This window comes from Anolis sagrei, chromosome 8, assembly GCF_037176765.1.
Source record: "Anolis sagrei isolate rAnoSag1 chromosome 8, rAnoSag1.mat, whole genome shotgun sequence".
NCBI lineage: Eukaryota > Metazoa > Chordata > Lepidosauria > Squamata > Dactyloidae > Anolis > Anolis sagrei.
Genome location: NC_090028.1, coordinates 20,797,222 through 20,868,990, shown reverse-complemented (window position 1 = coordinate 20,868,990; position 71,769 = coordinate 20,797,222). Strand labels below are relative to the sequence as shown.

Below are 71,769 nucleotides of genomic sequence, written 5' to 3'. Positions count from 1 at the left end.
AGGCGAGAGAGAGAGAGATACCTTTCTTTTTCTCCCTTGGAAGGGGCGGAGCCTAAACAAATGAACTGGAAAAACAAGCCAATTGGTGCACAACAACAATAAATTGACAGCTATGATAACCAATGAAATTTAACTATACATATACAAGGTTGACAGGCATGATATGACAGTTTAAATCTTGCAACTAACAGTTCTACATATAGGTAGCGCCACACACGCCGTCACAGTGCTCATCTCCATTTCTAGGCCAAAGAGCTAGCTTTGTCTGTAGACACCTCCAAGGTCATGTGGCTGGCATGACTCCATGGAGTGCCATTACCTTCCCACAGAAGCGGTACCTATTGATCTACTCACAATTGCATGTGTTCAAACTGCTAGGTTGGCAGAAGCTGGGCCTAACAGCAGGAGCTCACTCATAGAATCATAGAATCAAAGAGTTGGAAGAGACCTCATGGGCCATCCAGTCCAACCCCCTGCCAAGAAGCAGGAATTTTGCATTCAAATCACCCCTGACAGATGGCCATCCAGCCTCTGTTTAAAAGCTTCCAAAGAAGGAGCCTCCACCACACTCCGGGGCAGAGAGTTCCACTGCTGAACGGCTCTCACAGTCAGGAAGTTCTTCCTTGTGTTCAGATGGAATCTCCTCTCTTGTAGTTTGAAGCCATTGTTCCACGTCCTAGTCTCCAAGGAAGCAGAAAACAAGCTTGCTCCCTCCTCCCTGTGGCTTCCTCTTACATATTTATACATGGCTATCATATCTCCTCTCAGCCTTCTCTTCTTCAGGCTAAACATGCCCAGCTCCTTAAGCCGCTCCTCATAGGGCTTGTTCTCCAGACCCTTGATCATTTTAGTTGCCCTCCTCTGGACACATTCCAGCTTGTCATCCTCCTCTGGACACACTCCACCTCCTGGATTTGAACTGCTGAGCTTTTGGTCACCAAGTTCAGCAGCTCAGTGGTTTAACCCACTGTGCCACCCCTGGAAGATGAAAAAAGGATGATTTGATGGATGGAGACCTCCAGAGTATTTAATAGGAGCTGCCAATGAACATGCTAAGAGATTGCATGTGAAAACTGGAGTGCAGGGACCACTTTATCATGTAACTCCATTCTAAAAAAGATCTGAAAATAACCTCAGATGTTCTTGGTGAGTGAGGTTGTCAGGCAGGACTTCAGAGCAAAAGTCCAGGCTTCCCATTCAGCAGCATGAGCAGTGGAGCCCAATTGCAGCTGGGCAGCTTTGCAAACACTGCATACCATACTGTTTTCAAAACAGGCACCACTTTGCATGCAGCAGCTGCTGTTCAGGAATAGCTGGAAAGAGATGCAATCTAGTGTGGGTTTTTTTTTTTAAAAAAACAACACATACAGACACAACAATGTGAAACAAAATCTGCACAATATCTGTGCACCAAAATAAAACAAAATATTTTTAAACCTACTGTGTGGGAAACATTTCATTTTGGATGCTTGTCTTATGTTGTATCCTCCTGTTGCAGAATATGGGCAGTCCCCAAGTTATATATAGTTCAAAATCCAATTCCGACAGGGACAGAAAGTGAGGGGAATTCTTCCGAACAGGGGCACAGACAAAAAAACAAACACCACAGGGGTGTTAACCCTTCCCTATACTAACCAACCTTTTTAACTTGTATGCAGAACACATCATGCGATGTGCGGGGCTTGATGAATGCAAAGCTGGGGTGAAAATTGCTGGAAGAAACATTAACAACCTCAGATATGCAGATGACACCACTCTGATGGCCAAAAGCGAGGAGGAGCTGAGGAGCCTTCTAATCAAGGTGAAAGAAGAAAGCGAAAAAGCTGGGTTGCAGCTAAACATAAAAAAAAACCAAGATCATGGCAACGAGAATGATTGACAACTGGGAAATAGAGGGAGAAAATGTGGAGGCTGTGACTGACTTTGTATTTCTAGGTGCAAAGATTACTGCAGATGCAGACTGTGGCCAGGAAATCAGAAGATGCTTACCTCTTGGGAGGAGACCAATGTCCAATCTCGATAAAATAGTAAAGAGTAGAGACATCACACTGGCAACAAAGATCCGCCTAGTCAAAGCCATGGTATTCCCTGTAGTCACCTACGGATGTCAGAGCTGGACCTTAGGGAAGGCTGAGCGAAGGAAGATAGATGCTTTTGAGCTGTGGTGTTGGAGGAAAGTGCTGAGAGTGCCTTGGACTGTGAGAAGATCCAACCAGTCCATCCTCCAGGAAATAAAGCCCGACTGCTCATTGGAGGGAAGGATACTAGAGACAAAGTTGAGGTACTTTGGCCACATCAATGGGAGACAGGAAAGCCTAGAGAAGACAATTATGATGGGGAAAGTGGAAGGTGGCATCCTTGTGGGTGGATGGCATCCTTGAAGTGACTGGACTGACCTTGAAGGAACTGGGGGTGGTGACGGCTGGCAGGGAGCTCTGGCGTGGGCTGGTCCATGAGGTCACGAAGAGTCGGAGATGACTGAACGAATGAACAACAACAACATGCTAACCAAGGAAGGAAGGCTGAACGAAGGAAGATAGGTGCTTTTGAACTGTGGTGCTGGAGAAAAATTCTGAGAGTGCCTTGGACCACAAGATCAAACCAGTCCATATTCCAGGAAATAAAGCCTCACTGGATGGAAGGAGGCGAAGATGAAGTACTTTGGCCACATAATGAGAAGACAGGAAAGCTTGGAGCAGTGTTTCTCAACCTTCCTAATGGCGTGACCCCTTAATACAGTTCCTCATGTTGTGGTGACCCCCAACCATAAAATTATTTTTGTTACTACCTCATAACTGTAATTTTGCTACTGTTATGAATCGTAATGTAAATATCTGATATGCAGCTTGTGTGTGTGTGTCTTTCCCTGGAAGAGATTTGAACTGAAAGCAGGATGTATCTTCATTCACTTGAACAAATTTGACACAAATACCTGCTACGCTCAAATTTGAATACTGGTTGGCAAAGGGGGTGTCATTTGGGAGTTGCAGTTGCTGGGATTTGTAGTTAACCTACAATCAAAGGGCTTTCTGAACTTCAACAACAATGGAATTGAACCAAGTGAAATGTGACATAGTGATACAGTAAACCTTGCTGGTTCATGATCCTAAACTGGTGGGATTCCTTTTCATGTCAGGTTTAATAGTGACATCCTGTGGCTGGTGTCTGCAATTGCCTCCCCAAGGTTGAACATTGTTTCTGTCCTGGCTGCAGCCTGCAAAATCATAGAATCATATAATCATAGAATCAAAGAGTTGGAAGAGACCTCATGGGCCATCCAGTCCAACCCCCTTCCAAGAAGCAGGAATATTGCATTCAAATCACCCCTGACAGATGGCCATTCAGCCTCTGTTTAAAAGCTTCCAAAGAAGGAGCCTCCACCACACTCCGGGGTAGAGAGTTCCACTGCTGAACGGCTCTCACAGTCAGGAAGTTCTTCCTCGTGTTCAGATGGAATCTCTTCTCTTGTAGTTTGAAGCCATTGTTTCACGTCTTAGTCTCCAGGGAAGCAGAAAACAAGCTTGCTCCCTCCTCCCTGTGGCTTCCTCTCACATATTTATACATGGCTATCATATCTCCTCTCAGCCTTCTCTTCTTCAGGCTAAACATGCCCAGTTCCCTAAGCCGCTCCTCATAGGGCTTGTTCTCCGAGGAGCGGCTTAGGGAACTGGGCATGTTTAGCCTGAAGAAGAGAAGGCTGTTGCTTGCTGTGTCTTCTTGTTTGACTTGGAAGCACTGCATTTGATTCGGTTCTTTTATCTGGATAATCTGGATTATATTCCGGTTTACTTTTTGAACCAGGTCTGGTTAACTTTTGAGTCTTGTCCAGAGGCACTGCGTTTAAGTGTCTCTGTGTTGCTTTTCTTTGCTGCAATAAACTTTGTTTGGAAACTAACTTTGAGTCTGGCCCTTTAAGGCGTCTGTGATTCCGACATGTGCACTTTAGAAAACAACAGAGATGTAAGAATTTCACTTTTATTCAAGAAATCGAAATGAAACTCCATTGAAATATGTGTTCCACAAATCAGGAGTCAAACAACATAATATTCTCAAATGGCAATATTTAAGGAATAATCCTCAACAAGATTGACTCATAATAAACAATGAATACTATCTGCAAGGCCTTTCCCCCATTTACCCAGAAACAAAATTTCAACCATCCATGTCAAAATAGATAAATAATATATCATTTGTACTTTCCTGGGGAAATTGAAAGCATACTTGTATGTTCCCAGCAAGACCAGAATACATAGTTGGGAATATTTTCCCCCAAAGCACAAACTGTACCGCTACGGAGCCACAAGTGCACACATGCTAAAAATGTGGATTAATATTTTCTTTAAAGTAGAAATATTTTGCCCACTGTATTTTAAGAATGTGAGACAGCTAAGAAAAGTTGTTATGGGTTGCTGTGAGTTGTCTGAACTGTATGGCCATGTTCCAGAAGCATTCTCTCCTGACCTTTCACCCACATCTATGGCAGGCATCCTCAGAGGTTGAGGGGTCTATTGGAAACTAATTAAGTGAGGTTTATATATCTGTCTAGGGTGGGAGAAAGAACTCTTGTCTGCTTGAGGTACGTGTGAATATTGCAATTTGACACCTTGATTAGCATTTAAAGTCTTGCAGTTTCAAGGCCTGGCTGGTCACTGCCTGGGGAATCCTTTGTTGGAAAGTGTTACCTGCGCCTGGACAGGGCTTAAGAAACATCCCTGCCCTTGTGGAAGTGCATTTGGAGAAAACATGATGTGTATTTTCCTGGGGAAATTGAAAGCATACTTGTATGTTTCCAGCAAGACCAAAATACATAGTTGGGAATATTTCCCCCCAAAGCACAAACGTTACAAATACGGAACCGCATGTGTACACATGCTAAAAATGTATTAGGATTAATGTTTTCTGTGAAGTAGGAATATTCTGCCCACTGTATCCTAAGAGTGTGACACAGCTAGGAAAAATTATTATAGATTGCTGTGAGTTTTCCGGCCCCTGGTTCCTGATTGTCTGCAATTCCCCTGCTTTTTGAGTCTTGCTTTTTATTTACTTATTATTTATGTATTTATTTAGGGCCAGCTAACACCTCCCAACATAGGATTCAGAGGACAGGAGCAGGATTCAAAACGATCTTGACAGATTAGAGAGATGGGCCAAAACTAACAAAATGAAGTTCAACATTGACAAATGCAAGATACTCCACTTAGGCAGGAAAAATGAAATGCAAAGATACAGAATGGGGGACAATGCCTGGCTCGAGAGCAGTACGCGTGAAAAGGATCTTGGAGTCCTCATGGACAACAAGTTAAATATGAGCCAACAATATCATGTGGCGGCAAAAAAAGCCAATGGGATTTTGGCCTGCATCAATAGGAGCATAGTGTCTAGATCCAGGGAAGTCATGCTACCCATGCTCTATTCCGCTTTGGTTAGACCACACCTGGAATATTGTGTCCAATTCTGGGCACCACAATTCAAGAGAGATATTGACAAGCTGGAATGTGTCCAGAGGAGGGCGACTAAAATGATCAAGGGTCTGGAGAACAAGCCCTATGAGGAGCGGCTTAAGGAGCTGGGCATGTTTAGCTTGAAGAAGAGAAGGCTGAGAGGAGATATGATAGCCATGTATAAATATTTGAGAGGAAGCCACAGGGAGGAGGGAGCAAGCTTGTTTTCTGCTTCCTTGGAGACTAGGACGCGGAACAATAGCTTCAAACTACAAGAGAGGAGATTCCATCTGAACATGAGGAAGAACTTCCTGACTGTGAGAGCCATTCAGCAGTGGAACTCTCTGCCCCGGAGTGTGGTGGAGGCTCCTTCTTTGGAGGCTTTTAAACAGAGGCTGGATGGCCATCTGTCAGGGGTGATTTGAATGCAATATTCCTGCTTCTTGGCAGGGGGTTGGACTGGATGGCCCATGGGGTCTCTTCCAACTCTTTGATTCTATGATTCTATGATTCCCCCAGGCAGCAACCATTAAATGGGAATCAAGGTGGCAAATTGCAACATTCACACATGCCTCAAGCAGGTAAGAGTTATTTCCCCCACCCTGGACATCTCACACATATATAAATCTCACTTACTTAGTTTCCAACAGACACCTCAACTTCTGAGGATGCTTGCCATAGATGTGGGCAAAACGTCAGGAGAGAATGCTTCTGGAGCATGGCCATACAGGTCTGGAAAACTCACAGCAACCCATTGATTCCAGCCATGAAAGCCTTCGACAACAAATAGTTGTTATTTCTGAAAGGCACCAGTTTGCTAAGCTTTAGAAGTTCTAAGGCGTGGAATACAATTATTAGCACAACCGCAGAGGCAAGAGACCTTGTTCCCTATTTATGATTGTGTTCAAGCAGCAATTAGTCCAAGTGCATAAACAGCAATTAGTCCAAGTGCCAAAATAAGAAGTTAATTCTGAGGTTGTAAACAGGGCAAAGTAGAGGAAGGGAGCCAAAGTTACATGAAATTAAACAATTGCCCTGTGGCAAGAAGTAATAATCCCTTCCTGTAAGTTTTCACTGAAATTTGGTACTTCGAGTCTCTTTCAAGTAGCCTCAAATTATTTCATCATGAGTTGTGCCTGGACAACAGCGCTCCATGCAGTCATGCCGGCCACATGACCTTGGAGGTGTCTACGGACAACGCTGGCTCTTCGGCTTAGAAATGGAGATGAGCACCACACCCCAGAGTCAGACATGACTGGACTTAATGTCAGGGGACTACCTTTTACCTGTGCCTGGACAGGGATTAAGAAACGTCCGTGCCCTTGAAATATTTGTTGTGGAAGTGCATTCGGAGAAAGCATGACATAGTTTTTTGCCGCCATCACTATTTTGGAACTTAGTTCGCCAAATAAAAAGTGCTCGTCAAACTGCAATTAGTTCTAACAATTTTGTTCTGTGTAATTTTGTTCTGTGTTCTTTGTAGGTCAAAGTGCTGGTTTTGACCTACAAAACCCTATACGGTTCCGGCCCAGCGTATCTGTCCGAACGTATCTCCTTCTACGTCCCGCCTCAGAGTTGACGATCTTCTGGGGAGGCCCTGCTCTCGGCCCCACCTCTATCACAAGTGAGGTTGGTGGGGACAAGGAGCAGGGCCTTCTCGGTGGTGGCCCCTCACCTGTGGAATTCACTCCCCGGGGAAATTAGGTCATCAACATCCCTCCTCTCTTTTAGAAGGAAATTAAAGACATGGATTTGGGACCAGGCCTTTGGGCAATCTGCCAGACAGACAAAGGACAAGCGACGACCAGAACTGATGTGTGGAATTGAATTCACTGACTCTGACCTGGCAAATGTTGAGCATTAGATTGGTTTTATGGATTTTGATGTATGATGTATAATGGATTGTTTTAATTGTCTTAATTACTGTTTATATATGTTTTATTTTTACCTTATTGTTGTGCTGGCATCGAATTGTGCCTTTTGTAAGCTGCCCTGAGTCCCCCCTCGGGGGTTGAGAAGGGTGGGGTAGAAGTGCGAGAAATAAATAATAAATAATAAGCCATATCAATTCACATAAACACGTTTGCCACTCACTGACACAGCAATAGGCCCATCCAGAATAGGTCTCTATGATCACTAATGGACCCAACAGCATGATCACTCTTGGCTGCGAGTGATCACCTATGACAGTTTACCAGCTGTTAGGATTTCTGGGAGCTGAAGGCCAAAACACTGGAGGACCCACAGGTTGAGAACCACTATAATGATGACATAGCAATAAGGTATCACGCTTGTGTTTAGCCGTTTAAATAATTAGGAACATTTCTTCTTAAACCAGTGTTTCTCAATTTATCGCACTTTATCTCACCCTCTAGTGCAATTAAACTCCATTGTTTCATCCCACCTGAACCTCTTTCTAGATACAATACATTATTTATCTCACCTAGAGTTTTTCAACATTTTAATTTTTGCAACCGGCCCTCGTGATTGATTATTGTGGTTTTATATCGTACTAGATGTCCCCTGCCACGCGTTGCTGTGGCCCAGTCTGTTGATCTGGGAAATAAAGTAATGAGAAAGTGTTGGTTTCGAATATATGTAATGTCTTGATGATTGTGGGTAAACAGTATTTCTTGCTGTTTCTTTGTCAGTGTTGATGTGGAGAGTGTCTGGTTTGCCAACCCTGGAACATGCAACATACCATTGTCATTCTTTAAGGGTCCCTTTCAAAGCTATGATATTATATTATATCTCTCTGTGTGTGAATCTTATCTATCTATCTATCTATCTATCTATCTATCTATCTATCTATCTATCTATCTATATCTCTGGCTGGATGGCTCTTTGTCAGGAGGACTGTGATTACGTTTTCTTGCCCTGATGAAGGGAGTTGGACTGGATGGCCTTCAGTATTTTCTGTTGGTATGGGGGTTCTGTGTAGGAAGTTTGCCCCAATTCTGTTGTTCGTGGGTTCAGAATGCTCTTTGATTGTAGGTGAACTGTGAATCCCAGTGACTACAACTCCCAAATGTCAAGGTCTATTTTCCCCAGACTCTACCAGTGTTCACATTTGGGCATACTGAGTATTCGTGCCAAGTTTGATCCAGCTCCATCATTGCATGAATCCACAGCACTCCTCTGGAAATAGGTGAACTACAACTCCCAAACTCAATGTCAATGCCCACCAAACCCTTCCAGTCTTTTCTGTTGGTCATGGGAGTCCTGTGTGCCAAGTTTGGTAGAATTCCATTGTTGATGGAGTTCAGAATGCTCTTTGATTGTAGGTGAACTATAAATCCCAACAACTACAACTCCCAAATGACAAAATCATATTTTTTGAGTGATGGTCACTCCTTGTGTTGTGAGACGTTTTGTTGCCAAATTTGGTGTGATTTCGTTCATTGGTTCTTTTGTTTTTAAGGTACTCATTATGCACAGAGCATTTATATATATATATAGATAGATTGTGTGCCTATTTTTGTTCTTTTTTATTATTTTCATTATTTTTTTCTTGATGTATTCTTTTATGTTGTATATTTGCTTTGTTGTGATTGTTGGGCTTGGCCTCATGTAACCCACCCCGAGCCCCCTTGGGGAGATGGTGGCGGGGTATAAATAATAGTAATAATAATAATAATCATCATCATCATCATCAACCTGGGCGTCGGGACCAGTGGGGGGTCACAAAAGGGTGTCAGAGGGGTCACCAAAGACCATCAGAAAACACAGTATTTTCTGTTGGTCATGGGGGTTCTGTGTGGGAAGTTTGGCCCAATTCTATCATTGGTGGGGTTCAGAATGCTCTCTGGATATAGGTGAACTACAATTCCAAAATTCAAGGTCAGTGCCCATCAAATCCTTCCAGTATTTTCTATTGGTCACAGGAGTTTTGTGTGCCAACCTTTGTTGGATACTTTGAGGTGATTAGCTGGCTCTGATTAGTTCAACAGAATTTCAAAAAAGAAAATAAGATACAATGAAGTCTGGCTACCAGTATTACAAAACTCTAAAATCGAAACAGTAAATAAAGAACAATACTCAAAAACAGAGGAAATCCAGACAAAAAACAATCAGGGCCAGCTAATCACCTCCCAACAAAAGATTCCCCCAGGTAGTAAGAAGCCAAACCTTGAAACTACTGGGCCATTAAATGATAATCAAGGTGGCCAAGTGAAACATTCACACCTACATCAAATAGATAAAGAGTTCTTTCTCCCACCCTGGATATTCCACAGATATATAAAGCTCATTTTCCTAGTTTCCAACAAACCTCACAACCTTTGAGGATGCCTGCCATAGATGCAGGCAAAACATCAAGAGAGAATGCTTCTGGAACATGACCATACAAACCCACAACAACTCTAGTGATTCCAGCCATGAAAACCTTCGACAATACATCATTGTTGTTGTTGCTACCTTAATCATTCTCTCTGTAGAAAGCATCAATTACATCAGACTTAAAATATACCACAGTGACTGTGATGTCATCCCTGTACATGCGCGCCAGGTCATCTGGAAGACTCAACATTGCCATGAGCCTTTCCGGATCAATCTCCCCATACTCATTATTGCCAATTGCGTGGCAGATGAGATGGGTGGCCACGTTCTGGTCAGGGGAGTGGACATGCCGGGCTTTCCTCTGAAGGAGCAGGTTTTGCATGTAACCCAGATTGGCTGGTTTTTTGAAAGCCGCCTGTCTTTTCTGGACATCCCCATGAACTAGATGGTCTCCAACCAGCTTGACCACTTCTTCATTACTCAACATGTCCCACAGGCCATCTGATGCAATGACTAAAAATTTATCCTGCCTTCTGAGTTTGTGGTAAGTGATTTCTGGCTCTGCAGTTAAATAGGGAGGTGTGTGACAATTGGGAAGCACATAGTCATAAATGTTCAGAGCCTCCATGTCGCAACCGTTTCCTAACACACTCTGATGCAGATCTTGGCTCCACTTGAACTGGACATCTCCAAACGCCCTTGAAGGCAAGAGGACTCCCAGTAACCTGTTGTTCACGATCACTGTGCCATCTTCAGATGGCGGGTGCTCCCTTTTCAACCTTAACATTTCCAGTTTGTTGAAGCAGTTGTGATCTCGCGTCAGAGGAAGAGCAGACCACGTCCCATCTTTGTTTTGAACTCCTAGGACCGCTCTGCTGTCACCAGTATTGGCAATGTGCAAATGAACACTATCCATGTGAGCCAAACAGGCTGTTGCACCTGAAAAAGCCACCTGGAGAGCAATGTTTTTGATCAATTCGTTTTCTGAGGGAGCCTGAGCCTCCAAGGAAATATCTGAATCCAGCCTTTTAAAGGCGTGGATCAAGGCTTCTTCTATTGTAAGGCCTGGCTCCAGGTCCATGTTGAGTAAGGTTTGCCAATATATTCTGAGTCGTTCTAAGTACAGTGAGGCGACCTCTTGAAAGAAGCTGTCGTTTGGATGTTTGTGCCACTGCAGAATAGGCAGGATGGGTTTCATAGACTCCATGGCCAACTCCATTTCCTCTAGCTTCTTTTGAGACAGAAGGGAAACAGCAATATAGGAAAACAGTCGTTCGCTAACTGCCTGAGCACAGGCATAACCTGCATGGCCATCGAAAACCCCAAACATCATTCCTCTGGTCTGTAAGCAGGTAGCTGCACTTCGGCGGTCTTCTGGTGGGCTGTTGGCAGCCAAGTGGTTGCTCTCAAATTGCAGGACCGAGCTTGGATTCTTCCCATCAAATTCAGGGACGGCATGGGACAGCTCGTTTGCCCTTAAAATGTCATTGATCTGGGACGGCGTCAGGTGGAAAGAGAAGTCTTCTTCTTCCGTCGAGGTGTGTCGGAAAGCTTTTCTCACAGTGACAACCTTGTTCTTGCTGCGTTTGCCACTTGCCAGGAAAGAAGAAAAGGGAGGGTTGGTAAACAAACTCCTCCGCGGTCCTGTACACTGACCTGAAATGCACCTGGAGTACAAAAGTCCTTTTCCATGCAAAGTGGAGAGCGTGCTTCTGGTCGAGGTGATAATCCAGGAGGAAACAATACTTGACATTGTCAGAAGAACTGTGCTTTGAAGGAGGTCAGTTCTGAAAGCCAAAAAAAAAAAGTGTTTGTTAAATTGCTAAATGAGAAAACGTGTAAAAATCCTACAGGCATTTATAGAATCATAGAATCAAAGAGTTAGAAGAGACCTCATGGGCCATCCAGTCCAACCCCCTGCCAAGAAGCAGGAATATTGCATTCAAATCACCCCTGACAAATGGCCATCCAGCCTCTGCTTAAAAGCTTCCAAAGAAGGAGCCTCCACCACACTCCGGGGCAGAGAGTTCCACTGCTGAACGGCTCTCACAGTCAGGAAGTTCTTCCTAATGTTCAGATGGAATCTCCTCTCTTGTAGTTTGAAGCCATTGTTCCGCGTCCTAGTCTCCAAGGAAGCAGAAAACAACATTCCTCACAGAACACCACTGATGTAAAACATCGATCTGTATCAAAATGCTACTGGGAAGGAAAAAGAAAGTCTTGTTTGATTTAATTATATTTAGAATATACAGGAGCCAGCAATTCTACCGATAGTTCTAGTTAGAGGAGACCCACAGAATTAATGGGACTTACAGGCTGATTCACCAATGGAGCCACTCTGATGGAATTTCTATTAGGATCCAACCCATAGTCCTGATCATTCATTCTCAAATAATTATAATAAAGTCTGTGAGCTAGTAACAAGTAAATGGCAGCACTTGGATACCCTGATGACAGAATCCAGTTCTGTCAATCGCAGTGGCACAATGGGTTAAACCCTTGTGCTGCTGAACTGCCGACCTGAAGGTTGGCAGTTCGAATCCGCAAGATGGTGTGAGCTCCCATCTGTTAGCTCCAGTTCCTGCCAACCAAGCAGTTCAATGCAGATGTGAATAGATAAATGGGTACTGCCAAGCCAGGCTGTTCTAATCTTAAGAGCACGAATGTTTCAGATGCACACCTCATGCTGTATATAATCAATATCTTGAGATATGCCAACACACCGCTTTCTTGAAAGTTGTGTAACGCACGGTGCTGGTGCCTTTGATGTAATATCAGGAAGTGGCCAGTCTGCAGGGGATTAAATTGTCCAACATGTTATAACCCAGGTATGGGCAAATTTGGCTCTCCAGGTGTTTTGGACTTCAACTCCCACCATTCCTAACAGCCTCAGCCCCTTTCCTTTTCCACCACTGCCGCTTAAGCCTAAGTTTGTCCATCCCCATTCTGCCATGCAGGAAAAGCAAAAAAAAACAACCCTTCCGACAGATGGCCATTTAGCCTCTGCTTAAAAGCGGCAAAAAAAGTCAATGGGATTTTGGCCTGCATCAACAGGAGCATAGTGTCTAGATCTAGGGAAGTAATGCTACCCCTCTATTCCGCTTTGGTTAGACCACGCCTGGAATATTGTGTCCAGTTCCTGGCACCACAATTGAAGAGAGATATTGACAAGTTGGAATGTGTCCAGAGGAGGGCGACTAAAATGATCAAGGGTCTGGAGAACAAGCCCTATGAGGAGCGACTTAAGGAGCTGGGCATGTTTAGCCTGAAGAAGAGAAGGCTGAGAGGAGATATGATAGCCATGTATAAATACGTGAGAGGAAGCCACAGGGAGGAGGGAGCAAGCTTGTTTTCTGCTTCCTTGGAGACTAGGACACGAAACAATGGCTTCAAACTACAAGAAAGGAGATTCCATCTGAACATGAGGAAGAACTTCCTGACTGTGAGAGCCGTTCAGCAGTGGAACTTTCTGCCCCAGAGTGTGGTGGAGGCCCCTTCTTTGGAAGCTTTTAAACAGAGGCTGGATGGCCATCTGTCAGGGGTGATTTGAATGCAATATTTGAATGCTTCTTGGCAGGGGGTTGGACTGGATGGCCCATGAGGTCTCTTCTAACTCTTTGATTCTATGATTCTATGAATGTATGTAAATGCTGTAATCTGCTCGGAGTCCCCTAGGGGAGAAGGGCAGAATATAAATAAAGTGTATTATTATTACTACTACTACTACTATAACTATTATTATTATTATTATTATTATTATTTAAAAACAAGTCACATGTTTTCAGAGGCACTATAATCAAATGCCAGCACAGTCAAGGTTGTTGTGGTTGTTGTTTGCTATCAAACAACTCCAACCTATAGTGGCTTGAGGAGCTCCAGTTATCAACACTCTGCTCACATCTTGCAAACTTAATTTAGTTTGAGTGTCTTTGTTTGGGCTCACTGTCGGACCTATGGATCATCTTTTTTCTACCCTTTTCAAACGAAATCCCACTCTTCTGTCTTGAGTCTACCCCTAATGGCAATAAAGAACTGATGTTAAGTTTAAGCAGCATAGTTCAATAGACACAATCACGATAGATTCCTCTCACTTCCTCTAGTCTCACCCCCATTCTTAACTATGAGTCATATGTTTGTAAATCGGGGACTGCCTGTACTTATCATGTTGGAAATTATCATGTTGCTTAGGTTTTTTTGTCAGCAGTGAGCAACTACTGCCAAGCCAGGCTGTTCTACTCTTAAGAGCATGAATGTACCAGATGCACACCTCGTGCTATATATAATCAATATCTTGAGATATGCCAACACGCCGCTTTCTTGAAAATTGTGTAACACACGGTGCTGGTGCCTTTGATGTAATATCAGGAAGTGGCCAGTCTGCAGGGGATTAAATTGTCCAATCCAGATATGGGCAAATTTGGCTCTCCAAGTGTTTTGGACTTCAACTCCCACCATTCCTAACAGCCTCAGACCTTTTCCTTTTCCGCCTCTGCCGCTTAAGCCTAAGTTTGTCAATCCCCATTCTGCCATGCAGGAAAAGGAAAAAAACAACCCTTCCGACAGATGGCCATTTAGCCTCTGCTTAAAAGCGGCAAAAAAGCCAATGGGATTTTGGCCTGCATCAATAGGAGCATAGTGTCTAGATCAGGCATCCTCAAACTGCGGCCCTCCAGCTGTTTTGGCCTCCAACTCCCAGAAGCCCTTGCCAGTTTGTTCATTGGCCCGGAATTCTGGGAGTTGGAGGCCCAAACAGCTGGAGGGCCGCAGTTTGAGGATGCCTGGTCTAGATCTAGGGAAGTCATGCTACCCATGCTCTATTCCGCTTTGGTTAGACCACACCTGGAATATTGTGTCCAATTCTGGGCACCACAATTGAAGAAAGATATTGACAAGCTGGAATGTGTCCAGAGGAGGGCAACTAAAATGATCAAGGGTCTGGAGAACAAACCCTATGAGGAGCGGCTTAAGGAGCTGGGCATGTTTAGCCTGAAGAAGAGAAGGCTGAGAGGAGATAGGATAGCCATGTATAAATATGTGAGAGGAAGCCACAGGGAGGAGGGAGCAAGCTTGTTTTCTGCTTCCTTGGAGACTAGGACGCGGAACAATGGCTTCAAACTACAAGAGAGGAGATTCCATCTGAACACGAGGAAGAACTTCCTGACTATGAGAGCCGTTCAGCAGTGGAACTCTCTGCCCCGGAGTGTGGTGGAGGCTCCTTCTTTGGAAGCTTTTAAACAGAGGCTGGATGGCCATCTGTTAGGGGTGATTTGAATGCAATATCCCTGCTTCTTGGCAGGGGGTTGGACTGGATGGCCCATGAGGTCTCTTCCAACTCTTTGATTCTATGATTCTATAAGCCTCCTCTTCCTTAGCCACTCAAAGGCAGGGAGTTCCACTGCTGAACAGCTCTCTTCTTCCCAATGTTCAATGGAATCTCCTTCATTGACACTTGAACCCATAGCTCCTTTGAGTCCCAGTCTCCAGGGCAGAAGTGAACAAAACCGTCCTGCTCCCTCTTCCTTGTGCCATCCTTTCCAACCTTTATACATGGCTACCATTTCTTTAACCCCCTTCTAACACAACAGAAGAGCAGGGTATGGACCTACCTGTTCCAAAAGTCCAAAGGATGGAGTCTCAATGGGGCTACAAAGCCCCTAAGATGCCTTGGAGCCTTTCCCCAGCCTTGGCTGTCAGGATCCGGCCTGGAAGTGACAGAAGGACTCACTCCACAACACACTGGAATCAGGAAACAGGAATCACTCCACAACACACTGGGCAAATGGGAGGAGCCTTCAGGACCAGCAGTCCAGCTCCGCCCCTAGAACGCGCAGCGATTGGCTGGCGTGAGGGGCGTGAGTGCGCTGCTGCGAGCTCATTGGTGGCCGTGGGTGGAGTCACACCAGAGGCTCCGCCCACACACGGCCAGGGGTAAAGAGGGTGCGCTTGGCGCCACAGAAAGCAGCACTGCCCTAACTTCGGGTTCTCCATCATCTATATAAATAAAAATGTAATATTCGTTTGTGGGATTCACAGAACTCAAAAACCAATGGGGGAATTGACACCAAATTTGGACACAAGACACCTAACAACCCAATGTATGTCCTTCACTCAAAAAAATAATAATTGGGAATTGTAGTTGCTGGGATTTATAGTTCACCTACAAAGTGCATTCTGAACCCTACCAATGATGGAACTGAACCAAACTTGGCACACAGTTCTCCCATGACCAACAAAAATACTGGAAGGGTTTGGTGGGCAGTGTCCTTTGGTTTTGGAGTTGTAGTTCATCTACATCCAGAGATCACTGTGGACACAAACAACGATGGATCTGGATCAAACTCTACACAAATACTCAATATGCCCAAATCTGAACACTGGCGGAGTTTGGAGGAAATAGAATCTTGACTTTTGGGAGCTGTAGTTGCAGGGATTTATAGTTCACCTACAATCACAGAGCATTCTGAACCCCACCAACGATAGAACTGGGCCAAACCTCCCACACAGAACCCCCATGTTGGCCACAGCAACGTGTGGCAGGGGACGGCTAGTACAATCATAGAATCATGGAGTTGGAAGAGACCTCATGGGCCATCTAGTCCAACTCCCTGCCAAGAAGCAGGAATATTGCATTCAAAGCACCCCTGACAGATGGCCATCCAGCCTCTGTTGAAAAGCTTCCAAAGAAGGAGCCTCCACCACACAGAGAGTTGCACTGCTGAACGGCTCTCACAGACAGGAAGTTCTTCCTCATGTTCAGATGGAATCTCCTCTCTTGTAGTTTGAAGCCATTGTTCCGCGCCCTAGTCTCCAGGGCAGCAGAAAACAAGCTTGCTCCCTCCTCCCTGTAGCTTCCTCTCACATATTTATACATGGCCCTCATGTCTCCTCTCAGCCTTCTCTTCTTCAGGCTAAACATGCCCAGCTTTTTAAGCCGCTCCTCATAGGGCTTGTTCTCCAGACCCTTTGATCATTTTAGTCGCCCTCCTCTGGACACATTCCAGTTTGTCACTATCTCTCTTCAATTGTGGTGCCCAGTATTGGACACAGTATTTCAGGTGTGGTCTAACCAAGGCGGAATAGAGGGGTAGCATGTTTCCCTGGTTCTAGACACTATGCTCCTATTGATGCAGGCCAAAATCCCTTTGGCTTTTTTGCCGCCACATCACATCGTTGACTCATGTTTAACTTGTTGTCCACAAGGACTCCAAGATCTTTTCACATGTACTGCTCTCAAGACATGCGTTCCCCATTCTGTCTCTTTGCATTTCATTTTTTCTCCCAAAGTGGAGTATCTTGCATTTGTCCCAGCTGAACTTCATTTTGTTCGTTTTGGCCCATCTCTCTAATCATTCCCAATCCAGTCCTCTGCCGACTTCGGAAGGAGCCAGTGAAGAAGGGTCCACACTGTCAAATTAATGCAGTTTGGCACTACTTGATCTGCCTTGGCTTCATGCTGTGGCATGGTTGGAGTGGTAATCTGCACTCTTTGGCAGAGAAGGCTAAAGACCATCTAAAACTATACCTCCCTTGATTCCATTGCGATTTCAGTGGTGTCAAACTGCATTACGTAATTTTACAGTGTAGATCAGGACTTTCCCAACTTTGTGTTGCCTGCCCGCTGTAGTGTGTAGGTGTGTGACTCAAACATCATGTGAAATGAGAAACACTTTGACAGTGTATGTCATTATCTTACAAATCATATATATTTTAATATGTGTGTGTGTATCATTTGTAAGATAAGGCAAATATCAACTGTCACAATATGGGTCACAGTGCATTCAGACGCTGTCACAATATGACATTCAGACACAGCATTACAACTGTATGATCCTCACCTGAAAAGCCCAGGTATATATGGCTACAAACTCTTCTTAGAGAGAATTCGAGGACAAGAATAAGAGTGGGATCCATTCGATATGAATCTCAGAAATGTATCGCCTTAAACAGATAGCAAAATGTTAAAGGAAGAAAGGCAGGATGGAAAAATACCCAGCCTGTAATTTGTTACAAAGGACACTTGCAAGCTCTTACAGATTTCACAATGGGAATTTCCGTCTTCCATTTCTTCCTTCCTTGTTTTGCCTTTGCTCCCTTCAACTGCTAGTCTTATGAAACAGTAGATCCAAAGGTCAGCCATTACTTTGTTATATTTATATAGGCCTTAATAAAGTGCTACTGTAATAATAATAATAATAATAATAATAATAATAATAATAACAAGGTTCTTGTGGGTTTTTTCGGGCTATAGGGCCATGTTCTAGAGGCATTTCTCCTGACGTTTCGCCTGCATCTATGCCAAGCATCCTCAGAGGTAGTGAGGTCCGTGGAATTAGGACAATGGGTTTATATATCTGTGGAATGGCTGGGGTGGGGCAAGGAGCTCTTCCCTGTTGGAGCTAGGTGTGAATGTTTCAACTGATCACCTTCATTAGCATTTGAAGGCCTGCCTGAGCCTGGGAAAATCCCCTGTTGAGAGGTGCTAAGATGTGCCTGGTTGTTTCCTCTCTGCTGTTTTGCTGTTGTAATTTTAAAGTTTTTTAATACTGGTACTTTTAAAGTTTTTTAATATTTTCCCAGGCTCAGGCAGGCCTTCAAATGCTAATGAAGGTGGTCAGCTGAAACATTCACACCTAGCTCCAGCAGGGAAGAGCTCCTTGCCCCACCCCAACCATTCCACAGATATATAATAATAATAATAATAATAATAATAATAATAATAATAATAACAAGGTTCTTGTGGTTTTTTTCGGGTTATAGGGCCATGTTCTAGAGGCATTTCTCCTGACGTTTTGCCTGCATCTATGGCAAGCATCCTCAGAGGTAGTGAGGTCTGTTGGAATTAGGACAATGGGTTTGTATATCTGTGGAATGGCTGGGGTGAGGCAAGGAGCTCTTCCCTGCTGGAGCTAGGTGTGAATGTTTCAACTGACCACCTTCATTAGCATTTGAAGGCCTGGCTGAGCCTGGGAAAATCCCCTGTTGAGAGGTGTTAAGATGTGCCTGGTTGTTTCCTCTCTGCTGTTTTGCTGTTGTAATTTTAGAGTTTTTAAATAATGGTAGCCAGATTTTGGACCACACCAACAACCACCATGTCAGACTACACAGAGAAGCCATTGAAATCCACAAGCATGTGGACAATTTCAACAGAAAGGAAGAGACCATGAAAATGAACAAAATCTGGCTACCAGTATTAAAAAGCTCTAAAATTACAACAGCAAAACAGCAGAGAGGAAACAACCAGGCACATCTTAACACCTCTCAACAAAAGATTTTCCCAGGCTCAGGCAGGCCTTCAAATGCTAATGAAGGTGGTCAGTTGAAACATTCACACCTAGCTCCAACAGGGAAGAGCTCTTTGCCCCACCCCAGCCATTCCACAGATATACAAACCCATTGTCCTAATTCCAACAGACCTCACTACCTATGAGGATGCTTGCCATAGATGCAGGCGAAACGTCAGGAGAAATGCCTCTAGAACATGGCCTGCCTGAGCCTGGGAAAATCCCCTGTTGAGAGGTGTTAAGATGTGCCTGGTTGTTTCCTCTCTGCTGTTTTGCTGTTGTAATTTTAAAGTTTTTTTAATACTGGTACTTTTAAAGTTTTTTAATACTTTCCCAGGCTCAGCCAGGCCTTCAAATGCTAATGAAGGTGGTCAGCTGAAACATTCACACCTAGCTCCAGCAGAGAAAAGCTCCTTGCCCCACCCCAGCCATTCCACAGATATATAAACCCATTGTCCTAATTCCAACAGACCTCACTACCTATGAGGATGCTTGCCATAGATGCAGGCGAAACGTCAGGAGAAATGCCTCTAGAACATGGTCCTATAGCCCGAAAACACCCACAAGAACCTAGTGATTCCAGCCATGAAAGCCTTCGACAATACATAATAATAACACTTTATTTGTACCCCTCTACCATCTCCCGAAGGGACTCGGTGCGGCTTACATGAGGCCGAGCCCGAACACAACAATACAAGCAATAATCACAACAATACAAGTAATTAAAATAAAAAACATAAACAGTAAACATATAACATTATCAATAAGACAACATGCAATTAAAAACTGTGGGAAGGCCAAATGTAAAAATTAAAATTGGAAATAGTGCTGAACATGGACGACAAGGTGATAGTAGCGTTTGTGGAAAGACATACGAGCAGACCTAAAAAATGGAAAGTGCTTAGAGGGAGAAAGTGCTATGGGATCGTTAATCCGAGAAGGCAAACTGTATTATTGCTTCTGAATTTATTTCCAGATGGGTCCAAATGGGCCATGGATCTTCACCCATTGGGCCTGTATTGTGATGCTTTGGTCCTTCAAGATCTTTGGTCCTTCAGGACTAGCATGGCTAATTGTGCTGTCGCTCGCTGAGCCTGTAATGATGTCTGTATACAGCAGTGGTTCTCAACCTTGCTAATGCCGTGACCCCTTAATGTCGTTCCATATGTTGTGGTGACCCCCAACCATAATACTGTTTTCGTTGCTACTTGATACTTGTCATTTTAGTACTGTTATAAATCGTAATGTAAATATTCGATATGCAGGATATATTTTCATTCACTGGACTACATTGAGCACCAATACCCAATATGCCCAAATGTGAATGCTAGTGTGGTTGGCGGGGGGGATTGATTTTGTCATTTGGGAGTTGTAGTCGCTGGGATTTATAGTTCACCTATAATCAAAAAGCATTCTGAACTCCACCAGCGATGGATTTAAACCGAATTTGGCACAAAGAACTCCCATGACCAACAGAAAACACTGGAAGGGTTTTGTGGGCATTGACTTTGAGTTTGGGAGTTGTAGTTCACCTATATCCAGAGGAGTGCTGTGGATTCATGCAATGATGGATCTGGATCAAACTTGACACGAATACTCAGTATGCCCAAATGTGAACACTGGTAGAGTCTGGGGAAAATAGACCTTGACATTTGGGAGTTGTAGTTGTTGGGATTTATAGTTCACCTACAATCAAAGAGCATTCTGAACTCGACCAACAATAGAATTGGGTCATAAAATCATAGAATCATAGAATCAAAGAGTTGGAAGAGGCCTCATGGGCCATCCAGTCCAACCCCCTGCCAAGAAGCAGGAATATTGCATTCAAATCACCCCTGACAGATGGCCATCCAGCCTCTGCTTAAAAGCTTCCAAAGAAGGAGCCTCCACCACACTCCGGGGCAGAGAGTTCCACTGCTGAACGGCTCTCACAGTCAGGAAGTTCTTCCTAATGTTCAGATGGAATCTCCTCTCTTGTAGTTTGAAGCCATTGTTCCGCGTCCTAGTCTCCAAGGAAGCAGAAAACAAGCTTGCTCCCTCCTCCCTGTGGCTTCCTCTCACATATTTATACATGGCTAAACTTCCCACACAGAATCCCAATGACCACCAGAAAATACTATGTTTTCTGATGGTCTTTGGCGACCCCTTTGACACCCCCTCACGACCCCCTCAGAGGTCCTGACCCCCAGGTTGAGAAACACTGGTATACAGGATGCGTCTTCTGTATGCCCAACGGGACGCCGGGGTGCCTCAGCTGAAGGGTCCCTCAGGTTTCCCAACACAAAGTTTGAATAAGGCTCAAAATGAGTTCAACAAAGTTCTTTATTAGGGTTTTTAAATCTTCAAACAAATGAATTAAATGCTTTATAACCTTGAAAAACCGATAGCCTTTTCAATCTGCCAACAAGGGCAGGCAACTGGATAGTAAACTGTTTCTTCCTTCCTTAGGGAAATCTTCTGACCCCTCCATGGGCAATTTTTCTTTACCTTGCTAGCGTGAGGCCCCTACTCCCGGCTCCAAGCTAGTTTATGAATGACCCGAGTGGTCCCTTACCAGACAAGGTTTCTGTAAATCTGCCAAACTGCAAGGTGTCCTTTAGATTTGCTCCACGAAGACCATAGGAACTGTCCTGTCGTCTCGGCAAAGGCCATGGAACTATCCCTTTACTCCCCCAGAGGAGCTGTGAGTAGTGATGCCTTTTTGCAGATGGGATAGAGAAACCCACACGTCCTGCTGTTAGGCTCCAAAAAAAAAAAAGTGAAACTAACCAAACGTCTTCCCTTGACTCCGAAACCCTGGGAAAAAGGGCGGGTCTAAGGACTCCAACTCTGATTGCCAGGTTGCCGGCCCTATCCTTTCTCAAACAACCCAGGCATACAGAACCGCCATTACCCACTTTTTCTAATAACCCAGGCAGCGCCGGGTCCCCAAGCTAGTATATATAATATAGAACACATTGGGGTCAAATACACAATGATAGAGCATGGAGCAATGTCTGTCCAAGCGCTATGCTCCATCAAAAACAACAAAATCAAGCAGGTGATATTGTTGTGTGGAACGCTTTGTCCTTAGGGTAGAATCATAGAATCATAGAATCAAAGAGTTGGAAGAGACCTCATGGGCCATCCAGTCCAACCCCCTGCCAAGAAGCAGGAATATTGCATTCAAAGCACCCCTGACAGATGGCCATCCAGCCTCTGTTTAAAAGCTTCCAAAGAAGGAGCCTCCACCACATTCCGGGGCAAAGAGTTCCACTGCTGAACAGCTCTCACAGTCAGGAAGTTCTTCCTCGTGTTCAGATGGAATCTCCTCTCTTGTAGTTTGAAGCCATTGTTCCGCGTCCTAGTCTCCAGGGAAGCAGAAAACAAGCTTGCTCCCTCCTCCCTGTGGCTTCCTCTCACATATTTACACATGGCTATCATATCCCCTCTCAGCCTTCTCTTCTTCAGGCTAAACATGCCCAGCTCCTTAAGCCGCTCCTCATAGGGCTTGTTCTCCAGACCTTTTATCATTTTAGTCGCTCTCCTCTGGACACATTCCAGCTTGTCAATATCTCTCTTGAATTGTGGTGCCCAGAATTGGACAGAATATTCCAGGTGTGGTCTAACCAAAACAGAATAGAGGGGTAGCATGACTTCCCTAGATCTAGACACTATGCTCCTATTGATGCAGGCCAAAATCCCATTGGCTTTTTTTGCCGCCACATCACATTGTTGGCTCATGTTTAACTTGTTGTCCACAAGGACTCCAAGATCTTTTGATGATGGTAGATTGGAAGTTGTTGCTTTCCACATGGCCAAATTCCAAAGATGTAATCATGAAACCATAGGTAAAGGAGAGGTGTTTGGATGCACGTGCTAAGGAAGCATTGTTCCAGGTCAACCATCAAGATGTTTGCACACTGTGTTTCCATGTGGGTGCCCAAGACAATTCCACTGAATTAGAGGTACATATTATTCCCAAAAGCAAGTAATTATAAGTACATGGAGTTTGGGTTTGGTGGCTGGGTCAGCTGCGGCCTTGTTTACAATGGTGTAGTTGATGGCTTGTTATCCATTCTAATATGAGATGTTGGTATATAGGGAAACCATATCCACAATGGCTTGGATGGTGTTCTCTGGGGGGCTGTGGATACTCTGCTCTTCATGCCCATCGCTCTGCCTTACATTTTGAATGACGCACGGACAACTCGTCCCTTAAGAGGCTGAGGTGGACGGTAATTATTCACCATCTGGATTCTTTCATCTTCCTCAGTGGTAAACAGAAGAGTTCGAAATTTTTCCATCTGTGAAACAGTATTATTCAAATTAAATTCAAATTAAATAGCATTATTGCCTAGAATATAAATCAGCGGTGGGGGGTGGATTTGAACCATGGATGATCCTGAGTGGTTATGATCTCTCAGCCTCTTTATTTCACAGGATTGTTTTATGTGAGACATTTAAACTAATGAGACATCCATTTCATACTAATGGGAACACCGCAGTTACTATGGAATGATGTATAGTCTTATTGTAATATTATTTGCAGGAGGTAAGAATTGCCCCAACTTTCTAACAAATGCTTAATACGCAAAATATTAAATTCAATTGTTAGTCCTAAACGACTCCGGCCCAATTTACCTGTCCGAACGTATCCTCCCCTATGAGCCATCAAGATTACTAAGATCATCTGGAGGGGCCCTGCTCTCGATCCCACCGGCCTCACAGGCGCGGCTGGTGGGGACGAGAGACAGGGCCTTCTTGGTGGTGGCCCCTCGACTCTGGAACTCCCTTCCACTGGAGATCAGAACTGCCCCTTTGATCTTAACGTTCAGGAAACAGGTGAAAACCTGGCTTTGGGGATTGGCATTCAACGAATGAGCCATGATCCTGTGATATGGATGGATGACGACGAATAATGACTTTGATGACGACTGACCACTGTAATCATATGATTGTATTTTTGCTATTTTAATTGTTTCAATGTTTTAATGTTTTAGTGTGATTTAGAAATATGATGTTTTAATGACGGTCTGTAATATTGATGTTGGAAACCGGCCCGAGTCCCTCGAATGGAGGTGAGAAGACTGGTATACAAAACTACCAAATAAATAAATAAATAAATAAATAGTCACAACTCCATTAGACCAAACTGAATCAATTGCTGATCAAGTTGATTCATTGGGCCCATTCTAGTTGGAGTAATAATTTCCGATAAGCCTTTGACCATGTTTAGACTCCCTAATAATATATATTAGGACCTTTAGATTCTTTATTAGCACTTTATACTTCTGAGATCGAATACTGTTGTTTTATCTACCGCAATTGTTGTATTTTATTGTTTTACCGGGGGGTACTGTGAATTTATGATGTTGTGTTGATTGCTTATTGTTTACTCATATGAGAGATGGTGGCGGGATATTAATATTAATAATAATAATAATAATAATAATCTTTATTTGCACCCCGCTACCATCTCCCCAAGGGACTCGGTGCGGCTTACATGAGGCCAAGCCCAAAGTACATCAAACAAAACATCAATAAACACAACATCAATAAACAATCAATAAAATACAAATCATATAAATCACATAAACAAAAAACAATCGATAGTGACATAAACTATTTTAAAAATGGCCGGGCCAAATGTAATAGATTAAAATTGAAAATATGCTGACGTGAACAAGGTAAAATGTAGGATAGGATTTTTCGGAGAGAAATGAGGGAGCACAGTCCATCCTAAGTCAGTATTAAAGTGCATTGTGAGGACATATTGCTGAGAGTTCTCCTTATTCTGGGAAGGCACACTGGAACAACCATGTTTTCAGGCTCCTCCTAAAAACTGCCAATGTTGAGGCATGTCTAAGTGTGTAAGTGGGAAGTGAGTTCCAGAGTTGGGGGGCCATCGCCGAGAAGGCCCTCTCCCTCATCCCCACCAATTGCGCCCGCGAAGGAGGCAGGAGCTAGAGCAGGGCCCCACCAGATGATCGAAGAGATCGTGTGGATTCGTACACAAAAATGCTGTCATGTAGATAGACGGGTCCCAAACCGTTCAGGGCTTTGTAGGTAAGAACCTGCACCTTGAATTGGGACCGGAAGATGAACAGCAGCCAATGTAGCTCCTTAAACAGGGGGGTTGACAGTTCCCTGTAAGTCACACTAGTTAGTAACCTAGTGCAAGTTGAAATTTTCAGGCCGTTTTCAAGGGCAGACCCACGTTGAGTGCATTACAGTAATCCAATCTGGAGGTGACTAAGGCATGGACACCCTGGCCAGATCCGACTTCACGGTCGCAGCTGGCGCACGAGTCTTAATTCTGCGAAGGCCCTCCCAGCCACTGCCGATGCCTGAGCTTCAAGCGTAAGTGATGAGTCCAGGAGGACACCCAGGCTGCGGACCTGTGACTACAAGTGATTGGCACTTCCCATCCACTACCCAAAACTTAGGAGGTAAGGATACATTGAAGCATTGAATTGGAGGTCCTTAATTGTATTTTTTGTACAAATAATAATGGAAAAATCCTCTTGGAACTGGAGGAATGCTTTCTCCCTCCACCCCCCTTCCTTAACATTTACCTGTTTGTCGGAAATTTGGACAACCTCTTTCAGTATAATCCATGTCACACTTTCATTAAGGGGAGGTGTTGTCAATGATCCTGGATAAGTCCAGTAATCTAGACAATGTGGCAGGAGGCAACTTGGGTTGAAGCACTTGAACTGGGCCGTGGTCCCCTAAGAAAAGGAAAAGCACAAATTGGAGTTAAGCATATAAATGAAATTGCTTTATACAGAACATTTTGGGAGCTACAAAATAATAATAATAATAATAATAATAATAATAATAATAATAATAATAAACTTTATTTGTACCCCGTTACCATCTCCCCAAGGGACTTGGTGCGGCTTGCATGAGGCCAAGCCCAGAATACATCAATACACAAAACATCAATAACAAAACATCAATAAAACAATCAATACAATACAAATCATATATATAACATGAACAAAAATAGGCAATAAACAATCAACAGTGACATATAAACATTTAAAACCAATGGCCGGGCCAAATGTAATAAATTAAAAATTAAAAATAATGCTGACGTGAACGAGGTAGTGTTGTGACTCAGCGTCTGTCTCATGTACCTACTACTAGTAGTAGAAGGAAACGAGGTTTGGAAGAGGAAGACGCTCAGCAACAGCTGAAGCGTATTAGAGACTTGTTCCTAGAGCCTACGGATGAGGAGGATTTTGAGGGGTTTACTCGCGAGGAAATGGAGGTGGAGGATTACCGCGGTGTAAAGCGAGTAGCAAGCAGCTCGGATAGTGATGTGGAATCTGTTTCTAAACGCCTTAAAGATGTAGCTGATTGTGAGGAGTTTGACAGCGAAGAGGAAGAGCTGGACTGGACCAAGGTCCAGGAAGTGTTAGATGTGGTTAATGCTCCCTCTTCTAGTGATGAGTTCCAGGGTTTTACTGACACTTGGGTTTCAGATACTACTTTGCAGGATGCAGTCCGAAGTACAGAATGGCAGCAATGGAGAAGTCAGGATTCACCTGTGGAAATGGATGCACCTGAAAGTAACTCCAGCGACTCGGATGAGATTTAAGGAGCAGTTTGGGAGCAGACTAGTTGCAGAGTTCAAAGTGTCGTGTTACCGTGTGTCTTGTGTTTAACTCTTGCCCTGAGCTCCTGCTTACAGCTTCGTGGATTCCTGATTGTGTGGACGACCTTGCCGGAACTGGATTCGTGAGTCTTATCTCCTGCCCTGACCCTCGGACTGCTGGACCACTCTACGCTTCTGCTTATCCCTTGGTGACTTCGTTGGACCGCTCCTCATGCGGATTGCTGTTTGCTGTTTTGTTTGGATTTGGAATGAACTGAGTTTTTCTGCTGCTGACTTCAAGCTTTACTGCCTGTGTTTTGCTGCTTTCCTTTTCCCAGCGAGGACTGACTGGGACTTGGTTTGTTTACATTTGTTTACATTCTGGCTGGCCGCAAGCCCTTTTGTGTTTACAGCTCTGCTTTTAAGAGCCCTTTTTGTTATGTTAATTGACATTAAAGACCTTTGTTTAACTCCTTAACTGCTGTCTTGCCTTGCTGGTCCGCCTGGGTCTTGACAGGTAGGATATATCTGGGATAGGATTTTCAGAGAGAAATGAGGGAACGCAGTCAATCCTAAATCAGTGTAAAATGCATTTTGAGGGCATATTGCTGAGAGTTTTCCTTATTCTGGGAAGGCACACTGGAACAACCACATTTTCAGGCTCCCCCTAAAGACTGCCAGTGTTGGGGCATGTCTGATGCCCCTGGGAAGTGAGTTCCAGAGTCAGGGGGCCACCACCGAGAAGACCAAAACCATCAACCATTCTTCTTGCAGAGTATGCAGTTCCACGTGCATCCATCTTGCCTACTCTACATTTTTGCTGAAAACTTACCTTAAATTTGACCATGTATAAGGCATCTGTTAATCTGTTCATATCAGCATGTTCTTCTCCAATCTAAATGTTTAAAAGACAATGTTGATTTTGGGAAGTAGGATTTTTTAACGATAACAGTTCAGATCGGTCAGCTTCCCCCAAATACAGTAGATGCTCTCCAGATATGCTAACTACACCTCCCAACATGGCAGATCCCTCATCAATGACCACTGGTTCCATCTTGTAACATCTTAGGGTGCATCTACACAGTAGGATGAATGAAGTTTGACACCACTTTGCCATGGTTTAATGTAGTGTTTCTCAACCTTCCTAATGCCGCGACCCCTTAATACAGTTCCTCATGTTTTGGTGACCTCTAACCATAAAATTATTTTTGTTGCTACTTCATAACTGTCATTTTGCTACTGTTATGAATCGTAATAAAAATATCTGATATGCAGGGTGTGTTTTCATTTACTGCACGAAATTTGGCACAAATACCCAACATGCCCAAATTTGAATGCTGGTGGGGTTGGGGGGTGGGATTGATTTTGTTATTTGGGAGTTGTAGCTGCTGGGATTTATAGTAATCCTACAAATAAAGAGCATTCTGAACTCCACCAACGAGGGAATTGAACCAAACTTGGCACACAGAACTCCCATGACCAACAGAAAATACTGGAAAGTTTTGGTGGGCATTGAACTTGAGTTTTGGAGTTGTAGTTCACCTAGATCAGTGGTTCTCAACCTGGGGGTTGGGACCCCTGGAGGGGTCGTGAAGGGGTGTTAGGGGGGTCAGCAAAGACCATCAGAAAACACAGTATTTTCTGTTGGTCGTGGGGGTCTCTGTGTGGGAAGTTTGGCCCAATTCTATCATTGTTGGGGTTCAGAACGCTCCTTGATTGTAGGTGAACTATAAGTCCCAGCAAGTACAACTCCCAAATCTCAAGGTCTATTTTCCCAAAACCCCATGAGTGTTCACATTTGGGCATATGGAATATCCGTGCCAAGTTTGGTCCAGATCCATCATTGTTGGAGTCTAGAGTGCTCTCTGGATATAGGCGAACTTGAACTCCCAAACTGAAGGTCAATGCCCACCAATGCCTTCCAGAATTTTCTGTTGGTCATGGGAGTTCTGTGTGCCAATTTTGGTTCAATTCCATTGTTGGTGGGGTTCAGAATGCTCTTTGTTTACAGGCTAACTATAAATCCCAGCAACTACAACTCCCAAATGGCAAAATCAATCCCCCTGCAAATCCCATCAGTATTCAAATTTGGGCATACTGGGTATTTGTGCCAAATTTGCTCCAGTGAATGAAAATGCGTCCTGCAGATCATTATTTACATGGTGATTCATAATGTTAGGGTTATGGTTGGGGATCACCACAACATGAGGAACTATATTAAGGGGTCACGGCATTAGGAAGGTTGAGAACCACTGACCTAGATCCAAAGAGCACTGTGGAATCAAACAATGATGGATCTGTACCGAACTTGGTACGAACACTCAATATGCCCAAATGTGAACACTGGTGGAGTTTGGGGGAAATAGACCTTGACATTGGGAGTTGTCGGTGCTGGAATTTATAGTTCACCTACAATCAAAGAGCATTCTGAACCCCACCAACCACTGAATTGGGCCAAATTTCCAAACAGAACCCCTATGTCCAACAGAAAATACTGTGTTTTCTGATGGTCTTTTGCGACCCCTTTGACACCTTCTCGTGACCCACCCAGGGGTCCCGACCCCCAGGTTGAGAAACACTGGCTTAATGCTATGGAATCATGAGAGCTATATTTTTACATAGTCTTTAGCCTTCTCTGCCCAAGAGTTCTGGTGTGGCAACAAACTACAGCTCTCGTAATTCTATAGCATTAGGCCATAGTAGTTAATGTGGAGTCAAGTGTATTAATTCTACAATGTAAAGGTTTCTCCTTGACATTAAGTCTAGACTCTGCGAGTTGGTGCTCATCTCCATTTCTAAGATGAAGAGCTGGTGTTATCCGTAGACACCTCCAAGGTAATGTGGCCAGCATGACTGCGTGGAGAGCTGTTACCTTTGTGCAGAAGCAGTACCTATTGATCTACTCATATTTGCATGTTTTTGAACTGCTAAGTTAGCAGAAGCTGGGGCTAACAATGGGAGCTCACCCCATCTGCAAATTCAAACTGCCAATCTTCCGATCAGCAAGTTCTGCATCTTAGCAGTTTAATCCACTGAGCCACCACAGTCTCCTATAAAACATGTAGGGAAACATTTAAACTTATATTATATCCACCATTCTTTTTAAGGAAGAAGCTAAAATAAACATCTCTGGTAAGCGTAATCATTTGTGTCCAGAGAATCTGCATTCCCTCATTGATCTATAACACTATATGTAATAAAATATGAAATATTTTCTGTTTCTTGTTTAAAAGTTTTATTTTCTATTTAATTGTGCAGTCCTTGCTTCGAAGTAGTTGTTCTACTCCAGAAACTTCGTTTTTGTGGTTGCCACAAACTATGTTGACTCGATGGGGTATTCATTGAAAAACTATAGCACAGCGGTTCTCAACCTAGGGGTCACGACCCCCAGGGGGGTCGCCTGGCCATTTTGGAGGGGTCGCGAGGCTGCCTCCGTTGGCCTTGCCCCAAGGGCGCATGAAGGCCCCTCTGCCGCTCCCCCACACCATGCATGCAGGTCGGGGGGGAGCACAGAGCATCATCAAAGATATTTCAACTTTAAAATAAGTGCTTAACACTGCTATATATCAATTGTTAAGTATAACAGATGACGGGATTTGTAATGCTTTCAACAGCATCATCTGTTGTCCATACTCCCCCAAACCTCTCCAGTATTTTCTGTTGATCATGGGAGTTTAGTAAAATTCCATTGTTGGTGGAGTTCAAAATGCTCAAAGATTGTAGGTGAGCTATAAATCTAAGCAGCTACAACTCCCAAATGACAAAATCAATCCCCCGCAACTCCACCAGTGCTCAACTTTGAGTATATTGAGTATTTGTGCCAAATTTGGTTCAGATCCAGGGTTGTTTGGGTTCAGAGTGCTCTCCAAATGTAGGTGAACTACGTCTCCCCTAACTCACTTTCAATTCCTCCCAAACCACTCCAGAGTCTCGGCTGTGGAAGTCAGAGCTGAATTGGTTGAAGGTACTGCAGATACCATCATCTGTTGTCCATACTCCTCCAAACATATTGTTTTTGTGATTAAGCACTATGCATTAATTATGTTCAATTTATGACAATGAAATTTATGACATCCTGCATATCGAATATTTACGTGACAATTCATAGCAGTAGCAAAATTACAGTTATGAAATAGCAACAAAAATAATTTTATGGTTGGGGGTCACCACAACATGAGGAACTGTATTTAGGGGTCACAGCATTAGAAAGGTTGAGAACCACTGCTATAGCAAAATAGTGCTGCAGGATGTCCCGAAAAAAACAAGGATTTTGCAAAATAATAAACTTTCCCCATGTTTTGATGATAGAACAAATTAGGAAATTACATTTAGAACCCAGGAAAAAAATCATGTTACATAGTGCAATGACTATGAGCATATAAATCTTACCTCTAAGAAAACACCAACCACTGCTAAGCCATCTGGGGCTGTCACTGCCTCTTCAAACTTCATATATTTGCTTGCATTCCAGTGAACTAAATGAAGCTGAGTAGGACAATCAGGCATCATTATTTACAAGCAATTAGTGACAAAGTCCTGTGCTTTATTTGACTAATGATGTTGTAACTGCTTCAGTGTTTTTAACGTGTTGTTGAAGGCTTTCATGGCCTGGAGCACTGGTTGTTTGGGTTCAGAGTTTTCCAGGCTGTATGGCCATGTTCCAGAAGCATTCTCTCCTGACGTTTCACCCACATCCATAGCAAGCATCCTCAGAGGTTGTGAGGAAACTAGGGAAGTGGGGTTTATATATCTGTAAAATGTTCAGGGTGGGAGAAAGAACTCTTGTCTGCTTGAGGCAAGTGTGAATGTTGCAACTGGCTACCTTGATTAGTACTGAATGGCCTTTGTCCCTAACAGTTCAAAGAGATAGATAAGTATATCAGTTAAGTAGCTGAGAAACCCAATTGCTTTGCATGAATGCTGATGGATATCTATCACTAAGGAGAAGGTTGACTCAAGCAAGTTTTTAACTTTTCTCAGAAGACTCCTGGTTTTCTTCCCAAATGGTAATGAATGCCTTTCCAAAAGGTTATGATCTCTAGCAAGGTCATGCCTTTCCTGTGACCAGTGGTTTTCCAAAAGGTTATGAATCCCATTTCCCAAATGGTAGTGGAGATTCACATTTTTCAAAACATATCTGTTGAACTACAATTTCCAGTAGCTACAGCCAATAGGGCTAGATATAAGGGGTACTTATAATGACTCCCAGTCTAAGGAACCTGCAAGCCTTGGACTGGTGAGAGCTATTAAAATTGCTTTTATAAATATCCCAAAACAAAACCATTTTGCATGAAACTTTGGCTCCATAAATCTTGAGGAAGTATTCATAGGCACATGGTGTGGTATTGTAGTATTAGCATACTGTGGGTGAGGGTATTTTTATTTTGTGCAAATGTATAAGACACCTAAGATTTATTACTCACTTCCATTGGAAAAGGTTTGCCATCAACGGTATGCTCTGATCCAGTGTCATGCTTTGACCCCCAGTGAAAATGGAACTGTTTCAACCTGTAAGGAACTTCCAGTGGGCCCCCACTGACAACTGCAACAGAATACAAATGAGAAAGTGATATGGTTAACACGCAGGTGTCATCAGTTAGACATCCTTTGGGAGAAGTCCCATCAGATTGGAGGAGGGTTAATGTGGTCCCAATCTTCAAGAAGGGAAAAAAGGTTGACCCAAACAATTACCGTCTGATCAGCCTCACGTTGATACCAGGCAAGATTCTGGAAAAGATTGTTAAGGAAGTGGTCTGCAAACACATAGAAACAAATGTGGTCATTACTAATAGTCAACACGGATTTATCAAAAACAAGTCATGCCAGACTAATCTGATCTCTTTTTTCAATAGAGTTACAAGCTGAATAGATGCAGGGAATGCCATGGATATAGCATACCTGGATTTCAGTAAGGCCTTCAACAAGGTTGCCCATGACCTTCTAACTGTGCTAAGACACAAAAGAGACATGCACAAGAAGTGGAAAAAGGGAGAAATCACCAAAGAAGAATGCAAATAGCCAACACCTGTAGGGAAAAGGTCCACAAGGCTAAAGCACAAAACAAGCTCAGGCTTGCCAGGGACATAAAAACAATAAAAAGGACTTTTTTCTTATGTCAGTAGAAAAAGAAAGAGCAAGGAGGCGATAGGGCCTCTTTGAGGAGAAGATGGAGCAATACTGACAGGGGATAGGAAAAAGTCCGAACTACTTAATGCCTTCTTTGCCTCAGTCTTCTCACAAAAAGAAAGCCATCTTCAACCTCAGCAAGATGGAGTGGATGAGGGATAGAGGACATCCAACCCTAAATTGGGAAACAAGTTGTCCAGGAATACCTGCCTGCACTAAATGAGTTCAAGTCCCCAGGGCCAGATCAACTATACCCAAGAGTATTGAAGGAACTAGCGGAAGTCATTTCAGAACCATGGGCAATCATCTTTGAGAGTTCTTGGAGAACGGGAGAAGTTCCAGCAGACTGGAGGAGGGCCAATGTGGTCCCAATCTTCAAGAAGGGAAAAAAGGATGACCCAAACAATTACCGCCCGGTCAGCCTCATGTCGATACCAGGCAAGATTCTGGAAAAGATTGTTAAGGAAGTGGTCTGCAAACACATAGAAACAAATGTGGTCATTGCTAATAGTCAACATGGATTTATCAAAAACAAGTCATGCCAGACTAATTTGATCTCTTTTTTCAATAGAGTTACAAACTGGGTAGATGCGGGGAATGCCGTGGATGTAGTTTACCTGGATTTTAGTAAGGTCTTCGACAAGGTCCCTCATGACCTTCTGGCAAGGAAATTAGTCCAATGTGGGCTAGGCAAAACTACGGTTAGCTGGATCTGTAATTGGTTAAGTGAAAGAACCCAGAGGGTGCTAACCAGGTTTGAGGAAAAGAGACAAAAGAGAGTTCCTGAGGTCTGTAAAAGCACGGTTTATTCTCGGTTGGCGCCAACCGGATATTGGCCCTGCTGGTATTCCAGGAAACAGCTTGCTGAACCAAAGAATTGCCTTGGTTTATATACCCTTTAAAATAATATGCATGCATCATACAAGCCTCACAATGTGCATCACAAAATTCCACTTTTACATTGACTTCAATAGCATATTTTAACTTAAACACCTCTACTCTTCCATTAAGCACCTTTATCTAAAGAGCTGCTCATTAAGAAGACCATCCTGTACCCCATAGCGCCAGAATGTCTACTGATAGCAAGAACTTCCATCCATCTTAAGATAAGTCCCTCCTGAAGAAGCCTCTTGATAGCAAGGCTCATTAATCTTATGATAAGCCCTACTTGGTGCAAGTTTTGATATCTGCCAGAAGCCTTAGACATTCCTTTCGTAAATCCTGGCCTCTTTCTAGCCTCTTGGTGGCACCTAATTTGCAGCTTTTAAGAAGAGAATATTTTCCCAAATGAAGTGATGTTCATGCATACATACATGTCCCTTTGTAATTTCATATATATTTTCTAATTCCTATTTCTAATGTGGTTACATCCAATATATATTTTCCAATATATGTATTATGGATTCCCATCATGCCTTCATCACTGCAAGAGATCTTATAATGGGAAATCAATGTAGCAAGGTGTTGTGTCTCAGCTTGACTCTGAGTATGAAGCTGAGCTGTTTGGGTCTTCTGAGCCTGACTTTGGGCCTTCTGAGCCTGATTTCCTGCAGGATGACAAGGAGGCTGATAGGCTACAGATTCCTGTACATGTTTCAGATGGGGCTGATAGTGTGGCTGCTGAAGGAGAAACCACAAGTCAGTTCCCCGGGGAAAGGAATGTTCCTGCAGTTAGAGAGACTGATAGCGAGAGTGAAATCCCACATGGCCAGGTGGAGGATCCATCCCAGCTGGACCCAGATAAGGGGTTGCTTAGCCTTGCGGATAATGAGTTAATGAGCAGACAAGATCGTTTGCAATTAAGGCTTTGGAGAAGCACTCGCTTGGCCAGCAAGCGAGAAGCCAAAGGTGCCCAAGGTCAACGCAATGCTTTCATGTTCACAAAGGGTATTTAGTCTTGTAGCTGACAGGCAGTTGTTGTCAGTCCAATATTGCTCTTCCCATGTTAACTTCTGGGGATTTTCCTTGGCTTTTCGCAGCACGCTTCTGGCTTCCTGAGTCTGGGATTTGGGTCTTGTTTTCAACTGTTTACCATGGACTTTGTTTGGCTATTGCTAAGAGATTATGATTCATGTTTTTGGCTTTGAATCTTGGGAACTTTGCCTTTACATTTAAGTCTCTGTTTGCCCATGGAACTATTGCATTTCTATTTCTTTGTTTTGATTTTGCTTTTCTCAGTAAACTAGAAAAAACCTACAGCCTTGGTGTGGTGGTGTCTGGAGCAAGGTGAAAACTACCCTGAGTTACAACACAAGGCTAGTTTACCTAATTTTGAAGAACAGGAAGTAAAGGTAATTGCCACTTAAAGCTGAGGAAGAGTGCAGAACACTTTTAAGTTCAAAGCCTACAATGACCTAATTTGGACACTGACTCAAAACACCTATCCTAAATGTATTTCAAAGGCTTTCATGGTCGGAATCACTGGGTTGTTGTGAATTTTCCGAGCTGTATTGTCACAAAAATATCACTGCAGATTTGATCGATGTGGATTTAATGCTCCGTGGGAATGAATGGAAAAATTGAAGGATGAATGGATGGAGTTAATAATTTTGGAAGCACCAGTAAAATATCAAGGCCTGCAGTGACTAAACTACCTGCTTGCTGGGCTGTAATTAAAAGTTGCTAATAAGAACTGAGGTTTCTTCCAACTCTATGAGAAAAAAAATATAAAAATTTAACCTATGAATGTCAAGCAGAGATAAGTGACCACCAGCTTAGGAGACAGCATCTCATGCACCACTTACCTGTTTTATTATCAACACCTTTAACTTCCACTGTGACTGAATGTCCATTGTTGGTGATGTCAAGAGATGAGCAGGAGTCATAGGAAAAGCCAAGGGGCTTCAGACAGGGGTCATAAATAGCCTGCGTGGGAATGATATCTATGGGGGACTGGTGGCTGCCTTCGGCAATGGGATAGGAGTTGCACCACTCAGAAGGGCCTTTGGGGAGCAAAAGAAGAATAATAAAGGAAAAGGATTGTACGTTTACTCGTAAGTTTTAATGCGTTCAGTATTGCTAAAATGAGTTCTTTGCAAGTAAACTAATATTTGAATCATGAAAAAGAAACACATTGGTAACTTATCAAAGAGAAAATCATAGAGTCCTTAAAGAATATTCACCAGCCTTTCTTTATCTCATCATTGTAGGGTGATGGGGAGGAATACACAACCCCACATATTTCCTAGGCAGTTTAAATGGCTTGGACTAGGGCTGGGCGGTTTCATTCGTTAATTTCGTAATTCGTTATTAATTCATTATTTTTTTTTATAACGAAGCGATATTGAACCATTCAGGAGCAACTAAAAAACGAAACGAATTTTTCCAATTCATTTCGTAATTGTTTCGAAATTGTTTCGTAATTGTTTCGAAATTGTTTCGTTATTATTTCATTATTATTTCTGTATTTCTGGTGCAAGTTTTATAGTCGTTGTTTGTTTTATCAGTGATAAAAAAAAAATTATCACACCAACAGTCAACAACAGAGGGAGAGGGAAGCTTCAGAAGTTCCCCCGGTCCCATTTGGAGGGTTTTTTAGCGTATTGCGCAATCGCGTCCGCCATTAACGAATCGATTCGTTATTATTTCGAAATTGTTTCGTAATTTCTGAAATTTCGTAAATATCGAACTTTTTAAAAGAAAAATTTCGGAATTCTTTTAAATAACGAAACGCAAAAAACCCCCAAAAACGAATCGAGTTTAGAAACAATTTTTTCCGTGGTTGGACAACCCTAGTTTGGACAGTCTGTTCCCTATTCTTCCTTTTCCTCTTCCACTCCTGGCATAGAAAGTGGAAGGAAATGAACTAAACAGGTATGTACTTTGGTAAAGAAAAGCAATACATCGGATAATGTAATAGTGTTCAATCATATCTACAGATTCAGTTAGTTTGCCCCATTCAGTGATTCAGCCAGGAACATTTCCCCCACAAATATGGGCATCCTTCTGTAAAATATTTCTCACTAGACCAAGAAAGTACTTTGACTGTTCTTGATTACCTCACATTTGAAATGTACCTTCACTAAGGCTCCTTCGCTATCCTATATCCCAGGATCTGATCACTGATTATCTGCTTTGAACTGGTTTATATGAGTCTACATTGCCAGATAATATGGGATCAGACCCTGGGATATAGGTCAGTGTAGCTCCAACCTCAGTCTTGGTGACCTCACTAATAACTAGAGTCAGCCTTCCAAATTCATAGGAGTTAGGAAGGCAACATTCCTAAAAAAGTGAGAAAGCTCCGGCAAATAATTAATTCTAGCACCCTCATACATCAAATATACAGTACAGACTCCTGGTGGGATTATCTGCCTTGATATTCTAGGTTATATGGTATGTGGAAGAGCCCTCAGTGAGATGGGGAGTACGAGGCAACCCTATTTATTTGAAAACTCTTAGAAAAGACCCAGATCATGGACAAAACTCAGCAAAACTATATATTAGTATATATAGTATAGTATAGTATAGTATAGTATAGTTCATGCTTAGCAAGTGCAAAATTAACTTGTAAGAGTATCCTCCAAAGATTAAAATGCAATCTGAGCATGGCAGAAATATTATGCTTCTTTTACACAATGGTTTAAAAGATGTTTCTTCACTGACCATTTAAGTGCCCACATGCATACTTTGCCTGATGCCAATAGCAGGGGATGCACCTACAAGAAGTATTGCAAAAAATACCCTGAACATAAAAGAGAAGAAAGTGTAAGTTTGGTATCAGAAGAAGGTAGGCATGCAAATAACTTACCATCTTTCTCCCCATATCCCCAGCAGTCATGACAGGTCATTATGCAGGTTGCTTCCTTTTGCTTTTCTGCCAGGTCTTTTAATGTTCCAGCTTAACTGCTTCTATAAAAGCTTACTTGTAGGACTGCTTCAGGTTTTTTTTTAAAGAGGCAGCAGCTGCAGCAGAAATTCAGCCCTTTGAGTCTTGATTCAGTCTGCTGTGAGTCGGGTTTACACATCTATCTCCTACATAAATTATGAAAATACCACAATTTCTCCCGTCATCAATAGCCACGGATGACTCCTGACTCCCATATCAGTAAGGCAGTTGAATCTACACTTGAGTTTTAACTTGAACTTTGTTGTTGTTCATTCGTTCAGTTGTTTCCAACTCTTTGTGACTTCATGGACCAGTCCACGCCAGAGCTCCCTGTCGGTTGTCACCACCCCCAGCTCCTTCAAGGTCAATCCAGTCACTTCAAGGATACCATCCATCCATCCTACCCTTAGTCGGCCCCTCTTCCTTTTTCCTTCCATTATCCCCAGCATCATTGTCTTCTCTAAGCTTACTTTCTTCTCATGATGTGGCCAAAGTACTTCATCTTGGCCTCTGCTATTCTTCCCTCCAATGAGCAGTCAGGCTTTATTTCTTCAAGTATGGACTGGTTGGATCTTCTCGCTGTCCAAGGCACTCTCAGAACTTTCCTGCAGCACCACAGCTCAAAAGCATCTATCTTCCTTTGCTCAGCCTTCCTTATGGTCCAGCTCTCACATCCGTAGGTACTACGGGGAATACCATGCTTTGACTGTGAGGATCTTGGTTGAACTTTAAACTTGAACTTCAAAGGTAGTTAAATCCACTATTGACTTTTAATTTGACTTGTCCAGCATTCAACTTGCCTCCTCAAAGGACATTCAGCACTTTGGCACATTCCTTTGAAGATTAGACTAAAATCCAGAACAGATCTACCATCTCACTTTTATGGAAATAAACAATTTTCAAGGTTTAATACCCTGAATTTGTTGAAGACTTGAGGTTCAATCAATGAGGGCAGCCCTGCACCCAGATGGATTCCGGTTTTTCCTGCACACTGTGGTCTATGTGTCATCTGAGGTCTGCTCTTCTATTCAGTCATTCTTATCCTTGGATAAGGACAAGCAAAAAAGTGGGTGCTAGAAATACTATCATACGAAAGCTGACTGGCACAACCTGGGGATCACAACCAGACAAAGTGAAGACATCTGCCCTTGCGCTATACTACTCTGATGCTGAGTATGCATGCCCAGTGTGGAACACATCTCACCACGCTAAAATGGTAGATGTGGCTCTTAATGACACATGCCGCATTATCACGGGGTGTCTGCGCCCTACACCATTGGAGGAATTACACTGCTTAGCCGGTATTGCACCACCTGACATCCGCCGGGAAGTAGCAGCCAATAGTGAAAGGACCAAGGCAGTGACATCTCCAGCTCATCCCCTGTTTGGATATCAGCCAGCACCTCAACGACTTAAATCAAGAAATAGTTTTCTAAGATCTACAGAGACACTCGCTGGAACACCTCAGGAAGCGAGAGTCCAAAAGTGACAGGCTCAAACCCAAAACCTCAATCAATGGCTGTAACCAAATGAGAGACTCCCCCCCGGGCACACAGAAGACTGGGTGACTTGGAAGGCGCTGAACAGACTGCGCTCTGGCACCACGAGATGCAGAGCCAAGCTCCAGAAATGGGGCTACAAAGTGGAATCCACGACATGAGAGTGTGGAGAAGAGCAAACCACAGACCACCTGCTGCAATGCAACCTGAGCCCTGCCACATGCACAATGGAGGACCTTCTTGCGGCAACACCAGAGGCATTCCAAGTGGCCAGCTACTGGTCAAAGGACATTTAATCAACTACCAATCTTGCAAACTTTGTGTTTTGTCTGTTGTTTGTTTGTTAAAAAAATGCAACACAACTGTTCAGTCTGCTCCTGACACACAATCTTTTTAAGACTGTGTCCAGAATCTTCTTTTATTTCTTTTGCTTTCCTCAGCAGCACTCTACACTGCCATATAACCCAGAATATCAAGACAGATAATCCACATTATCTGCTTTGAACTGGATTATCCGAGTCTACACTGGCATATAATCCAATTCAATATGGATTTTATACAGCCAGTGAATCCATTCTGATGCTAATCTGGACATGGTGCTGAAATCAAAAGCAGATAATTTGGCTTTTATACACCTGTGTAGAAGGGGCCTCAAGATCAGGTGAGATTTTCCATTGCCGTGTGCTAAATACTCTCTGCTCAAGAATTCTCTCCACTCACATTTCTGAAATAGGATCTTATCTTTGTACAGAGTTTCACTCAGGTTATGCAGGATAGAGCTATAACAAGAGTACTTGCTCATGACATACACTGTAGAGAAGTCTAAGTAATTTCAGGCTGTGCACCTGCAGTCATATAATATCATCTGGAAAATGGATTGGTTGGTTACAGCTACAGATCAGATTCAGTTTCGCTATACTATTTTTTTCTTTTTCTAAAAAACAAAAACCCTTTAGCATATGATTACTTGGAAGTTAGAATTGATATACAGTGAGGGTTTCTAAGTAAAGCAGCTATGTTATTTTTAATGAAGACTACCTTGGAAGAAGACAACAGAATAGGAAGGACAAGAGACCTCTTCCAGAAACTCAGAAACATTGGAAGTAAATTTCAGGCAAAAATGGGCATGATAAGAAACAAAGATGGCAGGGATCTAACAGAAGCTGGAGAGATCAAGAGGAGCTGGCGAGACTATACAGAAGATGTGTATAGGAAGGATAATAATATCGAGGATAGTTTTGATGGTGTGGTGAGTGAATTAGAACCAGACATCCTGAGGAGTGAGGTTGAATGGGCCTTGTTGCTAACAACAAGGCAGCAGGAGACGAGGGGATCCCAACTGAACTGTTTAAAATCTTGAAAGATGATGCTGTCAAGGTGATGCATGCCATATGCTAGCAAATACGGAAAACACAAGAATGGCCATCAGACTGGAAAAAATCAACTTATATCCCCATACCAAAAAAAGGGAAATGTGGAAGACTGCTCAAACTTCCGCACAGTGGCCCTTATTTCTCATGCCAGTAAGGTAATGCTCAAGATCCTGCAAGGAAGACTCCAACAATACATGGAGCAAGAGTTGCCAGATGTACAAGCTGGGTTTAGAAAAGGCAGAGGAACGAGAGACCAGATTGCCAATGTCTGCTGGATAATGGAGAAAGGCAGGGAGTTTCAGAAAAACATCTATTTCTGTTTTATTGACTGTTCTAAAGCCTTTGACTGTGTGGATCATAATAAATTGTGGCAAGTTCTTGGTAGGATGGGCATACCAAATCACCTTGTCTCTCTCCTGAGGAATCTGTATAAGGTCCAAGTAGCAACAGTAAGAACTGACCATGGAAGAACAGACTAGTCCAAGATTGGAAAAGGAATACAGCAGGGTTGTATACTCTCCCCCAACCTATTCAACTTGTATGCAGAACACATCATGCGATGTGCGGGGCTTGATGAATGCAAGGCTAGGGTGAAAATTGCTGGAAGAAACATTAACAACCTCAGATATGCAGATGACACCACTTTGATGGCCAAAGGCGAGGAGGAGCTGAGGAGTCTTCTAATGAAGGTGAAAGAAGAAAGCGCAAAAGCTGGGTTGCAGTTAAACATAAAAAAAACTAAGACTATGGCAACAAAAATGACTGACAACTGGAAAATAGAGGGAGAAAATGTGGAGGCCGTGAGAGTATACAACCCTGCTGTACACCTTTCCCAATCTTGAACCAGTCTGTTGTTCTGTGGTCAGTTCTTTCTGTTGCTACTTGGTCCTTATACAGATTTCTCAGGAGAGAGACAAGGTGATTTGGTGTGCTGGACTACAACTCCTGTCTTTCTTATCATGACTGGAACTGATGGGAGTTGTGATGCAGGAACATCTGGAAGGCTGCAGTGTGTCCTGTTGAGTCAGGAGAGCATGATTTGGATTTAGATACATGGCTTGTGGATTTGATGACTGGCTTTGAAGCAGGCTTGGGAAACTTGGTCTCTCCAGGTGTTTTGGACTTCATTCCCACCATTCCTAACAGCCTCAGGCCCTTTCCTTTTCAGCAGCTGAGGGGGGAAAGGAAGGGGCCTGAGGCTGTTAGGAATGGTGGGAGTTGAAGTCCAAATCACCTGGAGGGACCAAGTTGGCCTAGGCCTGCTTTAAAACATCCTTTGACCTTTCCCCAGCCGAGCGAGGCCAGTGCGCAGGCGCACCCCATATGCCCCGCCCCTTCGCGGAGGAGGCCCCGCCCCCAGAGCCGGCAAGATGGCGGCGGCGCAGACTACACAGTCGGCCAAGATCAGCCTGAAGGAGCAGCGTTATGACCGGCAGCTGAGGTGGGCTTGAGCGACCACCGGGGGCGGGAGAAAGGAAGGAGCTCAATATTGAGGCGGGAGGGGGCTTGGTTTCTGCTGCTCCAGAGAGGCCCTCTATCCCAGGAGAGGAATCCCCACTGGGCTAAACAGAAACCCTGGGATCCTGAGATGTAGGGCCTGTCTGGAAGGGCCCTGAGACCACAGTGAAGCCATGGATTCAAGTTGCAACGTTAGGAAGAGCATCTTGAGGGTAAGAGCTGTTCATCTGTGGAATATGCTGCCTCAGTTTTACTGAGTCTCTTACTGTGGGAGTTTGTGAAGTAGAGACTGGATGGCCCTCTGTCAGGAGGGCTTTGTTTGTACGAGGGGTATTTTTTAAGTAAGGTCCGTTGGAACATAATTTATTTACTTCACTTGTATACCGCTCTTCTCAGCCCTCAGGCGACTCAGTACAAAACACAATACAAAATCATTCGTCATTTAAAACAGTAATATCAATTAATTAACATCAAAACATCAATACAACAATACAGCAAAATAACCTCTCCGAACGTATTCTCCCCTACGAACCATCAAGATTATTAAGATCATCTGGAGAGGCCCTGCTCTCGGTCCCACCGGCCTCGCAAGCGCGCCTGGTGGGGACGAGGGACAGGGCCTTCTCGGTGGTGGCCCCGCGACTCTGGAACTCTCTCCATCTGGAGGCCAGAACTGCCCCATCCATCCTAACATTTAGGAAACGGGTGAAGATGTGGTTGTGGAGTCAGGCCTTCGATGAATGAGATAACACCATAGGATCATGGATGGAAGTTGATGTAGATCCATCTTAATAGGACGACTGACCATTGTAGTTTTATATATAGTGTTTTTAAAGTGTTTTTGTAATTGTGATATATGATATTTTAATGAGTGTATATGTTTTTATGGCTGGAAACCGGGCTGACTCCCTCAATGAGGTTGAGAAGCTTGGTATAGAAAACTGAAATAAATAAATAATAAATAACAATCCATCACGTCTCATCAATAGAATCAGCTTCCGATCTCGTCCATTAATCCATATTCCAGTAATCAATCAATTGCACTGCTTAGTTGAAAGCCTGTTCGAAGAGCCAGGTCTTCACTCTCTTCCGGAATGCCAATAAGGAGGGAGGCGATCTGATGTCTGTAGGAAGGGCGTTCCACAGCCGAGGGGCCACTACTGAGAAGGCCCTGTCTCATCCCCGCCAGGTGTGCTTGTGAAGCCGGCGGGACCAAGAGCAGGGCCTCCCCAGACGACCTTAAAGCCCTACTGGTTCATAGGACGAGATGCGTTCGGACAGATAGGTCGGGCCAGAACCGTTTAGGGCTTTAAAGGCTAAAGCCAGCACTTTGAATTGTGTACATAAGTACACAACAAAGTTTATTTCAAAAAAGTAAATTTATTTTCAGAAAGTACATACTTCACTCTATTTTTTGACATAGTTGCCAAGTTTGTTCAAACACTTATCATACCTCAACCAATTTTAAAATACCCTCTTCATAAAAACTTGTCGCCTGCTCCGATAACTAAGAGTTCCCTGTTATCAAAGAAGGGCGACCGGAGCGGTCCTCATCATGGACGTTGTCACGGCCATCTTTGAATTGTCATACCCACTTACGCACTTTGCTTTCACTCATAACACTATCACCGTACACTTCACAAATCTGTCGATGAATTTCTGCAGCAGGCAGGTTCCTTGCTGACAAAAACCGTATAACTGAGCGAACCTCACATGCGGCGGGTGAGTTGATAGTCTTAAACATTTTTAAAGCACAGAACAGAACCGTACAGGTTAGCTACAGAGCGGAAACTGAGCACAGTTGTTCCCGAGGCATGCCGGTACACGACGCACGCGCTTGTTGCGGTATGCGCGTGAACTACTAGTGTCTACAACAAAACGGACCTTACTTTAAAAATACCCCTCATACTTTCGTGCATGGCAGAATATATGTTTCCCATCCTCAGTTGGAATGTTACACCACACTGGCTATCCAGTATCATTTAGTTGGGAGCTCTTTTCAAGAGTGGTGTCCTTTGTATGACCACTTGTTTTGTTTCTGTTTTATGCATTATGTTTCTGGTTTTGTGTTGCAGATTATGGGGTGACCATGGGCAAGAAGCTTTAGAGTCTGCTCATGTTTGTGTGATAAATGCAACTGCCACAGGAACAGAGCTCCTTAAGAACTTGGTTCTACCAGGTATAACTAATAATGAAAAACCATTACTTTTTTCTGCAACAACGCCTGTAATTTAGTGTAAGCAGTATCTTTGTTTTTGTGTTTTAGGTGTGGGATCGTTCACAATTGTAGATGGCTGTCAAGTCACTGGTGAAGATGTTGGAAATAGGTAACTACAGTTTCAGCAAAAAATAGTTAATATGTTCATTAGGAAAGTTATGAGCTATTGATCAGAGCAGGATAGAATCAAATTAGCAGAATCATAGTTTGTTTTGTCACCTGTTGTACTCTTCATGGAGTAAGCAACCAAACATAGTTAACATAGATTGTGCCTGGTTATGATATCTGAGCATATTTTCTGCATATTCTCTGCTTTATTGTGTGTACTCTCATAATTATGTGAGGAATGATAAAACAATAGCGAGTCTTGTGGCACTTTAAAGACTGTAATACAATATAATATTAGTAATAATAATTCAATATTATAATTATAATTATATATTTACATTACATGTAATATTACTAATAATATAACAATATAATGGTGTAGTGCAATATAGTAATATATAATGCTGATATTGTTCTATGCTAATAATATAATATATTGTATGAAAATATATATTGTAAGCCGCTCTGAGTCCCCTTCGGGGTGAGAAGGGTGGCTTATAAATGCCGCAAATAAATAAATAAATAAATAAATAAATAATTTGGCGTATGATCACTTCAATCAGATGGTTTTTTAATGTGCCACAATAATCTTTGTTGGTTTTGGTTTTATAAATTAACATGACTCCTTCCACAGTAGATTTTTGGATAAGGCAGTATTTACATTTTATTTGAAGATTCAAAATATTGATTTGGGGGCAGGGAATCAGGCAAAAGTGTGATAGCTGGGACCTAGTGCTGGTAGTGCTGCGCTGGTTGCGTAACGTGGCTCTGAATTAGAGAAGGGAACACGTGCACCAGACACAGCACCATATGCATGAGAGACTGCACGTAGTGAGAGATGCAGCTACGACAGAGTCAACAAGGTAGTTCAGTAGAAGCAGCGGGGGGGGGGGGGGGAAACAGCCAAGCATACTGATGTAGGCTATCCGGAGATCATATGCAAACACGTTCAAAAACGTTGCTGCATTGGAAAACAGGATAGAAAGGAGAGGACAAATACAAGCAGTGGTGAAAAATGAATCAATTCCAATCACTCTTACATTACTTCACTGTTATCCTATCCCACCTGCGTTACATTACTTCACTGGTATACTGCCGCAGCTGCGTCTCTCGGTGCGCTGTCTGGCACACGTGTTCCCTTCTCTAATTCAGAGCCGCATTACGCAACCAGCATAGCACTACCAGCACTTGGTCCCAGCTATCATACTTTTGCCGGGAATCCTTTAGAATCCTAAAAATACAGGTGCAGGGATAGGCATTTTATATGAGATGAATGTTTAATTTTAAAAATATTTTATCACAATACAGCTCTAAAGGAATGTCATTTTTTTTTCTTTTAGTTTTTTTCTGCAAAGAAGCAATATTGGGCAGGTAAGTTTTTCTATGTGTGATTTGTTGAAGACGTGATATATATAATTCAGTTGATGAAATAAATATTCCTTGCTTTTTCATAATGAAGGGTTATGTTTGGCGCAGAATCTGTTATGTCTGATATAACAGGCTAGATTTATTTTATTTTATAATTTAATTCAATTCAGTTTTTTATTTAATTTTAGTTGTTAAGTCATAATTTGTTTTTATATATCGGGTTGCCAAATTTTATTACTATGGATGTATTGTTGTTGTATTCGGGCATTGAATGTTTGCCTTTTATGTTTGGAATCCGCCCTGAGTCCCTTCAGGGAGATAGGGTGGAATATAAATATAGTCTTGTTACTATTAGTAATGTGATAGCATATATACACACATACACCTACTTAGAAAAATGAATCGATTGGGAATTACTCTTTGGCAGATGTCTATAACAGGACTTTTAAAACTTTTCCACTCAGGACCCCATTCCTCCTGAGAAATGTGTATGTGAACCCAGGTATATAGAATACATATACAAATTGAACATATACTGATAACAGATTGTAAGCCATGCTAAACAGGCTGATTTTCCTTTTTATGAAGTACAGCTGAAGCATCTTTTGTAGAATCCTCTGTAAACACTGTACAACAGGTTCATGTAAATGCCTCAAACAACCTCTAGGTGGTTTTCAGAAAACTTACTGTTGCCAAATTTTTCAGGATCCCAGCACTGAGCTAAGGGGACCCCATTTGGGGTCAGGACCCAGAGTTTAAGAAGTTGTGGGCTATAGCAGGGCTTAAACTTTTCTACTTGCAACCCCTTTCCACCTGATAATTTTTGTGACCCCAGGTATATAGAGATATAAAATAGGTATAAAAACCAAACGTTTATTGAAATCAGTATTTGCAAGACTTGTTAAACAGGCTGATTATCCTTTTTTGTGGAGTATAGTTGAAAAAAATTATGAAGTAAACACTGCATGTTGTTGCTAACAGTTTTGTGTAAATGGCCTTCAGAAACCTTTTACTGTTGTTAAATTTTAGGGACCCCAACGTTGAGCTAAGACAGTGTTTCTCAACCTGTGGGTCCCCAGATGTTTTGACCTTAAACTCCCAGAAATCCTAACAAGTGGTAAAGTGGCTGGGATTTCTGGGAGTTGTAGGCCAAAACACCTGGAGACCCACAGGTTGTGAACCACTAAGCTAAGGGGTCCCCATTTGAGGTTATGATCCACAATTTAAGAAGCAATGGTCTTTAGCAGTGCTTCCATAGTTTTCTGTGAAGTCTGATAGTTTTTTTTCCCCAAATGGGCCAGGAATTAGTACCAAAATTATCCTGGGATTTCCAATGCTGGCTTGTGCATGGGCACTCATCCATGGACCATGGCTTTGAATCTATTGGATTGCAGCTAAGATGCCATCAGTTTCTATAATGAGGTTTTATTATAGATCACATTGTGTAAGTGCTGTTGACACTCTCACAGACCCACACCGATACAAAGAAGGTTATACAGAAGTCACTCCACTTTCATAGGGGTTGGGGGCACAAGACACCAGGGAAAATTATAGATCACACAACGTAAGTGCGGTTGACGCCCTTACAGATCCACACCGATATAAAGAAGGTTATACAGAAGACACTCCACTATCGTGGAGCTTGGGGGCATAAGACACCTGGGAAAATGGGAAAACTGCAGGTCTCTCTAGGCCCTCAAGCTATTAAATACACACAAAAATACCTGTATTGGTAGGATGGCTGGGCCTGGCTGCACACTGTTTTATCGACTGCTGGCAGGGATAGGATGGCGGAATAGGAGGGAGGGAAGGTGGTGTATGTATCACCAGATTGGATTACAAACTTTCATTGTAAGAGCTTTGTGTTTAACTTGGAACATCCTATGACATCACTAGAAATCTATCAAGATCTTAGGCAGCCTCAATTCACACCTACAAGCATTATGGCAATTCTAGTCATACCTTTTCAGCCAATGCATACAGTTAAAAAACTATACCTGTGCAAAAACAAGGAGTTGGGAATTAGAATGTGCAATTTATTTTTATAGTATCGGCATAAAAATAATATCAATGGGAATTTACCCCCAACTAAGTGTGCCTTGGACCATAGCCATGCTAATTTGACCCATCAGATTATTATTTTTCAACAGAATCGTGCCCAGTGTGCCACAGAATTGTTACAAGAATTGAATAATGAAGTGTCAGGACATTTTGTTGAAGAGGTTTGTATCAAATATGTTTGTACACATGAGTGTATTAGATTTTTTTTTTTAGGTGGGGGTGGGGTAATTCAAAGAAATAGGTTACATGTCCATACCTCAGTTGCACAATGTGGCTAAAGTATTGTAAGTATTTATTTTTGAGCCAGTTGATTTGTATAATTGTTCCCCTCTTCCAAGCACACATGTCTGCATACAGACACACTGTCATATGATAGCATTGTATTCTGCCACTAAATGGGCTTGTGTCAGCTGGTGTTCCCTCTTAACACTACAGCTTGTATGTGCTGTATGACATTGCAGGGTGGTCTTATTGAATGCAATTTTAAAGGGGTGAGGAATGTCTTTTAATAATTCTATATTTTATATTAATGGTGTTTTAACATGATGGCTCATCTAATTGTGTTTTAATTTTTTTATTATGAGGTTATATTATCGGTTTTTAGTTCTATCTTGTTTTAAACCTTGAAAGTCTCATTGAGCCCCATATTAGGAGAATAAATAATGAAAATTTTTAAAAAATCATGTTAGGTTTGTGCATAATGGTCTGATGTTCATGTCTTTCATGCCTTCTCAAGGATCCAGATAAACTTCTAGACAATGATGCCTCATTTTTTTGTCGATTTAATGTAGTGATTACAACTCAGCTTCCAGAGAGGTAAGCAATAATTTTAAGTTTGATTTTAATATGTTTTCCTTTATTCTTGGAGGGAAAGTCTTGCTACTGGTATCCAGTAGCAACACTACAAGACTCAATGGTGGGCTGGCAGAATAATCTAGATCTTGAGAGTCAGGAAAAACTGAAATATATAATTACTTTTCGGGTATCTGTCCTATAATTCATTTACCTAATGTTTCTGTACTTTCCTCTGCCCAAGACCAGTAGGAGCTCCCTAATCTGAAACATGGGCTTTGCTGAAGCTCATATATTAACAGCTGAATTAAAAGGAGACTAGAAATAATTTAAACAGCCATGAGGAATATCAATATAACATGCCGAGCAAAATGTAAACAATATAAATGATATAAATGATCACTATGTATACAGGGTTAGTCAAAATGCATAGGCCAATAAGCCATTCAATTGAATGGCTTATTGGCCTATGCATTTTGACTAACCCTGTATTTTGTGTACATTAGATGAAATCTTGATGGTTTGTTGCCACTGGGTCTAGAGTAGACCCATTGACTCAGTTGTTGAATAGTGAGTCAGCACTTCATAAATCCATTTGATCCAATAAGTCAATTTTGCCAGGAGTAACAATAGAATTTAGGTTGTATCTTATGCTAGATATTACATGGCAGTAGAAAACAGTTTGTAATGTTGGTAATGCATAACCATTTGCAAAATAATATTAATCAGTACATGTTTTTTTCCATTGATTGTGCTTTGTATCTGATACATTTTTTGACACTTTTCAGCACATTACTCCGGCTTGCTGAAGTTCTCTGGAATTATGACATTCCACTGTTGGTTTGTAGGACTTATGGATTAATAGGATATATGAGAATTATTATTAAAGAACATTCAGGTAAAATGTATTTAATATTAAGGGTTTTTTGTTAGTATTGAAGTTACTTTGATAAATGGCATTTTTAATTATATATTGCTAGTTTGTCAGATATTTTGCATATACGTAATGGTGATTGTATATCCCAGAAGATAATATATTTAGTTTGTTGTATAAACTATATAATCCAGTGCCGATGTGTAAGACTGACTTGATTTTAAATTTCCATTCTGTGCCATTTTCTGGTGATTGTATCATATTATGTTGTCAATTCAGGAAATGATGTTAAAAAGCCATGAAGGAGTGTGTTTTCAAAGTATACAAACATGGCTGTTTGTCTGACATAATTTCCTGAAGCAATAATACACATCAGATGTGAAGTTTGATGTCAACTTCCAATTTGGTTTCTAATTATTTTTTATGTAATATTTTAATAGTTGTAGAATCTCACCCAGATAATGCTTTGGATGACTTGAGACTTGACAATCCATTTCCAGAACTGAAGGAGCATATTCAGTCTTTTGATTTGGATCATATGGAAAAAAAGGTTGGTATTGTCATTCTATTTAGCAGCTGGGGGTGGCCACGGCTGACAGGGAGCTCTGGTGTGGGCTGGTTCATGAGTTTACAAAGAGTTGGAAGCAACTGAATGAATAAACAATAACAACAAGTAGATTTTCGTGACAGTTCATGGATTTCTTCTAGAACAGGAGTTCTCAACTTTCCTAATGCTGTGACCGTTCCTCATGTTGTGGTGATCCTCAACCATAAAATTATTTTCCAGTGGTCTTAGGCAACCCCTGTGAAAAGGTTGTTTGACCCCCAAAGGGGTCGCAACCCACAGTTTGAGAACTGCTGTACTAGAAGAGTTCCAACTAGAATATATTCCTTGATTAAGTAGGATTTTCCTAAGTGTTGCTTTACCATTTAGCAATGTGTTCATCATGTTTAATCAAGATGAGATTAGCAATTATATTTAAGATTACAGACTGCACCCATTATATTTTTGTTTTAAAATATCTTTAAGAAGTGGGGGATGGCAAACTTGCATTTTCTATGCATTTACATTATTATTATTATTATTATTATTATTATTATTATTATTATTATAGAATCATAGAGTTGGAAGATACCTCATGGGCCATCTAGTCCAACCCCCTGCCAAGAAGCAGGAATATTGCATTCAAAGCACCCCTGACAGATGGCCATTCAGCCTCTGTTTAAAAGCTTCCGAAGAAGGAGCAACCACCACACTCCGGGGCAGAGAGTTCCACTGCTGAACAGCTCTCACAGTCAGGAAGCTCTTCCTAATGTTCAGATGGAATCTCTCTGTTATTATTATTTATTGTCTGCCTCTCCTTTTGACTTCAGGTGGAGCACAATACTGTCAAAGACATCTATAAAAGCACATATTAAAACATACATTAGTTAAAACACAGTCATAAAAACACATATTAATACATGCCACATATGGAGTGAAAATTGTTTTGTTGCATATAATATTTTAATGCATCTACTGTGTAAAATTGTGGTAAATGTATTTGTTTTAGGGAAAAAATGAGTTATGCTTTTTAAAATAAATTCCTTTACCACAGGGCTGTCTTCTTCACATATTTGCCAAGCCAAAGCTGTCAGCTCAAGGCAGATTCAATTAAAAAAATGACAAACATATAGCTATTCTTACAATTGGGATATTTTCATAAAGGGTACAGCCTATCAATTTCTGGTGCTGGCCTAATTTGCAAAGTCACATATAAGCTCTTAAGACATTAATATATGGATATATAAAATATGCTGTAAATTACATGAACATTGTTGAAAGCAGTTCTTTACCTATTTCTTCATTTGTGTGTTGAACTTAGTTCACACAGCAATATGGCTTCTAATTTTTCTTTTACTATACCTGGTTTACATTTGCATTCACAGGAACACAGCCATATCCCATGGATTGTGATTGTATCCAAGTATCTAGAAATATGGTATAATGAGGTATGTTGATTTTTATGGAAACCTAAAATTTGCAATGTTTTGTGTTGAAGAACAGTTGGGCAGAGATTTATTTTATATGTTTTAGGACAGAATCTGTAACCTTGCACATAACTCTGCCTAAGATTGTAGTTTATTTATTTATTTATTTATTTATCGTGTCAGGAGCAACCAGACATTTGTATTACATTTTTAACAAAACAAACAAACAGACAAAACACAAAGTTTGCAAGCTTGGTAGTTGATTAAATGTCCTTTCACCAGTGTCTGGACACTTGGAGTGCCTCTGATGTTGCTGCAAGGAAGTCCTCCATTGTGCGTGCGGCAGGGCTCAGGTTGCATTGCAGCAGGTGGTCAGTGGTGTGCTCTTCTCCACAATCGGATGTTGTGGATTCCACTTTGTAGCCCCATTTCTGAAGGTTGGCTCTGCATCTCGTGGTGCCAGAGCGCAGTCTGTTCAGCGCCTTCCAAGTCGCCCAGTCTTCTGTGTGCCCAGGGGTGAGTCTCTCATTTGGTATCAGCAATTGATTGAGGTTTTGGGTTTGAGCCTGCCACGTTTGGACTCTCGCTTGCTGCGGTGTTCCAGCAAGTGTCTCTGTAGATCTTAGAAAACTATTTCTTGATTTAAGTCATTGACGTGCTGACTGATATCCAAACAGGGGACGAGCTGGAGAAGTCACTGCCTTGGTCCTTTCACTGTTGGCTGCTACTTCCCATCGGATGTCAGAAGGTGCAATACTGGCTAGACAGTGTAATTTCTCCAGTGTGTAGGGTGCAAACACCCCGTGATAATGCGGCATGTCTCATTAAGAGCCACATCCACAGTTTTAGCGTGGTGAGATGTGTTCCACACTGGGCATGCATACTCAGCAGCAGAGTAGCATAGCGCAAGGACAGGTGTCTTCACTGTGTCTGGTTGTGATCCCCAGGTTGTGCCAGTCAGCTTTTGTATGATATTATTTTTAGCGTCCACTTTTTGCTTGATATTCAGCCAGTGCTTCTTGTAGGTCAGAGCACAGTCCAGAGTGACTCCCAGGTATTTGGGTGTGCTGCAATGCTCTAGTGCAGTGGTTCTCAACCTGGGGTCCCCAGATGTTTTTGGCCTACAACTCCCAGAAACTCCCAACTCCCAGTTTACCAGCTGTTAGGATTTCTGGGAATTGAAGGCAAAAAACATCTGGGGACCCCAGGTTGAGAACCACTGCTCTAGTGGAATTCCTTCTCAGGTAATCCTCAGAGCTCGGGATGCTTGTCTGTTCTTGAGGTCAAAAGCACATGTCTGAGCTTTAGATGGATTAGGAATCAGCTGGTTTCCCTGTAATAGGCAGTAAGAGCACCTAGAGCTTCGGAGAGCTTCTGTTCAACCATCTCAAAGCCTTCTGCTTGAGCGGTAATGGCACGATCATCAGCATAGATGAAACTATTGTAGTTTTCTGGTGTCTAACTGCTTTTAAAATGTTGGGGTTTATATATCTGTAGAATGTCCTTGGTGGGAGAAAGAACTCTTGTCTGAGGCAAGTGTGAATGTTGCAATTTATGACCTTGATCAGCACTGAATGGCTTTGCATCTTCAAAGCAAGAAGCAGCGAGGCTTTGAAGCTGCAAGGCCATTCAATGCTAATCAAGGTGGCCAACTGCCACATTCACACTTGTCTCAGGTAGACAAGACTTCTTTCTCTCACCCTGGACATCATTCTACAGATATATAAACCCCACTTGCCTAGTTTCCAACAGATCCCACAACTTTGAGGCTGCATGCCATGGGTGTGGGGAAACTCCAGGAGATAATGCTTCTGAAACCTTGAAAACTCACAGCAACCCAGTGATTCCAGCAATGAAAGCCTTCCACAACACAGAGCATGTTGTGTTCATTCAGAATCAGTACAGTTTTGTTTCCCTGTTCTTATTCTCTCCTACTGAAGCATGAAAGATTAAGTACTGCATGGAACAAGAGGGCTGTGTGTATCTCCTTGTTTCTCTGTTTGGACCCCACTGAGGCATTGAGTAAACAAAGGAACCAAGGGTTGCCAGTGTGTGCCAAACATGTATCACATTCAACTCCAGTTCCTCAGACATGGGGGAGAAATGAAGCCCATCACTAAACTCCTTTTTACTATAGCCTTCCACACAGCTCTATATCCCAGGATATCAAGGCAGAAAATCCCACATTATCTGAGTGTGGACTCAGATAACTCAGTTCAAACCAGATATTGTGGGATTTTCTGCCTTGATATTCTGGGATATAGGGCTGTGTGGAAGGGCCCTGGAAGACGGTTGTAAAAAGGAGTAATATAATCCAGTTCATTGCAGATAATCTGGGTTTTATATGGCAGTCTAGAGCCCCTTCCACAGAGCTGTATAAAATCCACATTGAATTGGATTATATGGCAGTGTGGACTCAGATAAGCCATTTCAAAGCAGATATTGATTATTGTCTGCCTTGATATTCTGAGTTATATGGCTGTGTGGAAGGACCCTGGGAGGGGCCTCTGTTAAAAATCCTACAATATCTGCTTTGAACTGGATTATCTGATTCCCCACTGCCATTTAGTCCAGTTCAGAGCAGATAACGTAGAATTTTATTCAACTGTGTGTAAGGGCCTTAGTTATTGGACAGTACAAACCTTAGACATTAAGGAGATCTTGTTTTCTCTGGTTTCAGCAGTATAAACATTTGCACCTCGGCAGATATTGAAAGCATAGGGATGGTAGTTTAGCTAAGCACCAGCCTTCTTTGCTAAATCTATATATATATATAAATGCTCTGTGCATAATGAGTACCTTAAAAACAAAAGAACCAATGAAGAAAATCACACCAAATTTGGCAACAAAACATCTCACAACACAAGGAGTGACCATCACTCAAAGAATTATGATTTTGTCATTTGGGAGTTGTAGTTTCTGGGATTTATAGTTCACCTACAATCAAAGAGTATTCTGAACTCCATCAACGATGGAATTCTACCAAACTTGGCACACAGAACTCCCATGGCCAACAGAAAATACTGGGTTTGATGGGCATTAACCTTGAGTTTGCGAGTTGTAGTTCACCTACATCCAGAGAGCACTGTGGACTCAAACAATGATGGATCTGGGCCAAACTTGGCACAAGCACTCAATACACCCAAATATGAACACAGATGGAGTTTGGGGAAAATAGACCTTGACATTTGGGAGTTGTAGTCACTGGGATTCACAGTTCACCTACAATCAAAGAGCATTCTGAACCTCACGAATGACAGAATTGGGCCAAACTTCCCACACAGAACCCCCATGACTAACAGAAAATACTTAAAGCCATCCAGTCCAACTCCCTTCATCAGGGCAAGAAAACGTAATCAAAGTCCTCCTGACAAAGAGCCATCCAGCCATAGATATAGATAGATATGATTCACACACACAGAGATGCAGTATCATAGATTTGAAAGGGTCCCTTAAATAAGGACAATCATAAGTTGCATGTTCCAGGGTGGGCAAACCAGACAATTTCCACATCAACACTGACAAAGAAACAAGACAAAATAATGTTTACCCACAAGCATAAAGAAATTACATATATTAGAAACCAACACTTTCTCATTACTTAGTTTTCCAGATCAACAGACTGGGCCACAGCAACGTGTGGCAGGGGACAGCTAGTCCCTTGTAGAGCTACAACTTCATTGATTCCAGAGTATTGAGCAGGCATGGACAAACTTTGGCCCTCCAGGTGTTTTGGACTTCTACCGGCTGTTAGGAATTGTGGCAGTTGAAGTCCAAAACACCTGGAGGGCCAAATTTTGCCCATGCCTGGTATTGAGCCATGGCAATTAAAGCACCAAACTGCATTAATTCTATGTGTAGATGCACCTTTAGACTACTATTTGTTAACTAGCTTGTAATGATTGAATGTATGTTCTATTTTTTCCCCATTTAGAACAGCGGTCAGATGCCTAAGAACTATAAAGAGAAGGAGGCTTTCCGAGAGATGATTAGGCAAGGTAATACCAAATAGGAGCTTTTGTCAACATACCAGATGCCACCATTATTTTTGCCAGGATGTTTCATAGATGCATTTGAAAATCAGAAAGAAGCACAGTTTCATGTCCTAAATTAACATTGGAATAAATTTGATTTCACTACAGTTCCTTCATTTAATAATTTATTTCTAATTAGGCATCTTAAAGAATGAAAACGGAGGACTGGAAGATGAAGAAAACTTTGAAGAAGCAATTAAAAATGTGAACACAGCTGTGATGGCTACCAAGGTAAGTCATGGACTTCAGATAATCTTAACTCAGTGTTTCTCAACCTTCTTAATCCCGCTATCCCTTAATACAGTTCCTCATGTTGTGGTGACCCCCAACCATAACATTATTTTTGTTGATACTTCATAACTGTAATTTTGCTACTGTTGTGAATCGTAATGTAAATACCTGATATGCAGGATTGAAAGGGAACCCCTAAAACCTCTCAGTCCCAGAGAGCAAATGCAAACAACCAGCCTTCTTAGGTGAAGGAAAAAATCTCTATTTTTTTAGCGTGGCCACGCAGAGACGGAACAGCCGAAGACCAGAGTGTGCCTTCAAAGAAATGGCTTTCTGTCCTGTTACAATCTTCCTGTTATCTTTTATACATTTTTTTACTATATCAAGGAGTAACCCCTCAACTCATCTCCATTCTCCAATCAGATTCTTAAAAACATGCTTTTGTCATTATTTGACCATTTCGACCCTTCTAATTTTTTTTTTGTCATGTCAGGCGCGACTTGAGAAACTGCAAGTCGCTTCTGGTGTGAGAGAATTGACTGTCTGCAAGGAAAAGTCCAGGGGACACCCGGATGATTTTGATGTTTTTATCATCCTTGTGGGAGGCTTCTCTCATGTCCCTGCATGAGGAGCTGGAGCTGATAGAGGGAACTCATCCGCCTCTCCCCGGATTCGAACCTGCGACCTGTCGGTCTTCAGTCCTGCTGGCATAGGGGTTTAATCCACTGCACCACCAGGGGCTCCCTTCTAACTGATAGGCTCTATGTGTGCGGCACCAGCATAGATAAACATATATTATTTTGTATATAGATAAGCATTGAAATGTCAGGTCATCCTGTGTTTTTAGACATCTTGAACATCCTGTATATTCAAAACACATAATCTGCCCTTTGGCCTCCAATCTCCCATACCCTTTTGCTGAGAAGGGTATCTTTACTGAAGTTAGCATTTCAGCATTTTTGCATTATTAAGCTCATTAACTCCTTCAGGATGTATTTTCATTTACTGGACCAAATTTAGCACAAATACTCAATACACCCAAATTTGAATACTGGTGGAGTTGGGGGGGATGATAGGTTTAGTCGTTTAGGAGTTGGTAGTTGCTGGGATTTATAGTTCACCTACAACCAAAGATCGTTCTCAACTCCACCAATGATGGAATTGTATCAAACTTGGCACACAGAACTCCCATGACGAACAGAAAATAATGGAAGGGTTTGGTGGGCATTGACCTTGAGTTTTGGAGTTGTAGTTCACCTATATCCAGAGAGCACTGTGGACTCCGATAGTGATGGATCTGGACCAAACTTGACACCAATAATCAATATGCCCAAATGTGAACACTGGTGGAGCTTGGGAAAAATAGACTTTGACATTTGGGAGTTGTAGTTGCTAGGCTTTAGAGTTCACCTACAGTCAAAGAGCATTCTGAACCCCACCAATGATAGAATTGGACTAAACTTCCCACACAGAACCCGTATGTCTTGAAGGGACCCGCTGGCATGAGCCTTTCTCCAACCTCACCTGCTGTCCCTCCCTCGCACATATAAAGCATGCTGTTATGTGCCGAGCATGGCTGCTCTCCCCTCCCCGCTTGGAGTCTCAGAAACAGCCCTCCCCTTGGCTGAGAGGCAAGCCAAACACAGTGGAGGAGGGCTTTTAGTGGGAGGCGGAGAGATCTCCAGCTTTCTCTGCCAAAGGGGTTCCTAAGACCCCCCCAGAGATATGTGTTTTCTGATGCTCTTAGGGGAGCCCTCTGAAATGATCTCGCGACCCCCCAGCGTTCTTGACCTCCAGATTGAGAAACGCTGTCTTAAGTGCATAAAACAGAATGCTTCATTGGAAAAGTTGGTCAAGTGATTCTATTTGTTTTATAGATACCAGTTTGTATTGAAGACATTTTCAACGATGATCATTGCAATAATCTTTCACAGCAGGTAATACATACAAATAACTTTATTCAATGCCCAGTGTTTAGTGTCTTGGGATAGAAAATCATCAGAATAATTTTTTTTGTTCACTCTTAGACTCCACCATTTTGGATTTTGGCTCGAGCTGTAAAGGAATTTGTGGCCAAAGAAGGGCAAGGAAATTTACCTGTGAGGGGCGTAATTCCAGATATGATAGCAGATTCTAGTAAATTTATTAAATTGCAAAATATGTAAGTATATTTACAGTTGTTTATTTTTGATTAAGGTTGAACAGATTTTTTTTCTTGTGCGATATCTAGCCAGCTTGTATATTTTCTTAAAGCATATTGGTATATGAGTTGCAAACATATACCTATAGGGAATTTGCAGTATAATGCTTATCTTTTACTGGGTCTGTGAAAGAGTTCCATTATTTCATGAATCATATGCTGAAATATGCACCAGATCAAACTCTTAGAATGTTGTATTGTCGAAGGCTTTCATGGCCGGAATCACTGGGTTGTTGTAGATTTTTTCGGGCTATATGGCCATGTTCTAGAGGCATTCTCTCCTGACATTTCACCTGCATCTATGGCAAGCATCCTCAGACGCAAGCAGCCTCACAACCTCTGAGGATGCTTGCCATAGATGCAGGCGAAACGTCAGGAGAGAATGCCTCTAGAACATGACCATATAGCCCGAAAAAACCTACAGCAACCCTCTTAGAATGTTGTCCATAGCGGCTTAGTTCATTGATTTTCCTATCTATATTCACATTGGTGATAACATGTGTTCAAGAAGAAAGACAGTTTAGGCCATTTCCAGCTATTGTCTGCTTGGGTTGCTGTGAGTTTTCTGGGCTGTATGGCCATATTATAGAAGCATTCTCTCCTGATGTTTCGCCTTCATCTATGGCAGGTATCCTCAGAGGTTGTGAGGTCTGTTGGAAACGAGGAAAGTGGGGTTTATATATCTGGAATGTCCAGGGTGGGAGAAAGATCTCTTGTTGTTTGAAGCAAGTGTGAATGTTGCAATTGGCATTTAAGGGCCTTGCAGTTTCAAGGTCTGGCTGCTTCCTGCCTGGGGGAATCCTTTGTTGGTAAATAAACAAAATCTAGCTGCCAGTATTAAAAAACTCTAAAATCAGAACATTAAATAAGGAACAACACTCAAAAACAGGGGAGAAGAAACAATCAGGGCCAGCTAATCACCTCCCAACAAAGGACTCCCCCAGGCAGGAAGCACCTTGAAACTGGAAGGCCATCAAATGCTAATCAAGGTGACCAACTGAAACATTCACACCTGTCTCTAACAGAGAAGAGTTCTTTCTCCCATTCTGGACATTCCACAGATATAATAACCTCACTTGCCTAGTTTCCAACAGACCTCACAACCTCTGAGGATGCCTGCCATAGATGCAGGCAAAACATCAGGAGAGAATGCTTCTGGAACATGTCCACATAGCCCGGAAAACTCATAGCAACCCAGTGATTCCAGCCATGAAAGTCTTCGACAATATATTATCTTCTTGTTTCTTTGGACAGTGTAATTCATTTGACACTGCTAATTTAGAGCAGAAATATTATAGAGGCATACTTTTGTTTTGTTTTTTTAAGATATCGTGACAAAGCCAAGAAAGATGCTGATGCTGTGGCCAACTATGCTGCCAAACTGCTGCAATCCGTAGGCAAGGTGAGGTATAGAGTTGTGTTTAATTGATGTTGCCTCGCTTTCAACACAAAAGTGTCACCTGTGCTCTAAGTTTTGTGTTTTATGATGCCACAAATGACTTGGTGGAGTGTCAAAATTCTTGAGTACCAAAGTAAATGTGGCATGAGCAAGAAAATAGTTCAGTTTGGATTTTTAGTAAAAGATTTACTGAAAAACACTACTATTCATATGGCTTTGTCCATGTGTAGTATAGAGGTCTGAATTTTTATTAGGACACTGTATTTTTATTAGGACAATACACTGTAGGATGAATGCATTTTAACATCAATTTACCTGTCATGGCTGAATGATATGGGATCATGACAGTTGTAGTTTGCAACGTCTTAGCTTTCTTTGGCAACGGGTTCTGGAGCCTCACCAGACTAAAATTTCCATGATTCCATGGCATTGAGCTGTGGCAGTTAATGTAGTGTCAGATTGCTTCAAATCTACAGTGTAGATGTACCCTGGGAGATCAAGGCTTATACTGTATTATGGCCAAGGCCCCAACAATCAACGACATACAATACACAATAAACTCAAAAGCAAATAATAAACATCAAGCAAAACAATAAACCAGTAAAACAATGACACCGTGACATAATTAAAACCAAAGGCCAGGCCAAATGCAATGGACAAAAATTAAAATGCTGAACTTGACAGGTAATATGTAGAGGTATATGGAGGTAGGTGCCATGTGCAGATAATACTGAGTCTCTAGTAAAGTGCAGTTGGGCTTAAAACCAGGAGTTCCTATTCACTTCCCAAGGACATCAGACATGCCCCAACGCTGGCAGTCTTTAGGAGGAGCCTGAAAACATGGTTGTTTCAGTGTGCCTTCCCAGAATAAGGAAAACTCTTAGCAGTATGTCCTCAAATGCACTTTAATATTGATCTGCACACCCTCATCTTTCTTTGAAAACCCTATCCTAGTTATACCCTACTTTGTTCATGCCCAGCATTATTTTTAAATATTTTTAAATTTTAATTATTAAATTTGGCCCGGCCATAGGTTTTAAATGCTTATATGTTATTGTTTATTGTGTATTTTTTTGTTTATGAGATTTATTTTAACTGTTTTGTATTGATTATTTGTTATTGCTTTCGTTTATTGATGTACTGCGGGCTTGGCCTCATGTAAGCCGCACCAAGTCCCTTGGGGAGATGGTAGCGGGGTACAAATAAAGATTATTATTATTATTATTATTATTATTATTATTATTATTATTATTATTACAAGAGTGATGGGAGCTGAAACAGTACATAGAAGTTTACTCCTTGTGATTGAGGGCTACCTGGTACGTGGAGTTATAGAAGACTGACACCAATATTTTTAGATTTTTTATTGCATTCCATGTATTATTAAAGAGCTAAGTTGATGTTAATTCTATCAACTAACTGTAGTAGAAAACCAATGTTAATTTGGAGGAAAATAATATTGTATTTTATAGGCACCAGAATCGATTTCTCAGAAAGAATTGAAGCTACTTTGTAAGTATTCGTTTTTTCTTTGCTGCTGTATAACCAAAATGATATTAATGAACATTATTATTACTACTACTGTAACTTTTTCATTCATATCCCACCTTTACCCCCAATTGTCAAGACATCTTATCAGTATAGTTTACTAGATATTCAGGATGGTTTTCCACAAGAGGTGATTTATTTATTCTATCAGGGCTTACGTTTAGAAGAATCTTCCCTAGAGTCCATAATGTTTTAAGTACTGAATAAAAATAGATACAACATGCATTTCCAGTGTGCATGCAGAGCTGTCAGTGTCATTATAGTGAGTGAAGGAAATCATCCTTGAAACAGTATATTGGAGATTGTGCAGAGCATTGGGACAGAGTTGCTTTCTCTTTCTCACTAGATAATGTTATGAAATAATAAACTTACGGTAATTGATTTTAAAGGAAGTTGCTGAATATTCTGCATATTCTAGCTGGAGAAAAGTTCAGTAAAACCTGTTAGTACTTTTTGTCCATTAGAGAAAGTAAAGTAATTGGAGGATTACTCTTTTGTAGTTTATTGGAATGATGTCAATAGATTCCATTTTTGTAAAGGTATTAGAAAAAGTATAGTATTTTGGAGCTCCCGGTGGAGCAGTGGGTTAAACCACTGAGCTGCTGAACTTGCTGACCACAAGGTTGATGGTTCAGATATGGGGAGCAGGGTGAGCTCTTGCAGCTAGACCCAGCTTCTGCCAACGTAGCAGCTCGAAAACATGCAAATGTGAGTAGATCAATAGGTACCGCTCTGGCGGGAAGGTAACGGTGCTCCATGCAGTCATGCTGGCCACCTGACCATGGAGGTGTCTACAGACAATGCTGGCTCTTCGGCTTAGAAATTGAGATGAGCACCACCCCCCAGAGTCGGACATGACTAGACCTAATGTCAAGAGGAAACCTTTACCTTTTTATAGTGAATTTTATAAGGTACCAGGTTTATGCTCTGTTTTTGTTAAAAGAATTTCCAAAGGGCTAATTGTTTTGTTTTATAAAATGCTGTTTTAATTATATTTTTCCCTTCTTTCCAACATTGAATGCTGTGTTTAGGTAGCAACTCAGCATTTCTCCGAGTAGTACGATGTAGATCTCTTTCTGACGAGTACGGGGTAAACACTGCAAATAAGGAAGAGATAAGTAAGGAGCTCACTTAATTATCTGTATTCTGGGTGCAATTTTCTTTGGCAGGTCATGTTGCTGTTTTCCTTGTTTGTACTGTATGTGAATAGAATCAGAGTAGTTGCAGGGAAGTAGTTGCAGTGAGAAACCAACAATTCAGTAGTGGAAAGGCGAGAACGAGTACATCTTGCTCTCTCTGTTATGAAAGCATCCCTTATTTGTGTGTGTTCTGGTCATAAGAATGAATAATAATAATGACAAAAACAACATGAAAGGAGGATTTAAAGATCAAACTGCAAAGACTCTTACACAAGCCAGTAAAGGTGGTCCCAGTGGTGATCGGCACACTGGGTGCAGTGCCTAAAGACCTTGGCCTGTAGTTGAAAACAATTGGTGCTGACAAAATTACCAGCTGCAAAAGGCCACCCTACTCTGCGCACATTATTTGCCGAAACATCACACAGTTCTAGACACTTGGGGAGTGTCTGACGTGTGATCCAGTGCAAAAACCAGCATAGTGGTCTTGTTTGCTGTGTACTAATCTTGTTGTGTATCAAATAATAATAGCTTTTACTGTTACATTATTCATTTCTATACCACCTGTCTACCAAGGCAGCTAACAACATATTTGAAAACAGTACAGATTAAAATGCAACCAAAAATTGATACAAGTATAAATCTAAACGTTATTTGAAAAGCAGTTCAACAATTTTAAAACTAAAATGTTAGACATTAAAAGTTAGCCTTGATCCACACAATCTGGGCTTTCCCAATGAATTTGGAAATCTAAAGTGACAAGTTTGCAGTCAACACTTCCCATGAAAAGCAAACATTGTTCATTGATGTGTAATTGAGTGTGACTATTTTATAATGTTACTGCCTATGATTGCATGCACAAGTAGGACAGGTGTTTAGTATAACATTTGAGAGTATTATTTTTAAAATATGCCTGACTCCTAGAAGGAAATATATGAGGGTTATTGGATCAATCTGACATTAATTTAAAGTGTGGTAGTTGTCAACATTTACCTGTATATACTCGAGCATGAACCGATCTGAATATAAGCTGAGGCCCCTAATTTTAACACAAAAAACTGGAAAAACGTATTGACTCAAGTACAGGGTGCAGCAGCATAACTTCCTTTTTTTAAATGCGCGCCATTCAGTCGGTTGAAGACGTAGCGGAGCGCTAGTGGTCTCGTTCGAGAGGCGGGAGTATAAAGTTTTGTCCTGACACAGTTCAGTCGCCATCATGCGTTGGAACAGTGAGGAGCGTGCTTCTGCCGTTGAGGCCTACTTTTCGAGCAGATTTGGAGTGGCCGGCCAGCTCTCCCGATTTGGCCCTTTGTGATTTTTTTCTATGGGGTTTTTTGAAATCCCGTATTTATGTGAACCATCCAAGGACCCTACAAGATTTGAAGACCAACATCCAGGAAGAAATTGCCAACATAACGCCTGCTATGCTGGCAAGAGTCATGACAAACGCCAGAAATCGGTTTACTCGGTGTATGGAAAACGGGGGACGTCACCTACCTAATTTGATCTTCAAAACTATGTAAAACAAAACTTTAGGTATGCACCTACATTATAAAAAAATTCTGATTTATACAATGGGTTTTATTAAGTTTTGAAAAAAGGAAGTTATGCTGCTGCACCCTGTATAAGCCAAGGGTGGGAAATGCGGCAACTACTGGTAAATTTCAAAATAAAAGTCATGCCAATAAAATTAAATTGATTGAGGCATCAGTATGTTAAATGTTTTTGCATATTTACATAAAACTGCAATTTAAAAGACAAAGAACCAGTACAAGAAAGCTGCACTACAAACCAGAGCTGACGGCTGACACAATAAAGCATTGCATGGGCCGTTCCTTGACAAAATCAAAGGAAAAGTTGATAAGGAGAAGACCTGGTTATGATTCACAAATAGAACACCGAAGAAGGAGACAGAAGGCCTGATTCTTACAGCCCAGGAGCAAGCCATCAGAACCAATGCAATTAAGGCCAGGATCGAAAAATCAGCGGATGACCCAAAATGCAGACTGTGCAAGGAAGCAGATTTTTTTATGTCATGTCAGGAGCAACTTGAGAAACTGCAAGTCGCTTCTGGTGTAAGAGAATTGGCCGCCTGCAAGAACATTGCCCAGGGGATGCCCGGATGATTTGATGTTTTTATCATCCTTGTGGGAGGCTTCTCTCATGTCCCCGCATGAGGAGCTGGAGGTGAAAGAGGGAGTTCATCCGCCTCTCCCCGGATTCGAACCTGCGACCTGTTCGTCTTCAGTCCTGCCAGCACAGGCATTTAACCCACTGCGCCACCTTGGGCTCTGAGGAAGCTGATGAAACTATGGACCATATCCTCAGGTGTTGCAAGAAAATCGCACAGACAGACTATAGACAAAGGCACAACTCTGTGGCCCAAATGATTCACTGGAACTTATGTCACAAGTACCACCTACCAGCAGTAAAGAATTGGTGGGATCAGAAACCGGCAAAGGTAGTGGAAAATGAACACGCAAAAATACTGTGGAACTTTCAGATTCAGACTGACAAAGTTTTGGAACACAATATACCAGATATCACGATTGTAGAAAAGAAAAAAAGTCTGGATTATTGATGCTGCCATACCGGGTGACAGTCACATTAAAGAAAAACAACAGAAAAAACTCAGCCGTTATCAAGACCTCAAAATCGAACTGCAAAGGCTCTGGCATAAACCAGTACAGGTGATCCCAGTGGTGATCCCAGTGGCCAAAAGATCTCAGCCGGCCTTTGGAAATAAACATCGACTAAATCACGATCTGTCAACTGCAAAAAGCCACCTTACTTGGATCTGCATGCATAATTCGAAAATACATCACACAATCCTAGATTCTTGGGAAATGTTCGACTTGTGATTTTGTGATACAAAATCCAGCATATAGATCTCATTTGCTGTGACATACTGTGTTTTTATGTCAGTAGAATAATAATAGATTAAAATAATAAATAACTTTGTCTTGAGTAAAAGCCAAGGGGGGCTTTTTCAGCCTAAAAAGGGGCTGAAAATCTCAACTTATACTCAGGTATGAATGTGATTTTCCTGCTTCTTGGCAGAGGGTTGGACCGGATGGCCCATGAGGTCTCTTCCAACTCGGTGATTCTATTATTCTATTCTATATACGGCAAGTACGGCACAGTGGAAGTTGCCTCTTCTGTTGCCCTGCTGAAATCGGAAATAAGAGAGACATAGTTTTTCCTACTGTTGTGAGTCCAACATATTTAGTAGAAAAGGGGCTGGATCTCCGGCAATTATAGAATACCAGAAGCTCAATATTACCCCAAAGTGATAAATTCAGAAGGTCTTTAATGGAGTTAGAATATGTTTCTCCAAAGGTTAGGAAATGTAGAAAAGAGATCAGTACTATTTTTTTTAAAAAAAATAATTAATTATCATCTGTATGATAATAATAGATTGTCTTTTTTTCCTTTAAAAGTTTCTCATATGGATAATCCAGATAGCGAGATGGTGCTGTACTTAATGCTACGAGCCGTCGATAGATTTTTTAAACACCATGGTAGATACCCAGGTAACTTCATTTTAATTTTGTCCAATATAATAGTATAGAGTATAGACAAAAACTAAAAACAGTTTTTGTTGGTACGTGGTAGAATAACTATTATTTAGTTTGTTATCTCTTCCACCTGAATATTTGTATTCCACTTTTTCCCAAAATTGGAATGCAAGGCAGCTTACAAATTACAGGAAAGTTAAAACCTACGAAAGATCAATATTTAAATTAAATTAAATTATTGAAAAGTGCACAAGCATCAGTGGCTGCTACAGTAGAAACTTAATAGCATTCTTTGTTTAAAATTTCATAAATCTATGTTTTTGGGTGTGTGTCAGGAATGACTTGAGAATCTGCAAGTTGTTCTGGTGTGAAAGAATTGGCCGTCTACAAGGACGTTGGCCAGGGGACCATCCTGTCAGAGATTTCTCTTATGCCCCCGCATGGGAAGCTGGAGCTGACAGATGGGAGCTCATCCAGCTCCCTGGATTTGAACCGCTGACCTTTTGATCAGCAGTTTAGCCGGCACAATGGTGTAACCCTTTGCGCCACTGGGAGCTCCAATTATCTATAGATTGTCTGATATTTTTATATATGTGGCACATACACATATATATGTATCACATGAATAAAATTGGAAAAGTTTGCTTCAACTTTAGAAAGGGCGCTTTGCTCACTTGTGTTGCAAGATTATTTTAAAGGCAGATATTTATTATAGGCATAGACCAGTCAATGAACAAAAATCATGAACAAAAATACGGTATGTAATGAAACTTACAGAGAAATTAAAATTTGGTTTAAACAATAAAATCAAGGAGGTTTGTAATAGGAGGGATTCTGTCCATTGTGCAATATCATAATAAACAATGAGATGCTAACTCTCTATTTTATTTTGATTCTTTTTAGGGGTTTATAACTACCAGGTGGAGGATGATATTGGAAAACTTAAATCTTGCCTCAATAGTTTTCTTCAGGAATATGGATTGCCTGTAACCGTGAAGGATGATTACATCCATGAATTGTAAGTGTTACATATGGTAAAAATAATATTTCCCTAGAGATTTACATGAGATCATAAATATTTTTTTTATGTCTTTTTGGTGTAGTTGTCGTTACGGAGCTGCTGAGCCTCATACTACTGCAGCATTTTTGGGAGGTAAGGATATTAGTATCGCAAACTATTGAGTTATTAGTATGTGAAAATGTCCATGGTGTCTTTCTGATCTAGTAGAATTTTGGAACATTGGTTCAAACATTTTTCTGTTATGAAAGCATTTTTTCCAAGTCGTTAATGGTTAATTTAACGACTTTAATTTAGGCAGTTGGAATACACACTATAAAATCAGAGGTATGAGACGTCATTTAGTGGATTTGGTCTTGTCATGATTTTAAAAAATTGCTCATCTTACAACCTACAATGTTTGCAGTGTGTATATATTTGGTTCCCCTGGTGGCGCAGTGGATTAAACCGCTGAGCTGCTGAACTTGCTGACCAATAGGTTGGCAGTTCGAATCTGGGGAGTGGGGTGAGCTCCTGCTGTTAGCCCAAGCTTCTGCCAACCTAGCAGTTAGAAAACATACGAATGTGACTAAATTAATAGATACCACTTCTGCAAGAAGTCATGCTGGCCACATGACCTTAAAGTGTCTACGGACAATGTGGGCTCTTTGGTTTAGAAATTGAGATAAACCCCACCCCCTGAGTCGGACATGACTTGACTTAATGTCAAGGGGAAACCTTTACCTTTACTATACATTGTTTGGGTAAGAACCGTAATTTATGTTCCAGATTTCTCTGATCTTCTGTGTTCATGTCAGTGAGTGAGATCATGCATGCCTTTTAAGCATCAACAAGATTGTGGTGTTAAAATTTGCACCAGAAGAACAGCTAGGCTAAAAGCATGAGTATGAAGCATGCATATATGGCTCCTTCTACAATGCCATATAATTCAGATTATCAAAGCAGATAACCCACATTATCTGCTTTGAACACAGATAATCTGGATTTTATCTGGCAGTATAGAAGGTGTTTATGTTTATGTCATTGATAACCTAAAGCTAGAATACAGATCATTGGGTCAAGAGGGTTCTTTTTAATGAGTGATGAATTATAGAGATTGACAATAACCATTAACAACTTGGGAAATAATATTTATTTATTCATTTATTTTAAACATTTCTATTCTGCTCTTCTCACCCAAAGGCAAGCATTCCATGCCGCCACATAAAATAACTATGAATATACACAAACATTAAAATCAGTTATATCTACTCTAAAATCAGTTGTTTAAAACCATCTCAAAACACCAAATAATATCACCAACTTAAAGCATTCATTCCTAGTAACTCCTAGAATCCTAGTATGTATAGAGACATATATCATAGCCTGATTTTTGTGGCTCTGACATAGATCTTTTATTTTCTCCTGCCTCTCATTTGAACGCACTGATTATCTGACCAGAACCCTATGAGTTATCTTTATGTTTGATATATTATAGGTCTTTGTCTAGAGAAGGTTGCACTTTTGGAATTCTCCATATTTCTTGCTTATCAGATGTCATCTAATAAATAAACCAACTTGCAGGGTTACTTCCAGTCAGGTTTTGTGGTTTGTGTTTACATATTTTAAAGGAACATCAGACAGTCTTCCCAAACTTGAAACTTAAATAAGTTTTCTTTCTTAAAAACCTATGCTACAGTGTATAGGTTTTAGCAAGTTATATACTCTTATTTATATAAATAGGGTGTGCAGTTGCCAACTATAATTTGTCCAATTATAAAATATAAGAACTGGTCTCTTAGGGCCTTTCCACACTGCCTCTTTATCTCAGAATCTGATTCCAGATTATCTGTTTATCCCAGGTTGTCTGGCAGTAGGGACTCATATATTCCAGTTTAAAGCAGATAATCTGGAATCAGATCCTGAGATAAAGGGCATGGTGTGGAAGGGCCCTTAGATGTTCTGCCCCAAACCTTTCAGGCCTTTGCAGTCTAATCATGACAAGTATAGTCTGCTTGACAAGCAGTGACCTTTTCCAGCACCTGAGATCTCCTAAAAGTTGCCAAGGACTGGACTTGAAACCTTCTCACAAAGAAAATGTTCTTCCATTAAGCTAAATCAGCTCCAGGAATTATTAATGTAACCGTCTTTGTTTACATTTGGAGAAAAGATAAATAAGATTGTATGTGGGTTTCTAAGTATTAGGCCTCTAATGTCATGTCAATTCTGTCTTGTTTTACAGGAGTTGGTGCTCAGGAGGTTGTGAAAATTATTACAAAGCAATTTGTCATTTTTAATAACACCTACATTTACAATGGCATGTCACAGACTTCAGCAACATTCAAACTGTAGGCTATCACAGAATGGATTGTTAAAACTGTAGCTGCTTTGATTTTCCATATTGTTCTGCACAGTATTGCTGCTGAATTATTTACTAACCCTTTTGCATTGTGTATTTCCAACATCAAAATGTACTGCAAATTGTAATAAATACATTATTTTATTTTAACAAAAGACATTGGAAAAAGGAAGGTTGCATATTTTTTAAAAACACGAGTGCATTGACTATTGTCCCTGGTTCATCATATGCTTTTAGGGGAGGAAACACTTCTGTTCTTTTCTGTTGGGAGCAGAATTTCGCTTCTAACAGCCTGTAGCTTGCTTATATCACTCAGAGTATTTCTGAACATTTGTTAAATAAATGCCTACTTGAACCAAAAGACCTGCAGGAAGTGTGATATAGTGTCTTCAATATAATGTTAGTTGCTTTCAAGTGAAAAGTAGTTTCACTTGATTTAGATCCATATTTGAACCTTCATGAAAATAATTGATTCTACTTACTCGAAGTATATGTGATTTTCAATTATTCCTTCTTTGTATCAACCCCCTGATTCAGGCATGGGCAAACTTTGGCTCTCTGGGTGCTTTGGACTTCAACTCCCACAATTCATAGCTTAAGCAGCTGATGGGGAAAAGGAAACTGCCTGAGGCCAAGAATTGTAGGAGCTGAAGTCCAAAACACCTGGAGAGCTGAAGTTTGCCCATGCCTGCCCTAGTTGTTCCAGATTGTCCCTGAAGCCTCTGGAGCAGTTTTTCAGGCAACACAGCTAAAGTGGGAGGGAAATATTGCTTGTAATTGTCATTTTGCTATCTTCCTTCGATATGAGCAGAGAGAAGAATGAATCCAACCCACTATAATGCACATGCATTTTTAAATACATGTTGCTGATGCAGCAGAATCATAGAATCATAGAGTTGGAAGAGACCTCCTGGGCCATCCAGTCCAACCCCCTGCCAAGAATCAGGAAAATTGCATTCAAAGCACCCCTGACAGATGGCCATCCAGCCTCTGTTTAAAAACCTCCAAAGAAGGAGCCTCCACCACACTCCAGGGCAGAGAGTTCCACTGGTGAACGGCTCTCACAGTCAGGAAGTTCTTCCTCATGTTCAGATGGAATCTCCTCTCTTGTAGTTTGAAGCCATTGTTCCGCGTCCTAGTCTCCAGGGAAGCAGAAAACAAGCTTGCTCCCTCCTCCCTATGACTTCCTCTCACATATTTATACATGGCTATCATATCTCCTCTCAGCCTTCTCTTCTTCAGACTAAACATGCCCAGCTCCTTAAGCCGCTCCTCATAGGGCTTGTTCTCCAGACCCTTGATCATTTTAGTCGCCCTCCTCTGGACACATTCCAGCTTGTCAACATCTCTCTTGAATTGTGGTGCCCAGAACTGGACACAATATTCCAGGTGTGGTCTAACCAAGGCAGAATAGAGGGGTAGCATTACTTCCCTAGATCTAGACACTATGCTCCTATTTATGCAGGCCAAAATCCCATTGGCTTTTTTTGCTGCCACATCACATTGTTGGCTCATGTTTAACTTGTTTCCAAGATCTTTTTCACACGTACTGCTCTCGAGCCATGCGTCCCCCATTCTGTATCTTTGCATTTTGTTTTTTCTGCGTAAGTGGAGTATCTTGCATTTATCACTGTTGAACTTCATTTTGTTAGTTTTGGCCCATCTCTAATCTGTCAAGATCATTTTGAATTCTGCTCCTGTCCTCTGGAGTATTGGCTCTCCCTCCCAATTTGGTGTCGTCTGCAAACTTTATGATCATGCCTTCTAGCCCTTCATCTAAGTCACCGGTCCCAGGACGGAACCCTGCTGATGGCACTTCGCTCGTCACTTCTTTCTGGGATGATGAGGAAGCCTTGGGGAGAATCACCCTCTGGGTTCGTCCATTTAACCAATTACAGATCCACCTCGCCGTAGTTTTGCCTAGCCCACATTGGAGTAGTTTGTTTGCCAGAAGGTAATGAGGTCTACAAACTTGCAAGTGAGATCATACAATTCTCTTTCCTTGCTTTTCTCCTTCACTTTAGTAATCATCTCATTCTCACTTCTCCCCAACACACCTATCTTTTCTTCTTACTCATTTTCTCAGCCAGTCTTCAACTCTTTCCTTTTCACTGGGTGCTATTCCCTTGTGAAAGGCTGCTTATTGCTTAATTTCTTCTTCTAGTTTTAAACATAGAAAATTACATTAAATTAAAATCTTAAATGACTTTTAAGATAGCTGGAAGTTTATATCTAGCAGTTTTGCATTCTGAAATTTATTATTATTATTATTATTATTATTATTATTGCTATTACTGTTTTAACCTGTATCCCCCTGGTATCCAAATAATCATTATTTATATGATCTGGAATGTTCTAGCTCCAAAGCAGCTCATTATTTATATGATCTGGAATGTACCTTTCCACATTTTAAAGATTTATCTTTATTTGGGGTGGGAAAATGTGACCAGTGTGGTTCTGCTTATGCCAGAACAATAAAATTAAGCATCTGGCATGTTGCAGTTTGTGTGTGCCACAGAAATACATTTTCCAACTTGAAACTAGAAACCAGCAGAGATTTCTAATTTGAATAATGATCAACTTCAACGGATGCGGGTAGTGGAGAGACACAATAGTCCTTATTGAGAGCTGAGGCAAGCAGTGACAAAAGAACAGTACTTGCAGCAAGGGAGTAACTGAGGTGAGGGCCATTGAGCTGTGCCCTGCCTTCCACCCAAGAGATGTCCTTTTATTTGAGTGGAAAATCTTGTTGGTTGAGTGGGCTTATTTACAAAAGACCCTCCTCATAAATGTACAGCAGAGTTACTTAACAGCAGTAGCCAAAAGTGCTAAAAAGAACAAAAACACACAGATCAAAGTTATCACTTCCATAGGAGGCTTTACTTTATAGCAAAATAACATAGTTATTTTGCCAACTATCAGGAGAGAGTGCTTCCGGAACACGACCATATAGCCCGGAAAAAAACACAGCAAAAAAACACAAAGTTCTTTATACTTCCTTTGTTGGAAGAAACTACTATTGTCTGTTGGAGGCAAGTACGAATGTTACAATTGGCCACTTTGAATAGTATTAAATGGCCTTGCAA

General features: G+C 41.7%; 3 protein-coding genes across 4 annotated transcripts; 1 reads left to right on the top strand and 2 right to left on the bottom strand.

Annotated features, from left to right (window-relative positions):
* Positions 1–3,959: 3,959 nt before the first annotated feature.
* On the bottom strand, positions 3,960–15,488 carry PDP2 (pyruvate dehydrogenase phosphatase catalytic subunit 2). 2 transcript variants are annotated; one of them, XR_010910267.1, is made up of 3 exons: positions 15,326–15,488; positions 6,734–11,506; positions 3,960–6,577 (listed from the first exon to the last, which is right to left on the bottom strand). XR_010910267.1 is itself a non-coding variant. In XM_060788432.2 (2 exons), the coding sequence occupies exon 2, from the start codon at positions 11,470–11,472 to the stop codon at positions 9,859–9,861; it is 1,614 nt and encodes a 537-aa protein (XP_060644415.2). In that variant the 5' UTR covers positions 11,473–11,506; positions 15,326–15,488; the 3' UTR covers positions 3,960–9,858. The 2 variants fall into 2 exon arrangements, 1 of the variants encoding a protein (XP_060644415.2); XM_060788432.2 differs by having other exon boundaries at positions 3,960–11,506.
* A 5,879-nt stretch (positions 15,489–21,367) lies between these two features.
* Positions 21,368–37,501, bottom strand: CA7 (carbonic anhydrase 7). Its single transcript, XM_060788450.2, has 7 exons — positions 37,462–37,501; positions 35,456–35,653; positions 32,009–32,127; positions 30,975–31,070; positions 27,418–27,480; positions 25,558–25,713; positions 21,368–23,286 (listed from the first exon to the last, which is right to left on the bottom strand). Exons 1-7 carry the CDS (start codon positions 37,499–37,501, stop codon positions 23,164–23,166), a joined length of 795 nt encoding a protein of 264 aa, XP_060644433.2. The 3' UTR covers positions 21,368–23,163.
* A 4,243-nt stretch (positions 37,502–41,744) lies between these two features.
* NAE1 (NEDD8 activating enzyme E1 subunit 1) lies at positions 41,745–69,044 on the top strand. The gene is made up of 20 exons (XM_060788082.2): positions 41,745–41,852; positions 43,945–44,048; positions 44,136–44,196; positions 45,536–45,566; positions 47,714–47,785; positions 48,361–48,440; positions 49,205–49,314; positions 49,731–49,840; positions 51,220–51,282; positions 55,196–55,259; positions 55,435–55,526; positions 57,404–57,463; positions 57,554–57,687; positions 59,053–59,128; positions 60,598–60,637; positions 61,705–61,791; positions 65,250–65,342; positions 66,231–66,345; positions 66,431–66,480; positions 68,567–69,044. The coding sequence occupies exons 1-20, from the start codon at positions 41,782–41,784 to the stop codon at positions 68,674–68,676; spliced, it is 1,623 nt and encodes a 540-aa protein (XP_060644065.2). The 5' UTR covers positions 41,745–41,781; the 3' UTR covers positions 68,677–69,044.
* Positions 69,045–71,769: the final 2,725 nt, after the last annotated feature.

Excerpts from the sequence above, each read along its gene's own strand:
- PDP2 (XM_060788432.2), bottom strand. The coding sequence starts at position 11,472 with ATGTCAAGTATTGTTTCCTCCTGGATTATCACCTCGACCAGAAGCACG.
- CA7 (XM_060788450.2), bottom strand. The coding sequence starts at position 37,501 with ATGACCTGTCATGACTGCTGGGGATATGGGGAGAAAGATG. Across the intron at positions 32,128-35,455 it reads AGGTGTTGATAATAAAACAG|TTGTCAGTGGGGGCCCACTG; the intron begins GTAAGTGGTGCA and ends ATTCTGTTGCAG. Across the intron at positions 31,071-32,008 it reads GCAAACCTTTTCCAATGGAA|CTTCATTTAGTTCACTGGAA; the intron begins GTGAGTAATAAA and ends TGTCCTACTCAG.
- NAE1 (XM_060788082.2), top strand. The coding sequence starts at position 41,782 with ATGGCGGCGGCGCAGACTACACAGTCGGCCAAGATCAGCCTGAAGGAG. Across the intron at positions 49,315-49,730 it reads TATTATTAAAGAACATTCAG|TTGTAGAATCTCACCCAGAT; the intron begins GTAAAATGTATT and ends ATATTTTAATAG. Across the intron at positions 66,346-66,430 it reads GATGATTACATCCATGAATT|TTGTCGTTACGGAGCTGCTG; the intron begins GTAAGTGTTACA and ends TTTTTGGTGTAG.